General features: G+C 39.6%; 1 protein-coding gene across 1 annotated transcript; it reads left to right on the top strand.

Annotated features, from left to right (window-relative positions):
* The first annotated feature begins 41,175 nt into the window (after positions 1–41,175).
* Positions 41,176–71,735, top strand: MRPS9 (mitochondrial ribosomal protein S9). The gene is made up of 11 exons (XM_084518969.1): positions 41,176–41,328; positions 45,283–45,462; positions 53,047–53,109; positions 53,200–53,230; positions 55,548–55,627; positions 61,455–61,537; positions 64,225–64,300; positions 66,906–67,074; positions 68,763–68,871; positions 70,052–70,221; positions 71,531–71,735. Exons 1-11 carry the CDS (start codon positions 41,242–41,244, stop codon positions 71,620–71,622), a joined length of 1,140 nt encoding a protein of 379 aa, XP_084375095.1. The 5' UTR covers positions 41,176–41,241; the 3' UTR covers positions 71,623–71,735.
* The last annotated feature ends 354 nt before the right edge of the window (positions 71,736–72,089 follow it).

Here is a 72,089-nt window from a genome sequence, read left to right as displayed (position 1 = left end):
AGCTGGACTGAAAGCCAGCTGCCAGCCACCCACGTGTGATTTCAGCACCTGACTTCAGGTACCAAGGCATGGGAAGGGGAGAAAAGGTGACTGCCAAGCAGTTATAACCCAAGGGCTACAGGTCTTTGTAGAGTAATGCTAAAAGGGGGAGTTACAGCTGGGAGTGGTGATGAAGGGAATCAGCTCCGGGTGCTGAGCGCTCTGGATGCTCAGCATCATGCCCTCAAATGAGCCTGATCTCACATGGGGCATCACGGGTCATGTCCAATGGCCATTGCTCAAAGGGTGTTCTTGTGATAGTCACTACGATAGGCATAGGCACAACCTTTAGACTGAAATTCACTTCTGCTCACTGTGTCTTCCTTGCCAGTCTATCCCATCGGTGTATGCCATGGCGTACCCTGCAGTCCCCAAGTACCCTCAGATGTAGTTTGAGAACCCCAAAGACTACCAATTAAGTAGCATCATAAGTATGTTTTGTACATCAAAACAAAAAGAGTACTACAAAATAAAAAAAAATAATAAAAATTTGGAGAACTAGAAGGAAAGAAACGACTGACTACAGCCCATGTTTCCATTAGGGGAAAACACTTGCTAAGATCTAGATAAATCTTAGTTACAAAATCCAAGTACAAAGGTAGACATCTGACATGCGGCTAAAGTATTTCCATCCCCTGGCTCCTCCTGCCTTTTCCCCTCTCCCCAAGGAGCCAGCACAGCTCTGGCAGTTCACCCTGGCTGAGAAATGGGCTTCTACTCCTTAGACTCCAGTCAAGTGTGCACGTCTTCTCATTTAAGCTCTTCCATTCTGTTTCTCTCTGAGGCTGAGAAATCTGTTTTTTGGGGAAAAAAAAAAAAAAAAAAAAAAAAAAGTGGGGAAACTCATTAGCAATTTGTTTAGAATTTGAATGTCAGAGTAGTCACTTATGTCTAAGTGACTGAAAAATGTATGCAAGTCCTCTGACTTTCAGCAAGAGATCCAGTGTTCTAACATCAGAATAAACAATATAATTACTGTGTGTATGAAGACATATTGGTCTCTGTATAATGAGATATTCAAATCTGCTCGACTTGAATCAGATCACAGAGATATATTAAACACACATGGCAAAAGAATTCAGTGTAAGGGTAACCATGTGTTCTGCCAAGTCTTTCTATGCATGAATGGGCTGCCAGGGCACCATAGGCTACAGACAAAGTACAGGAGAGCTGTGTTCGGAGGTAGGGAAATGAGGTTGCGAAGGTATTTCCTCTCCGTTCCCTCTAACATGTGAGTGTCTCCCGTTTCTCTTCCTCTTTCACAGGCCGGTGCACCTCAAAAGCAATTCCTCTAGAATTTACTGTAACATTACTGTATCATGGTTTCTTGGTACGCTTTATTACCACGTATTTATAGCACCCGGGAGCGAGCTAGCTGCTAGAGAAGGGTAGCAACCGCGAAGGCTATCCTCAGGTTCGTTCGCAGAGCTGTTTTTACAAGTTCGCGGCATTGTGGAAAACATGTCCCCTTTTCCAGGGTGGCTGCAGCTATTTTCAAGCCGGGCTGCTTGACCTTGCTGGCTGGCTGCGGGGCGTGCGAGCCCGATGGGTGCCGCGGGTTGATTGACGTGTTGGAAACCCACAGCGTGGGCCCCTCGCTGCGCCGGAGATCGTGTACTGCTGCACGCCATCAGTAGCAACCATTGTCAAAGCATAAGATGTCGATTTTTTGGCAGTGTTATTTCAACATCCAGATACTACGAAAAAACATGGTAAGATGAAAACAGTAGCTGTTTTGCTTACTTGTAGAGTTGTCTAAGCGTGGTTACCATAGCAGATTGAGTTACGCCCAGCTGCCAAAACAGACACGGCGAACGTTTCTTCAGGTCAAAAGGAAAGTATGAGAGCCAACGTATGCTGTTCCCCGAGCAGCTGAGCTGCTGCAGGGACCTCGGTGTGACAGATCGGAAAAACACAAATGAATCAAGGCTACGATTTCAATCTTTATCACTCACAAGCAAGTGTGCAGTTACGGGGACAAGTTTTAAAGGACATTTTGTCTTGCTTTTCATTCCCAAGGCACGCGTGACATATACAATATATTAAACGTTCTCTGGGCACGGCTGCTCACATGCTGCTGGGGTGCCTGGGCATTCTCAGAGGATGCTTCTCTTTCCCATCTGTTGAGCGAACCAAAATTTTGGGGTGGCAGGAGCAAGCTGGGAAGGCAGCAGGAGTCCAGTCCTTGCTCCTCTCTTGGCAGCTCCGGCGGCCGTGTTTAGCAGACTACTTCTCAAGCTGAGGAAGGCAATTCGCATGGAAAAATAGGTTCTGGGGAGAAAACACCCCCTCATGCAGCTGCCAGGGATACAAAGTTGGGAAAAGATTTATCAGGAGAAGCCCAGCCATTTTTAGGAAGTGAGAATTCACTATTTCAAGGCAGAAAAGAGTGTGGGACCTATCTATCTCTTCAGTAAACCTCAGCTGCCAGAAGGAAAGGTGTCAAAGAGATGTGGTTACCAAACCCAATGTCTTAGAGGCTTCAGTTGTAACTAGGGAAGGAGAGATGAAGGGGAAAAGATTTAATGGGAGTTGCGTATGCACAATCACTCTTAGAACAAAACTCAGGCTTTGTATTTTATTTCACTTAGAGTTGGACTGTAGAGTTTATTTTTGCAGAATCAATGAGGTAAAGCTGCAGTTTTAGAAAAAACAAACCATGGATGGCTCTTATCCTCTTTTTTTTCATACAACTCTTTCAAGTCTATGTGAGATTTCAAATACCGAGCCAGGATTAAGATACCAAGCTCAGTTTTTAATTCATATTTAAATTAATATCTCAAACATGGAGAGAGAGAATACTGCAAGAACCTTTTTTCAAAGCACTATTCTTATAGCAAGATCGACCATGGGTGATCTCTAATATTGAAGTCAACTCTCAGTGGAAGGAAGGCCTACACCATGTTAGTCTGAAAATGCCACAATGTGGCTTTTTTTTTTTTTAGAGCAAATGTAGTAGCATTTAGTAAAGGAGCTGGCACAATGGTAGATTTCTTCTTTCCAGAGCATGAGGTGGCCTTTTAGTTTCACCAAATCTGTCTTTGAAGGGTGTGGAAAACCAAAAAGAGATGGATAAGCAGATAGTTAAGCTGGATAGATATATTGACTTCATCAGACAATGCTTGTATGCCTAAAAACACCCTTTCATCATTATGAGAGTCTGTTCATATCCTCACCCTGTGGAAATGGTTAGCTTTTAATTCATTCAAGAGATGCTATCAAAAAAGAGGGAGGTATTTTTTACAATCCCCAAACCAAAATAATACCGCTAAACAATACATAATTCATATCTCTTCAGAATTCTGAATGTGGTCAGAAATAAATAGCAGCACAGGCATTTAAGAGCTATTCTCATTGAAAAATGTAATTAATTGGTGTGATCCACAAAATATTTCTTTGAGGGGGGCAGCCTGCGTTGCTTTAATTACAAGTAATTGTTCTCAAAACCATGCAGCTCATAAGTTTTGCAGGCTAGACAGTGATTATGCATCAATACACTAATCTATCACCTTCATTATTTTAGTCATCTGGGTGTGATCATCAAACTTTGGAGTATAACCCAGACACCAAACCAGACATAGCTCATGCTTCCATTCTTTCCAAGTCGGTTCATTTTAAAAGAAAGATTTTGCATTAGTGATGCAAATTTTAGTGCTTTTGTTTCAAATGAAGACAGTAAATTAAATTAAATTCCCCCTTGTATGTTATTAGACAGTGACAAGGAAAAGGATGTTCTTGTGGCTGCATGCTGGCCTGGGGGGCTCAGGAATCCCCCAGTATTTCTTCATTTTGCCATGGGCTGTCTTTGTGGACAGGAGGTTTCACTTTCTGTGCTTTGTTCAGGTTGACTACCGAGCGTACTGGGAGGCAGCTACTGGAGACTGAGTTCATTGCTCTCTCCATGTCAGACACCAGAGTGATGATAATGCTGGTACCAGGCATCTTCAGGTGCTTGCCACCATAGAAGGAGAATGACCAAACCTCCTCCCAGCTTGGGAATGCAGGGAGTCTTAAGCCATTATTGTTTATACAACTTAACACTTCATCTTTATAAAAAGAAAAAAATAAAATAAAAAGGAAAAAAAAAAAAGTAGCTACCTAGCTGCAATTTATTATTATTACTATTATTATTATTACCAGGTGAGCCTAGAGTTGAGTTTGTTATTAACTGAGACACTGTTCATCCTGGTCTTTAGCCATCCTTACCTGAGATACCACAAAAGCGCCCATGTAAATCAAAGTTAAGCAGAGGATTAAGTGCTGTCCTGCGTAAAGATGGCTTAAGTACCTTTCCTGAATCAAGGCATAAGCTGGTATCTTACCACTGCCTCTTCAGTACTGCTTTTTCTACCTCATTAAAATGAGAGGATGCTTGCATAAATTCCTCATATTGACGTACAAGACTATGCCTGTCTCCCTGAGAATTTGGAGATTTCTTTCCTTCTCCCCCAAATTAATAAGTGCTGTCACCTGCATCGCTAAACACCAATTCGCTGCTTACCGCTAACAAGACCTCCACGTAATGTAGCTAACAGTAGTATTTCAAAAATAGAGCTCTCCTGTTCCCAGCATGTCTGACAAGAATACATTAGAGGCACCTGTCCCTGGCACCAATATTTTGTTTTCTCTACTTTTAAGTGGGAAGAAATCTAAAGCACTGAAATTTTCCTTGAAAGCAAAGCAAATGTGAACACGAATGCAGTAATCTCTTTTCCCATCCCATCTTTTCCCCCTCTTTCAATCCTCTCCAGCCATAGGGAAATTTCCAAAAGTAGGTAAACATTAGAAACATACCCATTTGGGTGAACAACTAAAATTATCTCTTCCTTAATAATTTTTCATTTAAAAATCATCAGGTAGTAGGAAACTTTTTAATTACCTTTGGAACTATGAGACTGGTTCTGTGCTCACCAGATCAAAGATGAATGCTGCATCTATCAACAACATTAAACAAGTCCATCATACATGTTATGTGGGCCAGGACAAATAAAGACAGTACAACAGAGCCTCAGGATTGGTAAAATCTAGGCATTCCCCACCTCCTTTTTTTGAACTGCAAGAGTAGTTCTGTAGGTTGTGGGATGGACTCCTTTGGTCCTTAACTTGAGACATTTGTACCATATACACCTGAGGTAGATTCCTTGGATCCCTTCAGCATGGGTGCCCCACCCCCAGAGGTGTTCAAGGCCAGGCTGGATGGGGCTTTGAGCAACCTGGTCTATTGGGTGACATCCCTGCCCATGGCAGGGGGGTTGGAACTGGGTGGTCTTTAAGGTCCCTTCCAACCCAAACCGTTCTGTGATTCTATGATTCCAATGTCAGTGGAGTGAAATAGGTGTTCTGAAGACTCATTTCATCTGTTCAAATGTAGACGTCAGCCCTAGCAGATGATGAACCTCTAGAAATGCCCATTTTTTTCTGTACTGACTTCAAAAGAAGCCTACTTACCATCTCCTGCTATGCTTTACCTTCATCCATTAGCATTCATGTCTTCTGTTAGAATACAACTGATTTTTGCTTTTACCCTTGTGACTATGATAATGTAACTTGACACAGTATTTTTATGCCATGAATGTCTCTCCTGTTTAGAGGTACTTGTGATTTTTTTTTCCAGTTTTCCTCAGCATTTGAACAGCAGATTTGAATAATCTTAGAAATAGATTTAATGCTAGATCTGACTCAGTGCAGTCCCCATTAAAAATCTCTGAAGGATGTCCGATGACCAACAGGGAGACGGGGCTGAGTCTCGTATCTGTGCTGGCATGAAGCTAGCCAAGACATCACTGTAAATCAGCAATACTAATTTAACTTCAATCAAATCAATTGACAGTAGTTGAGAATGCAGATTAACATTGTTTCCTCTCTTACTCGCCTGAGAAATTAAACATGTTATAGGAAAGAAGGGAGTATCCAAACAGCACATTTGTATTTTTCCTGCATATTTTGGTGTTGCACTCATGTGAAGAAACAGAAATTATTGCCTCATTTTCCTTACCATTTATATGGGATTTAAAGTAGGATCTTTTGTCTTGTTCAGTATTTGCTCTCAGACCAACCCTATGTCCATATAAAAACAGACCATTTATAAAACGAAGCAGCAACATAAACTGAATAACAGAACTTTCTGAAAAACCTGTTTAACACTTGCTGCAAGTGCTTACCAGATTTGATTCAATCTCTTTCTATATGTTTCTACTCAGCTTTTTAGCAGGATTTCCACATAAGTGGCTTTTAAGCACCTGGCAGTCCTAAGACACTGCACAAACCTTGCAGAAGTAGCTGAAGTAAATCTTTACAAGGCAAATGGATAACAGAGTGACCTCAGCTTGAAGTTTTGTTCTTGCCTGTTTTCTTGAGTAAGAATCTAAATGCTGTTTGAAAAAGTTGGGCTTTTTAATGAGGGGTTCACTTTATAAATAATAAGGTTGTATCCATTTTTTTTACCAAGTTAGTCATCTTTTGACTATTCCATCTGCTTCTAGATCATGTAGTAATAAGAAATAAAGGCACTTTATGGACCTGATTTTCCAAACACTTACCTCACTGTACACCAGAAGTAACTCCCCTGCAGTCATTAGTTCTGATTTCTCTCATACTTCATTCTTGCCTGGCTTCCAGAAAACTGGGGTGTGGGGAGAAGGCCTGGGCTGGGGAGATCTTTTGTCCCTCTCTTTCTTGGGCTCTTTAGGCTGTGGCTGCCCTACCAGCTCTCAGGGGGCCGTGGTGGCACTGGAGCATGGCAGAGACACAGAAACCACTTGTGGTGGCCCATCCTTTCTCCCCCAGCCTACTGAGAAGTTTTCCAGAAAAGAGCTTGGAAAAAGGGGCCAGCAAGCAGCAGTGACACCTTTTTTACATGGGCCAGTTGCACAGGTGAGAGGGGTGTTTGGGTTCATCTGTTCCCCTTGCCATGTCTCTCCGTAGCCCCACACAACATTGCCATCCTCTGGCATCACACCAGTGGGAAATGGGATCAAGGGAGAGGAGCCACAAACCTTGGAGAGGCCCTTTTTTAACTTATGTAAATGTTTTGCAGTTACATTAACTCTCATTGTGGAGAAATAAACTCTGCACATTGAAATTGGCACTATTTTGGTTCATCATCTTTTGTGTTCACAGTTGTTAAAGAAAGCAGGCTGAGTCTTCACAAAAAATGTTAGTTTGCTGGAAAAAAAAAAAAGCTGCAGTGAAGTGACACTTTGATTATAATTAAAAACTTTTCAGTTGATTTAACAGTTCACTTTAGGCATTTTTGGGGCTGTGGAAATAGCAGTGCTTTTAAGATAATGAACATTGTATGATTGCTAATGAAATCCACATACTCACATATATATATATATATGCGGTCTTTATGCTATGCATCTATCCATCTACATACATATATGCTACTCTTAGGTTTATTTAAAAAGAAATCAAATGGGAGGGAAAGCACATTTTTCAAATGTGGCTCTAATTGTCTTTTGTGCGTGTTCTATAGATCATTACTGACTGTTTACAAACCTTGCTTGGAATGGCTTTGCAGCAATAGAGAGGGTAACATATCTTCATTGTTTATAAAATGACAGCTCCTAATGGACCATATTAGCTTTAACACAAACTATTAAATCCTTTTCATTAAATTATTCTGCGCTCTATTTTGGAATCCTGTTAGCTCTGGGAAGTAGGTGCAAACTCCTAAGGAAACATGAGCACACATTGAGACTATTATAGATAATGTTTATTAAATAAGCCTCTGAGGATGTTTTTCTTGGGTTGCTCTCAAGCATTTTGAAGGAGTCATGTTCCATGTTTGAGGTCCCATGTTTCTTCCTCTTAAACTATGAGCAGCTGTAGCACATGACCTACTTCTGTAGAACCCTGTAATGATTTCCTTCCTTCAGTGGCTTCAGGAGTCCCTCTTCTGCCCTGTGAAAAAAGGGACAAATATTTTAATCCAAGCAAAATGCTAAAGCAGGTTTTGTTGGTTTCAGGGAAGAAACTCAATACAGCTACATCACCGAGTGTAGGCCTCAAATTGGAACCATCTGGCCTGCAGAAGCACCATGAGATCTTTGGGGAAGGCATGGATATTTTTGCCTTGGGCTGTAAAGCATACACCTGCAGAAAGGGTAGACATGTTGGCAGACAAGCTGGACTCATGCAGGAATACAAGCCTCCTCTCACAGCGCCGTGGCAGTGCCGGAGCCTGGAGATTACACTGACATGTTTAATAAATGCAGTTGCTGTACCGCACACTCTCTGGATAGCAAATGTTCGGCTACGCTCTCGCCTACGTTAATTCAGACAGGTTTGCACTCCAGGACCTGTGCCTTTTTGTCCCTCTTGGGCAGAAAGCCCCTTTGAAGGCAAAATAAAGGCAAGGGACGGAAGACTAAGCACAAAAACAAGCATTACATCGTAAGGCTGCCTCTTGCAAGAGGTAGCCTCATGTGATATTCATGTGAACTGCATTAGACTGAGGAGAGATTCTCACTGGTAAATATTACAGCTCCTTGGGAACGTGTAAAGGTAAAAGAAGGCAGGTGTCAGCATGGCCTAAAATAGGCTGTTCACCTCTGTGGGAGGTTCATAAGACACCCGGATGGGATGCGGACAGACAGTGAAGCCCCACGCAGACTCTGAAGGCTGTGACTAGTCTAGCAGAGGCGGCATCCAAGCACAGCCAGAAAATGAAAATGCACTTCACAGAAACAGGAGGACGCAACTCCTCTGACTGGCAAGCTGCTAAACCATTAGGATCACAGGTTTCCATGGGCCTCTGTGTGGCACCTGGGTTTCTGTCTGCAGCCTTGCAGGTGGCAGAGAGAAGGCCCCAAGCGTGACATTTGCACCTCCGTGATCTGTAGTTGCAAATGCTGCATCGCACCTGCAAATTTGTGCCCTGACCCTACGGGTGCTCTTCAGAGCCAGCTTCCAGTGGTCCCTCAGGACTCAAAGGTTAAGGCCCATGTCATTGGACACCAACAGCATGCTATTCTCCTTTGAGTGGTGTAGTGTACACATCACCACGGACAGAAATTGGATGTTAAAAAGCATTGCTGGTCACAACATGAGGACAAGAAGCCAAAGGGGAACAGCTTCTCCCCAGATTTCTCTCTTCACATATAAATCATGCTGCATCAGTCTCCCCACCATGAAAGCTTACACCCTGAATCTCTATCTGCACTTTCCCATTGCCCCGAGGAAGTCCAAGGAGAACATTTAGGGGCCCAATGCTGCTTTCAGTGTGCTTTGTATTGCTAGCATCTGGACTCACAGACATGGGCTATCCCAGCAGCAATCCAATGAATAAAATGCACAGCATTAACGCAGAGTGTGAGCAAGGTTGCAGCCCAGTACTCCCAGTGCAGCATCCTGCACACTTCTGGCTCCTGCTGTCCTCTCTGTAGGAACTGCCAAAGTATTTTCAGAGCCACTAGTCACTGAGAGCCAGACCGGTCCTTCCAGGGACACAAAGGAGCCCTATAGATGGTTTATAAAAAAATGAAGTGCAAAGTCTCCAGCTTTCCTAGTCCCTCTGTAAGTCAGAAGCAGCAATATAGAAGCCAACAGAGCAGGGCCTGTGAAAAACATATGACAGAGACAGTGAGAGAAAACTATTTTTTTTCTGGGATCTATAGAGACATTATGGAGATTTTGTGGACAGTGGAAATAAATGTGAAAGGTAAAGAGGAGGAGCTACCTCAAAGGACAGCTTAATTCCCATTTCGGTTGTCTCTGATTTTGGAAAGAAAATCTGATGTACTGACACATAAAAAGAACGGGATACAGTATATGCTGCCAGAGACAAACTTCCTCCTGCCATCATATTCGGGCATTTTTGCTATTCCCCATGCCTTTGTTCCCTTCACCTTGCAGAGCTCCTCACTGCTGCCCCCACAGCCAGGATAGCATTCCTAATGCACAGCTTCAAAAATCTCCAGCACTGTTTCAGCAGCAAGAGGAGAGTTAATGAGGCTCAACACACTTCCTTACCAAACTTTATAGGGGAAACCCCTTGAGTGTGAGCAGGAAATCCATCCTATAAGCGTTACAATGTGGGCTCAGTTCCTCAGCTAGAAACTGCAGAAAATACCAATATTTTCCAAAATATCAAATCCTAAACGTGGGGGGTTCCCCAGCCAAATTTCCCTTTGGTTCAGAGGGGCAATTTTTCATTTTGGTATTGTTTTGATTTCTGAAATAATTGATTATATACTTCAAGAATATTGAAAATTTCCTGAAGCCAGATTCTGCTGCCTGTATTTATGCTGACTGTGTGCAGGCAATCCTAGTGATGCTAGGAAAAAGGAGTTTTTTACTACAAGGAAGTCTAGAAAGAATTGGACCCTTCCTAAAATCCATCCGAAAGATGGGGAGAAGCAAAAAGACCCCTGTGTTTCAACAAGTACATTTTGGCAAATACCTGAGCTGCCCGATGATCCCAAACAGAAAACTGGGGAGGCAGACTGCAGTCTTTCTGAATGCCTTCAGCAAGCCCAGATCCCCTTCCGACACTCATACTGGGAGCGACAGCAGAAAAGGAAATCTTTACGAGGGCAAAGCAAATGCAGCTGCAAACCTGGGAGGCCAGGTACAAGGATACGCGAGCACATAAAGAGAAAAACAGGTTCCCTGTGCAAGTTTTCCAGTCCTCTGGCTCGTTGCTGCCCCGGTCCCAGGATGATGGCCCTCACAGCATGTTTTTCCAGGTATACTGAGCCCGGGCTGCAGAGGCAAACCACAGATCTGCTCCCACATGCACCCACTTCCCATCTTTGGGCATGGTGCTCAACCTTCCTGGGGTGCCCAGCAAGCAGGATAAGGCCCAAGGCGTGTTCTGCCCCTGGGACCCTGTGGTTTAGACATAGCCCAAGTGCCACTGGAGGAAGCAGGCGCCTGCAGTGTACAGGAACAGATTTTTTTATGAGATGCTGTTCCCTTCCCATCAGCGAAGGCAATAGAGAGCCCTTTCTCCTCTGGAGCTTTAGGCCGGGGAGTTCATGCAGCCTCCTTCAACTGACAGGGTTCCAGCTATTGATTTTCCCGACTTGCTCATAAGTTAATATTTACCATAAACATCTCGATGAGAAATTTCAAAAAAAGAAATGACATTTTCAAAACAGCAGAAGCCGGGGAGATAATGAACGAGACACAACTTTAAACAAGATATTTTAAAAAGCATTAAACCTTCCTTCCTTCATTTTTAATTAGTAGCAAAAAAAAGAAAATATGAAAAGAAAAAAACCCAGAAGGGTGATAAGCTGTTTTTATTGTTGAGTTCATTACTGTGATTATTTTGGGAGAGAAGACATTTTTCTCTTAATTCATGAGCCAGAAACGAGGTCTTTGGAGGCTGCATTAAAAAGATCTCCTTAAAATAACGTCGGAGAGATGACTTTGGTGGAAAACTCAGTCTGGCTTAGCAATACCCAGGTGACCCACAGCAGGCTGCTGGGGTCCCAGGGGTGTTTTCCACCACGCTGCCCTGGAAATGGCAGCAAACACATCCCCCAGCCCCTGCCTGAGGACAGCAGCCGACGAGTTCACCGTCAGTGAGGGCAAAGCATGAAAGAAAACACACAGCCGACGGAAAAAACGGTGCGCACACGGCGGGGAATAATATTTCGCTTGTGTGGCAGCCGTCCTGCTCTGGCAGAGTAAACAGAGCAGGTTACCCAGCCATGAATGTGACACTGTTTATAAACAGGAGCCCCGCTGCCCGGGGACGTGCGTGGGGAGCGCTGGGCACGCGTGAGGTCACTGCGCCACCTTTTAGGATCTGCATCAATCATGTCAGCGCCGCATGAAGCGAGCCATTCAGCCCGTGGGCCTCGGGACAGGTAGGGACTGTTAGCGGGCCCACCGCTTCTCTTAAAATGCTCCGGGGTGTGCTGGTGCACCCACCCAGCGTGTCTCAGCAGCCCCTTCAGGAGCAGAAAACGAGGTGAAAAAGTGGGTGAAAGCAAAGCTGGGGAGGTAAATTCGGAGTTAGCCTTCACCTCTGCAGGAGGAACCGTCCTGATGAAGGTGGTGGTGGGGAAAATGCAATGGCGTCGTGGCCTGCTGGATGGCTCCTCTGGTTATTTACCAAGCACAGGGAAAAACCTGACTTTTTGCCAGAGGAATCAATATTTCTGTGATTAAACAGAAGCCACTTGGTGCACGGGCTTGCACCTGAGTGCCTGCGATTTGGGGGCTGGAGAGGAAGGCAGAGCAGGGACAGAGATAGGAGACCAGTGCATGACCTGCTGCCAATTCTCTTCTGGCTCCTTGGAAACTGCACATCCCGTCTGGATCACGAGAGAATAGTGATAAAAGGCCAAGGCTGTAGCTCAGGACACAAGTGGCAGAGACCAAATAGAGCCGTGTATCACTGCGGGGCTGTCCTGCTTTTGGAGGACCATAGTCCCTTTTGATCCAACTTGCCCAGCTTCGGAGATGGATGATGGCATCAGGGTGGGTGCCTGCAACACTAAGGATCTGGCTCGCAATCTTTAACTCTGCCCAAATTTCAGCTTAATAACATGTAATTATGTAAAATAATTGTAAAAATGACAATTACACATGAATCATGTGTAATTATGCAAAAGAAATGTAAAAAAAATATAAAAGCAGCACAAAATCCTTATGATACATTGATGGTATATGGACATGTACTATTCACTACTCTTAAATGCAAGTTGATTTAGAAATATTACTTTGACCATAAATCAACTGTGTTCTGTGTGATTCCTGTTGATCTACAGCTGTGACGCTTTCTCAGAGAAGAACAGATGTAAATATCAGAGCAAATTGGGAAGTGTTCTGGGAAATGTTTTTCACTGAAAAATGTGGTTTTGTCAAAATCAAAGCCTTAGGGAGGAAAGGTTTTCTTTTTTTTTTTTTTTTTTTTTTTTTAATGAATATGCCATATTCACATACAATTGAAAAATGTTTTAAAAATGATCAAAATATTCTCTTTCTGTACTTTCAAAAAAAAAGAGTTGTAATCTTTATGCTGAAATTAAGCCTCTGTTTTGAAATTGAAGTAAATTTACGCTAAAAATGTCAAAAATAAAAAACACTTAAGTAAAAACACTTCAAAGCTTACCAAAGAGCAAGTTTTCAGAACTAACTTCTTTTAGACCCAATCTAAAATTTTGTATTTTATTCTTTACTCCATAATTTTTCCACAAGATTTCCACTTTGGGGGCCAACCGAGCCTGGAGAAGTTCTGTAATTATGCAAAGTACGATAAAAGCAGAAAACCATTTGCTTCCACCTCTGCTAATATGCAGATGTGTATTTCCAGCAGACTACAGAGCGATCACACAAAGCTCCAGCATCTTCTCCAGAGAAGCTTCACCAAGGCAGAAAGGAAAGGATGCAACCCTTCAGCCAAGTCACCTGTGCTCTGTTTCCATGGTCCCGTTTTAGACTTGAGGGCAAGGTTTTGCCTTGAGGAGCAACAGGGAGGTGCTCTGGAGCTGCTGCTTTCCCTCTCTGTTGAGAGGTGGCACCTTGGTGGGGTCCCTGCCTTGCACAGGACTCAGGTCTCTGAGTCTGAGTCCAGTTGAGGCCATGGCCTGAAGAAGCAGGGACCTGCTACAGGCCTCTTCTCACTTGAAATGAAGCCCTGACTAAAAAACAAAAGATTTGTGGTTGGGTTTGTTTGTTTTTGATACTCTTCCCTTCTGATGGTGAGTTCTTTTTGGAGGCAGTTAAATACTAAGCATCAGTCTGTTAAATTTAGTGGCAATTTCAGTTGTAGGCGGCATCAAGACAAGGACAATTTCAATTTCACACCAGCAAAACGATTATTTATTTTGTGTTTGGAAAGCGAGTGCTTTCTATTCAAGACCAGCTTTTGTTTGAAATAACACAGCCCGTGTCTCCATGGCCCTAATCCCAGGGGCTCACCTCTGCAGGAAGGACCTCTCACAGCCAGCACCTTGCTGGAAACTGGGGGGATTCAACAGGGAGGCTGAGGTGCCTGAAGCACAGGCTGGGACTTTCTGTGCACACCTGTCCCAGTGCAGGAAGGGCTGTTATTATCCTGGGGCTTCCCCAAATCTGGTGAGAGCCTCTGAGAGAAGAGCCAGCTGCAGGATGAGACCTGGGATGGGCGCTGCACACCTGTGCTTCATTCCTCTACAGCAAAGAGCTTCCTTCCTTAAGGCTCAGGTTTTATATTACCAGGTAAATTTCCTTTTGGCTTCATTTGCATGGAGCAAGAGTGACATTCTGTGGCCAGTCAGATTTATGGCAGCTCACTCGCGCTGCCTTTTTTCCCTTTCCATAAATACCTCGGGGTACAAAACTGTCCTCTGCTAGCCTTTTGTTTTGTTTGTGGCTTCTCTCGCGCCTTGCGAGAAATGAAACCAGAGGAATTCTCAAACACATTTATGTGGCGTAAAATCCCTGGGGACTACTTTGCCATGAATCCCTGACAAATTCAGATGGCTATGTACTGATTATTATTTCATGAGAGCGTCGCCTGATTGTAATGTAAGTAACCAGGAGCACAGAGAGCACACAATGCGGTCCTCAGGCTCCACGCTATCTGGCTCAGCCTACCGTGCTTGGAAGGGATGAGGAGACCACGTTCCAAAAACCCATAAAAAAAATCAAGCAGAGTGCTGTTTGAAACAAAGCACTGGGCTTTCTAAGCACTCATGTGCTCCAGATAACACACCAGCGACACTAAATTGAACCTGTTTAGTTGTAAACATGATATTACACTTGACAGTTTCCAGTGGTAAAACACCAGACAGTCCATGCTGGGGAGAGAAGAAACGCTGGGCAAGGAACAAAGCTGATCACAAGTGTCCACAAAAGGGGCAATTCTGGGGGGGAGGGAGAGAAAACCCTCACCCCTCCAGCATTTATCAGTGGTTTGGAGTCAAAACTAAGCTCAGGCACACGTGGCACCGAAAGCAACCTGCCCGGTTTCAGCAGGCACTGGAGTTTATGTTGTTCCACTGTTTATTAAAAACGGATGGGAGCACTTGACAGAAAAATCAAACTTCTGGTCATGGCTCATTAATCTCTGTTGTATCTGTCAGATATGTGTGTCTAGAGTTTCAACAAGGCTCTAGAATCGGGATTGCCGCTGAGCTCTGTTGTTTTCTCTAATTTTGAATGAGGAGAAAGGCTGCCAATCACCGCCGGGGAGCGAGCGGGGTCACTTCCTCAGCCCTTTGCCATGGGCATCTCCCTGCCCTGTGCTGTGGGTCTGGTTTCAGGGGCAGTGAGCACCTCCTTCCCCTTATCACCACCCAGGGGATGGATGGCTGCTCGCCACCAGAACACATCCCTGTGGATGTCGGGGTGCCAGGAGGATGATGTGGCAGTGGATGCTCCTTCGTCCCCAGTCCTGCTCTGGCAGAGAGAAGTGTTCGTGGTGCCCGGCTGCTGCAGACAGCAGAGCCCCACCGGTGTAAAACCAGCATAAGTGATGGGCTCAGCAGGCCCTGAGTGGGCTCAGCGGGATGGAGACGAATATGGTACGAAACAATTAGCTGCAGATGGTATAGAAATCTCGTTTTCTGGAAATACAGATTTTGCCTGGAGATCTTTCTGTATATATTGGATTTGTCAAACCGATAATGACTTGAGCATTTGGAGGGGTAGGAGAAGACACTGCAGGGCCAGATGCGGCTGCGATGGGGAGGACAGAGGGTGTGTTTCAGCCCCAAAATGCAGCCGTCATGCCAGTGCCACCATCTCAGTCTGTGGCCATGGGAGGTGGAGGGCTGAGGCACCGAGCAGAACCAAGCATGGAGCTTGCCTGCTACCTCCCCGTATGCCACTGCTTCCCTTGTTTGCTTTGGATGTTGCTGATTGCAGTCTCTCACTCTTTTCTTTCCCCTTTTTCTCTTTTTTTTTTTTTTTTTTTTTTTTTTTTTTTTTTAATTACCAGTGGTGCTGCTTCCAGAGCTAGCAGTGCTGCCAGGCTCTTCCAGTGCTCAGCACAAGATTTTGCTGCTGCTGCCCTGGGTTTCCAGCACAGAAATCAAGGCAAGGGGGGCTCCCAGCTCCACCAGCCAGAGGACAGGCTGGGGAGTCCTTTTAATCCTGGTGCCACTAGCACGGGTCTTCTCCAGGCACAAACAGTGGATGAACACAGGTCAAATACAGACATAGAAAAATTAAAAAGATCAGATTTTCACAATTTCAGGTATGTCACTGCCAGATAATCACTCCCTTGGTACTCATAACCTATATGTTTTATATATTAATATATAGTGGCAATAGTGGAAGCATGCTGAACGCCTGTGTGCCAGCTCCATTCCCCATGAAACACACAGAGTCTCCCTCCAGGGGAGGTCTCTCCACGTGCCAAAACCTGTCCTCACCCACTGTGCCAGCCCCTGGTGTGCAGGCATAGCTGTGACCAACAGATCCCACCAGATCCCTCCTGAGGATGCTGGCATGGTGTGCCACAGATCCAGTCTGCGGGCACTCAGATGGGCCATGAGCAAGCCACCAGTAGACAGCAAAAAGCAGAGCTTGGCATTTCCAAGGAGGGCAGGCACAGCCCTGCTTTTCTACACAGCTTGGCCATGCTGGACCCCTCACAAGACCACTTTGAAGTCAGGGCATGAAGCATTTGTCCCATTACAAAGCAGAATGTCCTAGCAGATCTTAACAGACAGGGTGGACCCAGCCTCCTGCTCATCTACCTTCAATGTGGTGGGCTCTTCTAATCCTAAGAGCAAATTCCGTTGTCATTACATGAGCTCCTAATGCACAGAATATTTTTCCAGTGTGGGGCCTTTGGCGTGTGGATTACCAGGATGCTTGATCTGCTCGCTCTTGCAGACATGTGAGCAGTTACACTAGCTGCTATAACACGCTGCTGCTCAGAGAAGCCTGCACAGCTATATATATTTGTAGCATATCTGAAGCCTCTCTGTATTTAACACCTTATTATTTTTTTTTTTCAATAAAGCGTAAGTGACGTAGGAGCCATTTTCAACAGTCGCATCTCCACTTAAGCCCAGATCCTTTAAGCTATTCAAGTACTTAGATACATGTGTATATAGATATATATATACCCACGTGGAAGTGTTTCAGGCACCTCGGCGGTTGGATTACCAGCTCCCACTGAAGTCTGCCCCCAGTTCCAGTTTCCTCACAGTCGTGTAAGTTGTTCCTTTGGGATTTAGATACTGAGGTGACAGGTACCTAAGGTGCACAATAGCTGGATGACACGCAGAAGATAAAGATGGGTGTTTGAGCACCGTGGGATACAGGATCATCCTTAGCTGAGTGGCAGCTCAGGAAAAGGCTGTGTGGCCCTTCTAGGCATCTCCTGAGCACCAGGGGCAAACTTGTCAGGCAGTAAGTGCAGATGGGCCCATGGGGGTATGAAATTTGTTATGATGATACAGAAGGCATGGCACAGGGAAAATCTCCTCTTAAGCCAGCTTTTTGGGACCTGAGCTCTCCGAAGAGTAAGCACCACAAGTCAGTGTGGACATAGCTGGGAGAAGAGGGGGGATCCTCACATCAACCTGCTGGAAGTTCAGATTTGGTTGAAATACAGAGTGGGGTTGTGTTTAACGGCTACACATCAGGGTCTGTAATCTATCTTCCAGAAAGCTGATGCAAGCATTGCCGGGCAGTCAATAGCTGAGTGACCTCTTTGGGCTGTGTCACTTCCTAAATCTATGCATCAGTCAAAGACACAAACCATCATCCCAGGACTTATTCTATTCTACCATCATTTGGGGTTCTGGATTTTATTCCAGGAGACACAGAGAAACCTGCTCCAACTCCACTTCTATCTGGGAGACAGAGGATAAAGGAGACCTTGGAGCCCCTTACTGTGTGTTATGGCAGAAGCACTCCTTTTCTTCTTGTAAGGACTTTGTGCCTCCTTGGAGAGGAATCAGGAGCAGCCACTGTGTCCTCTGACTTCATGGTTTCCTTTCTGCTCTCTATTACCGGCATTTTTTTTATTTTTATTTTTTTTCATGCATCTGGTACTTGAATAAAATAAAATGCTGTTTTCAAGTGTGTAAATATACAATAATAAGTTACTGGTAGCTTGTTGGGCAGGATAGTGAAAAGTAATTACGAATGTTTTTGTGCTTAGTAAACAGTATGGCTGCAGATATTCTCTGCTTTGAGCTGCAAAACCAGAAACTACTACAAAACCTTTTGTTATACGAGACAATATGTCACTGAGTAAAGAATCTTTTGTGAAGGGAAAGGTTAAAAAAAAAAAACAACAAACACAAACCAATGATATTATATTGTTATGCTGAAAAACAACCTTTCTTCCTAAATCTCTGCTTCTACCATTAGCTCTACAAAGCTCTTCTTCTTACCACAGAATACATCAACTGCAGGTCTCCAGTTAACTCATGTGTGAAATGTGCTTGATACCAAATGAATGGATGATCATAAAAACAGCGTTCTTTTTTCCTGGAAACACAAACCAGCGGTGATACGTATTGCTTCTGTTTTCAGCCAAAGACGATAGTACCAGATGGCTAACACAACCGTAACAGCTAGCTGCATCTGGATAAAAAGTTTGGATGGTGTGAGCTAATCTTTAAAAAATGCCAGATAACTTTTATCTGTTTAAGTTATGTTAGTACTCAGCATATTTCCTGCTCATGCGATGCTCAGATTGCTCAAACATGCCTTAGACAAGTTCATTAAGCATCATTAAAGTGAACAAAAGGCTAGTAACCATCTTTACAAAGTCAGAGGTCAGCTGCTGGGGTATGATCCAAGATCCACTGAAGGCAATGGGAGATCACCTCTCCCTGATTTCTCACTGATATCTCACTGATCACTGTGCCCTTTGAATTAGGAGCCTAGAGGTTATTTCCCCTTGTCTGCATCTATTATGGCTTCAGATGAAACTTATACTGGTTAAGGAAGAGAACAGAGAAGAGAACTTGTCCCTTTGGATAAAATGACTGGGCTTCTCATAATTATATAAACTTTTTCCATGTGAAAGCAAAGATGTTTGGGTAACTGTGTTTGGCTAGCTATGTAACCTGAATATTGAGCAGACAGAGAAGAAATACATCTTTTTACTGTATATGATTATGAGACAGCCAAAATCATAATTTGTAGGGAGGCCCTGGGCTTAGCATTGACACAGCCAGGTATCATTTCAAATTAGTTTTAATATAATATCCTTGAGAATCAGCTACAAATGAAATTCATGCACTGTTGGATGGGAGAGTTGTTGGCAAGGTTTTTGAGGAAGACAGTTCACTGTCTGTGAACAGTGAGAACAAAATCTGTGGGTGATGAACTAGGTACAGGCTTGCAGAAGACATTGTTACTTCTCTCCACAAACTGTGCCAAGCTACCAAATAATAATCCGAGTGCTAGCTGTTGGGTTGTTTTTGGCTTTCTTCCCCCTCCCATTTCTTTCCTGTAAAGGCATCAGTGCAGCTTCAAATGCCACAGTTTCCATGAGAATCTTTTCCACAGTGTCTCAGACACTCTACAGGGAGAATCTCACGATTACCTGGTTGGGAATTGCTCAATGTTTTGTGGTGTTAAAATGTAACGAACATTTTAGTATCTTTGATTCAGGAACATCCACAAAATTGCAAGAATCATACAGCCAGGATGGAAAAGAGAATGGCCTTGCGATGACCGATGCTGTTTCTTGAGCATTAGTGGGTTTCTTTGTTTAATCTTCCTCCAGCAAACAAAAAGTGACTTGGCTTCAAAACAATGGGGAGGAGAGAGAAAAATAAGTGGAGAGGGTACTAGTGAAAGATTTAGTTAAAGTCTATTCTTCTCTGTTGTTTCTCAGTATAGGGGACAATGGTTTGAGAACAACAGGATCAAGTCACAGCCTGGATGAAGCAGATGGGGCAGACCACCAGGCAGCGGGTTCCCAATAAACACTGTGGAGGGCAAATTTAACTTTTCTCACAGACCAAAGGCCATTATAGCAGTGAGAAAGTGTGACCTGACCCTACTCAGCCTTCACATCCATCTGTTCCTGGGAAATCCTCGTATAGAAGGGCCACCTGAACTGGCCCTCTCCTCCTCCACCAGCAGTGTGGGGATCCAGAACAAGAATTGTCCAGCAGTCTTCTACAGAGGGGAGAATGGTCATTGCCTCAGACCATCTGGCTCAGGTGCATTGTCTTATCCTCTCACCTGGAGCCTACATTGTGCTACAAGGTGAGGGGCCATGCCAACAAACTCTTGCATAAAGAAGCTAGAGACATCAGTGGGAAAATGGATGTTGATAAGGGAATGCAAAGGAAGAGTGAGCCAACATTGTTTGACATCATGGTCAGGAGCTTTGGTGAACCTGGCACTTTCAAAGCATGAAATGAGGTAAATTTACAGTCATCTGATGGGAGTTCCTCCCAAGGGGAAGCATGAGCAAAAGGCTGAAACTGCTTATTTGGGAGTATGATAGGTGAGCAGGAATGGTTGGCTTAATGGGGCAGTTAGATCCAAGAGTCAGTTAATGGGTGATGGGACAAGTAGGAATAGGCAGTGAACTTCAGAAAAATGGAAACAAGCAGTTTACATCAGTTGCAATACAGGAACCAGAGTAGAAAACAGTAGAGAGAAGCTAAAAATATGATCAAGCTGCAAACTAAAAGAATAATGTTTTCAACAGCAGTCAGAATAGGCTTGAGTGGCACTCAAATTTTCATGATTTGACTGTCATACTTGCACAACTTTTATCTGAGCCTTCTTCCCCTTCTCAAACTTGGAAGAGACCCTAAGACATCCTTCAGTGACCCCACTGAGGAGTCGCTGAATTATAAACCCCATAGATGGTTACTACATGTTGAAGTTTTTAGTGTCATTGGTCTCTGAGAACCACTATGAGTCTACTGCAGGTATATGTTATGTGCCTTTTCTAGATTTTGAGAGATCTTGATGTTGAGCTATTAGCTACCATGCCACCTCCCAAGCCTTTCCATAGTCATAGTTTCCTATTTCCATAGTATGGCTATGTGTGTACATAGCCATAACAGCATGCAGATCTGATGAAAAGGTATTAAACAGATTTTAATCCCATGTATGGAAAAGCGTGAATACATTTTTATGTCTCTTTGGGCATGTATCATTAGACACAGAGACTGACAGACAATAAAATAAAAACAATCATCCCACATATTGTATGTCCAGAATATTCCAATGTCAGTAAAGTTGTTTCCATACTAACTTTTTTTTTTTTCTGATTTGTATTTTTTTTCAGTTCTTTCTCACCAGCATTTGTTTGTTTGCTTGTTTCTTGTGTCTCTGAAAAAGCACAGCACAATTCCCTTTTGTATGTCCAATATCTACCATTGCCTTTGCTTTCAGACATGAAGTTTCCTAGACACCAAAACAAAGCATTCTGCACAAGCTCAAGAGCTTTGCTTTCATACGTCACAAACTAGGCAGTTAATTCCCACATATTTCAGTGCTCTCCTAATCCAGAAGAAAACTGCACTTGTTTGAGTCCAAAGTCCTAATTTTTGACTCCTTTTTTTCCATGGGAGTTATGAATTGACCAGGCTATACATATTCAGCCACACTATACAAAAAATATGCAATATATGCAAGGCCAAAAGAAAAGAACAAGAATGGAGTCTGATTCTGTAGCCCAGTGACAACAGGAAGCCCATAGGAGGGTACAGCAGTCATTACTTCTGATTCCTGCCCTGCCCCGGCATCTTATCCTCAGTGTGTAATTCTTAGATAGTTCCTGGGTTGCTGTAACAAAACCTTGACTACACCTTCAGTTCTGACTTGGAAAAAGTGGTCAGACTGCATGCATAACAGAGAAGATACCGCAACTACAAAATCAATAAAAAATGCAAAGGGCACTCATTGTGCAGTGCAGTCCCATTAACATATCACACACAAAATCTTAATTTTGTTTTTTCCTGCCTTTTTTTTTTTTTTCTTCTTGTAACCATATGGCTTTAACATTATATTAAAAGTCCTCTCTGCGTAATGCCCAGGATGTGCTCAGCAGGCATAGCAGGAACTGAAATGTGGGCTTCTGAGTTTAGTAAATTTAACCTCTGCTGCTCAACACTAAATACGCCAGTCAGGCGAGATGCACTCCATGCCAGCATGGGTTATGTTAACATATTTGTTCGTTGTCTGCTGTAACTGCTCACACCTGTATTTTCAGAGCAGAAAAGAAAGATCAACAGGCCTGAATGATGGTGGATTTCAGTGTTCCAGGACTCAAACTTAAATAATAAGACCTATTTTTAGTATTAAGACACATATGCATACACAGGGGTTGAGAGGGAGGAAAAGAAAAATACTCAGCATGGGTGTTAAGGAGAAGAAAACAGCATCTGCTTTGCTGGTTAGTATTTGGTGCCCTCTTCTGCACCCATCCATATTTTTAAAGCTCTTTACAATCAGAGAGGAGCATCTGTCTGTCGTCCGTCTTTACATAGCTGTGCTTTGCTGCTAGGGGCAAGGGGTCATCCCAGCAGATGTCAGCCATCGTGGTGGTGGGAAAAGGAGAATCTTTTCTAGGTGAGGGGAATGGATTTGTTAATATTGTTGAGATTAGGAGGCTATGAATAGAAATTAAAAAATATTTAACTGAGATTTCATTTATAACATCTAAATTATTATATTAATAAAAGTAAATTGTGTTTTGATCGTGACTGAATAAGAAACATACCGTGTATATAAGGTATATAATCATTTTAATCACATGCTGATCCCAGGACAATCTCATCCCAACATGTTATGAAATTACAAATAACATATAGTGCACACAATTCTTCATAGTAATTTAAATGTCACTTTGCTAAATGAACTTGAAGACAGATTTGCACTTCTTGAATGCAGAATCATTCTAATATTAATTTCTACTTTTTTCCATTACTGAAAGATAATTTTATGCTAGAATTTCAAATACTTAAATCCAAAAGGCTCACTAATTCTGTTCTCAGCTTTTGACTTTCAGCAGTACCAAATTCAATAGGAAAGCTTGTTAACTACCTTTATCTTTTTACGCTGAACCTCACTGCAGATGCACAAGCAAGGCATTGCAAATGTCTTACAGCAGTTCTCCACCAGTCTGTCACAGTCTGGGCAGCTCTTGTTTCCTGTAGAAATATTAATTTGTTTTGAAGAGGGATGATGCAGAGGTTATCATCATGCCAGCTCACAGCTCCTCCGGTGAGAACTGAAGAGAGCAGTACTTAAATCATAGATGTTATGAACATGACAAGACTCAGCTTCCTGAATGTCAGCCCACCTGAGTCCCTGACCCAGGGCAGGGCTGCTCAGAAACATCATCCTACCAAGAAGCAGAAGAATGAGGTCTGTTTTTACCCTCCCAGGTATGCCTCTGTTCCTGCCTATTGCTGGTTGACTTCATGAGAAGAAATCCATCTGACATTTTAAAATTTACTTTCTTGGATACATAGGTTTGAGCAGCTGCTGCTAACCTCCCCTACAGTTTTGAAGCCAGTTTGTTTTCAGTCAAGCTAAACCTTAGAGCCAAAACTGTCAGACTTGGGTGACTACATTCCACACTGAGACAGCAAAGCAATTGGCCTGATCTTTGAGGATGAAAAACATTCAGAGCCTGCATCAATCCAGCACCTCCAAATCTCAGGCCATCCATTTAAGTGAGCAAATGCGCATTCAGCTTCCCATAGATTCCCACTTGAAAATGCTGGCTAGTGTTTTCGATTTCCTTCAGTAATGAACTGCCAGGCTTGCTGACTTGTGCTGCAAACTGTTACCTTCTTTTTTTTTTTTTTTTTCCTTTTCTCACTTTGTGGGAGGAAATGTATGGCTTAATGTAATTACTAAGTTTTATACGTATGCCAGAGGGTAGGTAGAAAGGGGTATGCCATAGAAGGAGGCTTGGAAAAATATACAGACTGCCACCCTGAGCAGACATCTGGCCTCGAAAGCTCTTGCAGAGAGGGTGCACCCGGGTGAGCCCAGGAGGTGCGGGGCATCCTATTGTCACTCAGCAGATCTGAGCAGCACCAGCAGTCTTGCTCTAACAGGTGGTCTGCAGGATCACACATCCCAAATGCAACCCAAAAGCTGACTTTAGCCATAATGTTGTTCAAGTAGATGGGATCCAAACTTCAGTGTGATGAAGCTTTTAGCACTAAATGGCTGGCCTGATAACAGGTGTGGTGTAACAGTTCTCCCTGTAGCATGGACTCCATGGTTTACTCCATGGGAAAGCCTCAAAGATATGTAGTCCTTCAGTGCCTTCTGCTTATGTAAAGAAGTCAGCCTTTTCTTATAAACAATTAACTGGGGATCTTTTTTAATATATTTATTTATTTATTTATTTATCGTTTTTTTTTTTTATTCTGTTTTGTTTTGAAGCTTACTCCAGTAAAGAAATCCATAGGATGTCCATACGCAGGTCTTACAGGACAGCAAAGTACAGACAAAAGAAATTCAAGTGTTATTTCAAACTGTAGTTGCTTTCACTCAAACAGAGCTAATAGAAATAGAATAAGTAATACATTGATAACTCATTTTAACTCTTCACTGAAGGCACATCCATCTACAGTGCACAGGAAGTGATTTTACCCTTGCATTTTTTGACTTAGATGGCTAATTAAGAAAAGTTAGTCTGAACAAATTTAAACAATTCAAAGTTTCAGCCTGAGATTTTTTCAGGTTTACATAGATCATATCAAAGTAACTGATTTAAACTTTTTAAACTTTTATAATGTGGACAAGATCAAGTGCAAAAGAAAATATGAATACAGGCTGGGGAAAAAAAAAAAAAAGTCTCAGAGTTTACAGTACTTTTTTTTTGTTGTTGTTATTTGGGTGATGCCTTACACTTTTATATCATGTGAAGCTGACCATCCACCAAAAGTACCAGTCAAGGAGGTCACTGAAATATGGAGTTGCCCTTTGCTTGTATTTGGATAAGTCTGATTGATAAAACATTTTTCAACATTATTCAGGAATGACATCAAATGTTTTGCCTCCATAGGCAAAACATTGCAGTCTAGACTGAGAGGAGGCTTTTGACATCCTTGCGTTATTCTCAATTTTGCAAAAAAAAAAATCACATTGAATTCATGATTAAATGAAGGCATTTAAAAATACTAAGCCAAAGCTGCTCTGAACTTAAACAAAGATGAAGTACCAGTGGAAAGAAGAAGGATGTTTTCCTCCTTTTACCACTGTACCTACAGTTTTTGAAGGTGATTAACTGTTGTGTGCTCTAATATTAAAAGGTTTTTTAAAAGGCATTTTATTGGGAGGATTTCTGATTTAAAGAGGTGCTTCAGGAAGTAATCAGCTGTTTTACTATCCTGTTGAGATAGCTATTTCTCTGTCAGTGTAAACTCAAGTAATATTCATATCAGTTTAAGCAATGCTATGGCATACAATCACAGAATAAACGGCATGTAAAGCGGCTTTTAACACTGCATCATCTACATAGTAAAAATATATGCCATTAATAAAATGTACTTAAAAAGACAACAAAAAGGTTGACAGGTAAACTCCCTAGGAGCAACAGGTTTTATCACTACACTGTCATCACGCTTCTACAACCTAATATAACTAAGATAACTCCAATGAGTCAGTTAAACCAGTTGTTCTACCAGGCCTGACAGTGAGGCTCTGAAAAAGCCTATTTTTTACTCTAAATATCACCTAACACATCCAGCAGCTAGCAACATCCTCAGTTCAGAGATCATGAGGGAAACACTCCAATCTGCTACCTAAGCTGGCTCATGACTGATCAGAACACCATCACTTCCTGATGAGAAACAGCTGAATTCATCCCATTCTAGAACTATAGCATGTTATTTAAATATATCAACAAACAACTGAGTCACTTGTAGCCATATCTGAAAAAAATAACTCAGAACTCATCTGACTAGAATGAGCTCTGAAAGTGTGTGTTGCCACCCAGCTCCCCATGGATCAAGGCAAATGTTCCTTCACCTGGTGCTGGCCACCTCAGCACCTCAAAGGGACACTAAGGCCAGGCCACCCAGCCTTCAAGCCTGGTGTGAGGAGGACATCTCCCCCAGAGGCAATATCTGTGTAAAGGGACCCAGTGTCATCGTGAGAGGGAATCTTAGAGAGGAGGTGTTTTTCTCCATATTCCTGAAGCCAGGGCCTAGAAGGTCACACTCCCAGGTCCATGTCTACTTCAACAGAGGGCAGGGGAGAGGGAGGCAAGAGGAGAAGAAGGCCTGGATCAGTATGGAGAGGGAAGGAGTGCCTGGGGGAACTAGAGGAGGAAGCATGCTGCCACGGAGACCACTGGACCAGCAATTGGTGGCTTTGGTTCTTTTGGTACTCTAGGGTTACACACTAATAAATTAAGGATTATCAGGGAAAAATCCTGGGCAAGGGAAGTCCACCAGCTGTACTCTAAAATCACATTTACAGTAGCTCCTGGCACGGTTTTGGTCTGTGCTAACTAGAACTTTGCCATGCAAAGTTCAAGAATTAATGCAGCACCTTCCTAGGGATGTTTTGGATGTGGCTGCCCTTTGCTGAAGGATAAGAACTTTACAAATAGGTTTTCAAGACACTTTGAGACAGTTGGCCTCAATGCCAGAAACAGTTCATGGGAGTCTTGGTCTACCACCACCAACATAGCTTAAGAGTCTGCCAACTGAAGACATACTCAGCCTCTACAGAAATTCAGCACCAGATGTGAGCTGTTGTTCCCAAAAGGTCTGGAGATGTTGACAAGGTGTGTGTGACCCTAAGAAGGTCAGAGCACTCTTAGACATGCCTCTAGAGAACAGCCTGAGAGTGGTGGTGTCATTCTGAACTACTTGTTAATGGAAGTGAGGTATTTCTCTTGGTGGCTTCCAGAAATGCAAATGAAAACACCATGGAGCATAGGCTTGCAAGCAATATGAAAATGAAAAGGATTATACACCTCCCCACTCAGGTATTTATTTCAATAGTTGTAATGTTTCAGATGAGAGGATCTGTCTCACTGCAGTCTCAACTTCCAATAAACACAGATATGTTTGATAATAAACACATACTGTGGCCCACAGAAAGTACAATCTTGCCTTACTGCTATGTAATAAACCTCCTGGATTCCTTTTATGTAATTAATCGATGCATGGGGAAATTTTTATTTTAACATCAAGTTACTCCTTATCTATTAGAGCTCACTCCCTGGAGAGACGTATCCCTAATTATCATAATTACCATAAAGTTCAGCTTCTGGAAATTTCATATTATACATTTAACTTTTGGCATCATAAAATGTGAAGTGCAAAGTACATATGATGTGCTTTTCTGAACAACTTAACAGTAATAGTATCCACTTCCTTGCTCCATACAATTTTTGTACTTCTGATGTGGAATTACATAAATGCTATGCGCTCTTCTCTGTTACCAAAGTAAGGGAAAGCACTAATTTGCTTCAAAAACATTATACTCCTTCCTTGTGGTAACTATTCAGAAACTGTATTCTCTATTTTAAGAAAAATTCTCATTGAAATTCCTGTAATCATAATAACAGGTAATTTTGTGAACTCTTCTTTCAGGACTGACTAAAAAAAACAAAAACAAAAACAAACAAAAAAAAACAACAACAAAACCATCTTGAACAAAAGTCTTCTGTCTACAGATATATTCATTCCACTTGGCTAACTTTCTTCTTGTTTATTTTTGAAAGGGTTACAGTGATACTGACATACCAGGATAGCTCCCAGCAATAATAAGGCATTAGATGCTTTCCAAGAAATAATGGTTTCTCTGCAGCTTCTAAGTGATGGCCTACTTGGCAAATGAGTTATTCAATAAATTCTGTGAACAAGAGCTTTTCCTCTTGGTTGCATTTACTCAAATGTTTTGGATAGACACTAGATCTATACTTTTTTTTTTTTTTTCTTTTTTTTTTTTTCTTCTAACAATATGCTATAATTCTTTCTATGGATATATAGCCCAGGGGAGTTGTGGAATCTCCTTCTCTCTGGAGACATTTAAAACCCACCTGGACATGTTCCTGTGTGACCTGATCTAGGTGTTTCTGCTCTGGCAGGGGGATTGGGCTATATTATCTTTCAAGGTCCCTTCCAATCCCTAACATTCTGTGATTCTGTGACTCAGATAACCCAAATAAAGGATTTAAATGGTGCGCTTCTGTCTCACCATCATCCATTTATCTTCATTCCTTCCTATTTGGAATTTTCACTTAAGAGAAAGCCTACTTTGTTAATGTCTCTCTGTGTTCTACTTGATTCAGATCTGCTTCTTTTACTTCTATATCTTAATTTCTTCAAACATTGGCTTACAAATTCTTTAAATATTAACTAAAAGACAGACATCTTTATTGTTTTGTGTTGGAACTGCTCATAGTGTACTATATATGTCATAGAGATAAAATAAATTTAAAAGCCAGATTTTGATCTATATCAAGAAAATCTACCATAAATAATACCATAACAGCTTGTTAACAGAAAGTGAGAATATTGCTATGTCACAAAGGATTCTAGATTTTTCCAAAGACAAATAAAACAATAAGCCATTAGTATTAAAATTAAGCCATGGAATAGGGAAGAAAGTTCAAGAATGTGAACTTACTTTGAGCTACCCAAAATAATATAATATATTCCAACAATCATATTTTTATAGATTAAAATTATAAGTATAACCGGCAGTTTAAGGGGAAGTTATTTAGAGACGATGAACCATCTTCTTATAAAACTGGTTCTGATTCTTTAAAAACATTTGGCTTCCATCTGCTACAAATTATGAAACAAGCACAGAATAGGTATAAAAGAGAGAATATTAATTACACTTTTTATTCTTGTCTTTGATTTATGGATATGATCATACTTGTGTTAGCATAAACTAGCACTATACATGTTGAAGTAAACAGCACATTTTAAAGTAGGAGTTAAAAGGTAGTGGACAGCTTTTTTTCCCCCTGGAAAATTATAGAAAATAGTATCTCAAATAAGACCATGAGCACTGAACTTCTCATCACACATTTGAACCCATCAGCCTCAGTCTATGTGATTTGGCTTTAAGCTTTCTTTTCTGAGTGTGCCTTCTAGGTCTCCACTGCTTTATTTCAACGAATAATGTGCTTGTATTTTAAAATGTTTTGACCAACCAAAGGAAAGACAGATAGTAAATGGTTTGAAAAGAAACAATTCAAATTAAATGGATCAATTTTCAAATGTCAACTGCATTACAGTACTTTTTGACTCATTTTGAGCATATGACTCTCGTGCTGCTGCTTTAAATCATAAACTGAGGATAAGAGAGACTAAGTATATTGACTATGAAATCCAGAATCTTTTTAGAAGTCTTTTGCCAAGGGATAAAAGAAATCTGATGATAGCAGTAAATATAATGAATCCAGAGTACACCTTGAAAAACAAAGTAGTGTCTTCCAAAGGCATGTAAACTATAGTTGAAGCAATTCTACTGAGCCCACCAAGGAGATTTCCATTGGCTATGGTGTGATAAACATTTATATGATAGGTGTAATATGTTTTTTTCCCCTCTAATAATGTTAGAGATTTTGAAAATATTTTCAAATGTACAGCTGGTAATTCTTAAACACTCCTGACTGTTAGTCCTGTCCTGTCTTGTGGTTTATGCAGTTTGAAAATGTAGCTCAGGTAATGGAGAAAGGCATGGCAACAAATAATGTAAGGGACTGTAAGAAAAGCTCTTTCCTGGTGGCAATTTGGTATAGCAATAATAGCATAATAGTTAAATGTATGGCCACAGCTCTGACTGGAATGGAGAGAGCACTAAGAAAAACCCTTAATAAGGTTTTGAAATAAGAGTTTCTGATATGAGATAAATTAATACCTGTTTTACAAGGAGAAGAAGAAGAAATTAATTAAACATTACAGCTCTAAAAAGCACCAACCCTTAACACATTGGCTTTCTGATATTATGTTTTGGGAATCTCTTAATTTATTTTTTTTTTTCAGCAGAGGTGTGAATACCCATACATCCTTACAGCTCCTCCTTTGGGCTAGCTTGTTCAGATGTCTAGAGTAGGGTTCAAAGGGTCTTCAAGAAGTATGTGCATATCTTTGAAGTGTAAATCAGTTGTTTAATGTCCATCACACACAAAAGGTAGCTAGGATTTAACATCTAAGCTTGACACACTGACAAGGCATCTGAAGACTCTTTGCTGGCCAGGCAGGCATCAGTCATGGGTGGGATCTCCAGGGCTCCTGGGAACAGTCCCTCAGCAGAGCTGCTATCATCTACCACCCAGTCAAAGTCTCTGGCCTTAAAAAAAAAAAAAAAAAAAAAAACAAGTAATGAATTGGTCCTGGAAATGCTTAGGACCTGGTTTTGGGTCATTTAATAATGTCATTTAATGTGCCACTGATGGCAAAAGCTTTGTTCACCAGGTGAGGAGGTCTTTAAATAAACGTGGAGAAGAATCTTGCAGTTGGTTCAGAATTTCAGGAGAAGAGAATACCCTAATTTTTGCCATATATTCAGCCAATTATTCTCTGCCTTCTTCATTGGCATCTGTTTTTCCCAGAGGAGTAAACTATTCTTCAGCTTCTGTTCACAATTCAGATTCTTCAGATACAAAAAATGCTCTGCTATTTGTGTTTAATTTTGCTATAATCCTTGACTGTACATTTCCATTATTGTGCTTTCTTGACCTTACATTTAACTTCTGGAGGTTTCTAAATTTTACCTGTTTCAGAATTCACTACCAGTAACTGCAATATAATTACTCAGTGATAGTCACAACTTGTTTTACACATTGCAAAAGCTAAAACACATACATTGCCACTACCTAATACTTTAGCTGGTAATTCAGTAGATTATTGCAAAGAAGGTTGGAGAATCAATGAGTGTCTTGTAATGAGTGAGCAGAAGACTCACTCAGATATGTCAATCCATTTTGCCAGATCTGTTCTACTCCTGGAACAGAGGATCCAAATATTTCACATCTGATTTACATTGTGAACATGAGATGAAAATTTGCTTTCTCTTAAGAATTTCAAACAATTCCAATTTTGTGCATCAAAAGATTATATTAATCTGAAAAAAAAATATGAAAACGAATGTATGTCTGCAAACGTTCTCTACATAATTAGAGGGTGCTTGACTATCATATTCTGGCAGAGTGTAAAAACCCATTTCAACAAACCTACATAAACAATTAAAAATAACAATGAAGCTACATATCATTTGCAGAAAATTTCAAACAGAAAGAAACAAAACAAATTTTGTTTCCCCAGGTCCTCATTTTTCCTGGTCCTCATTTGTGAGGCCAACTTCTTGTAGGCTACCAAAACATGTTCAAACAGTGACCAGAGTGTAGAAATACTATCTCGTGTGTAGAAATACTTTACCAAATAATTCACCATTTCATTTCATACTCTCCATTGTATGTCTCGTTGGATGAAATGGCATTGTGACAAAGCACCTCACCAGAGAGTTTTCTTATTTCTAAGTATAGTACACATCTGTATTTCTTAAAACACTCCATCAGCTTGAGCAAGAGGTATCATTATCAGGTAAAGATGAAGAAATAGCCTTGACAGGATAGGAAGGAAAATGTCCATATCAAGACAAGAATAGCCCTATCAAAAAAAGCGATGAGAAAAGGATAGGTACAAACATGTAAGGAACATTTCTACCTGCTGTGTCTCTCAGCCCTCTATCCAGACATCAAGAGAAAGTACTTCTAATATAGAAGAAATAGCCAAATGCCTAACCATGAAAGAACTGTAAATACTATTCACAGGAGTAAAGTTACTCATTTGCTTGAGCATTTTCAGAATAAGATGTATTATGACAAATGCATCAAAAGGCCTTATCCAGTGCAAATCAGCACCTTGGCACGGAGTACATAAATAATGCTGCAACTGTTTGAGGGGTATGGAGGAAAGGTGGATCTTGGTTTGCTTGTTTATTTGTAGGTAGTTTTTGTTTGTTTGTTTGTTTGTTTGTTTCACTTTTGAGCATCAGTCATTTACAGCATTTGATTACTAAAATCACAGAAGATAAAGGATAAATCCTACTTCAGACTTCTTTCCTTGAGCTCTCTCCTAAGTGGCATCTGCACAGAGCCACGGAACTGCCTGAGGTCTGCTAGAGAAGTGATTTCTTGGAATCAGCATTACATCTGGGACAGAAAGCATCTCAGGCTCCTTCTTCAGCTCACCCTTTTCCACTTAGGGAAATGTTTTTTATAGCAAGTGTTAGAATTGAAAAAAAATTCCTGTGAAGAGTGACAACGCTACTAGTTTTTCAGGAAAGCACCTGTAAAATCAAAAGTAACCTTCCTTATCATTCTACTGTTTAGTCATTACACAAGTGGTGACTTCTGCCTCTAGTGAGACTGATGTCCTGCTCTTAATGGCTTCTGGTCCCAAGACTGCTAAACACTGCAGGGAAAGTAGTCATTGTTAGTTCTCCTATTGTAGCAGAACATAAATCTTAAGAAAATGAACATATAAAAGCCATTTAGACGGGATCTGATCAGTGTCATAACTGCCATAGGCAAATCAGATTATTAAGGTCAAGCCAGTCTGTGGGCAGGATCAGTAAGGTATGGAGCTGTCCCTGAAGTATGTGTAAGAGTGAAATGCCAAATGATGTGATCTTTTGTGGTCAAGTTAGGCTTGCCTTTAAATTCTGATTCAGTGCTAGATTTATAGGAATGTAGAAGAATGTGTGCTGATAGCAGAGTCCCACAGAAATACAAAACAAAAGCAAAGAAAAATATCTATCCCATTGATCCCAGAAAAGAGTTTCATGTAGTTGACTTCCCTTCCCTTTATTTTCAGTGCTTAAAATTATTATTATTATTTTTAATTTTGAATAGCATCATATTTTCCTTGAAAACTCCACTCTAGATTTTTTTTCCTGAAGATTCCTTGCGTAAGGAGTTTATGCTTCTTTACACATTTGATCAGAACCCCAACGGAAACTCTTGATGAAACTCCTCTTTATTTTGTTATTTTTAGTCTAACCAGAAGAGTGGAAAAACAGTGATCACAGCCCGCTTAGTAGGGGACAGTGGAGTCCTCTCCCAGGAGATATTTAAGAAGCTTTTCCATGTTGCTTTGCTTTTATTTAAGTAAACTGAAATGGTTTAATGTGATTTCTTTTAACCATATTTTATACCTAAGTACAGTTTGACCTTTGCATGTAACTTTATAAATGACTGGGAAGACTTGGCCAAAGAGACAAAATGTCTGGCATCCTTTTGAATAAGCTGGAGCCTACTTACCTCTGCAAGGTTCAGGATAATTTGCTGCCAGCCAACCATGTTCGGCTAAGTTGTGACAGCACATTATAAATGACACATGACTTGTGCCATCAACATGCAGGTAAATTTGTCAGTCTGTGACAATGCTCACAGAAGTTGCAGAATCCTTTCTCTTTTCCCCCAAACCCTGAAAACTTTCCTCTGTTTTGCCTCCTGTTTTGCAAGAGAGCTACCATAATCTGAGAAATGCAGTTGCTTGCTGCAGATGTTCAGATTTAGGCTGACGTACAGTATTGGCTTCTCACATGTGAGGAGGTGATGATTCAGGCAGTTTCTACTGATACTTAGAATAATATTAATTATGAGTGTTATTTCATGAGTTAGCTCCAGACTGGATCATTTGCCCTCTTAAGCTGAAGGTGCCAGGCAAATTTAGTTGAAGAGGGCAGAGTAAGAGATGTCAAAACAGAGCCTGCTCACTCTGCGAGTGACTTCCACCTCTGTGCCTGCACCCTGCATGAATTTCACCTCCAAAGAGACCAACAGAAGATTATTGTGGACTATACCCTTCTTTTGCTGCAGAAATAAATATGGGAAGCATCTTTTCCAGGTGTCCTTCTGGCTGGCTCTTCAAGTGCTGGCACCCAGAGGGCAGACTGTGTGTAGTGCCTCATTGCTGTAAGAACAGAGAAGCCAAAAAGAGCCAGCAGTTCCTTTATCAGAACATCTGGGGAGAACATCTGTATTGTGTTAGATACTTGCTTTTGCTGGACTCTCTATAGCCTTCAAATCATAAAATGAAGTACCTAAAAATATTATAGCAGGTATAAAAACATTATTTATTATCATATTTAGTTGTTTTATCATGAAAGAAAGCAAATGATCCCAAAGCTTTTATATAGATTCAATACAGACATATGAACTTTTTTTTTTTTTTTTTTTCTGGAAAGAGTTCTACGGCAGAAAACTGGCCAGATTATTTGTGTTATTATTTGAATATAGTAGTCAGAAAGTAATATCAGTACTTGGTGCTTTTTTTCTTCTTCCCAAATCCAGATTCAATTTGTCATTCTCCTTCCTTGTTATCTCTGTGAAAGATGCTTCATATGTATTTCTTTAGACTTTCAGTGGAAGCCCTGATGACTCAGAAGCTTCTGCTGCTATTGCTGTTTTAAAACCTAAAATCTTTAAGTGATACTTTCTTGGGCTTCATTACTTCACAGATTTGTCCAAAGCTTGTTAAAATAATTGCAAAGCTTCATTTTCAGCTCTGATTTGGCCAGTACTTTGGTCATCATTCCCATTTTGAGAAGAAGAAGAGATTTAATTCCCCTGAATAACCATTTTGACCTCTGTTGAGCATCTCCAAGAAGCATGGAAAATGTTAGATGCAGTATTTGCCAGTTCCCAAGCTCCAAAATACTCCAAGGATAAAGAATGCACAGCTTTCTTCTCTGATACTCTCTTAAAAGGTGAGGCTTATGCCTTCTTCTTCTGGAGGAATGCAGAAGACCAATGCGAGTTTCTACATTGTAGAGCTTAGGGATATGGTTTAGTGGAGGGCTGTTAGCGTTAGGTTGGAGGTTGGACTCGATGACCTTGAGGTCTCTTCCAACCTAGAAAATTCTGTGATTCTGTGATTCTGTGAATGCCCATCTACGCCATTTGAGGTGACACCTTTTCCTTCTGTAAAAGATAAAGCACTTCTGGAAAAGGCACCTTCTGGAAAAGCAACAACGATGACCCCTTGTTCTAAAGCCCAGTTCTACTGGAAGCTCCTGGCAGAGTACGTGAATACACCAGAAGGGCAGATTTGCCCTGCCTTGTTGTGCAGGTGGCATCTCCTCGCTCTAACACTGATCTGCTGAAGGTGGCCCAGGGAACACTTGTGTTTTTTTTTGCCTTGTCAGTTCCTGTTCAGCTTTCAGTGGGCAAATGCAGTCTCCTGCCAGATTATTTTGTGGCCAAGGTGACCACATTCTCAATAACCTGACCTCCTCCACAGGAGTAACTTGGTGCCTAGGGCTACAGTGCTCCATGGGGTAGATAGCACTTGGGCATCAACTGTCTGCTGCTCCGTGCCTGCACCCTGCATGGATTTCAGTCCAGTAGGAAAGATGTGAGACCACAGTAAGGAGAATCCCAGCCTTAAAGCCAAGATGGAGCTTGCAGCCTGACAAAGATATGTATGTATGGAGTCCCCAACCTCGAACAGCATCCGTAAACTGCACACAGACAAATTCCTTGCATTGTCCCAGGAGGGCATAATTTAAGAGGTATTTTCTGGTTATCTTGTGAGGTAGGCAGGACTTAACAGTGTCTGCTCCCTATCTGTAAGTGAATCTTGGGAAGCATATACAATTTGAGAAATCACTGCTTTCTTCCATTTATTCTGAATATATGTACGTCTCCAGTACTTAGAAAAATCAATAATGGAAAGTTTATAAATCTGAGAAGGTTCAGTAATGGGAAGAGCAATAAATTTCCTCCTGTGTGATGAAGAGATAAAATTACAACTGCTCTGTCTACAGGCGAGGGAGATTATTTGTATCTCTGGTTCCATTTGGGGCTGTTCCAGCCAGCATCACTGCTCAGGGAAGATTACTCTAAAATCAGCACTGATGTGACTCAATCAAGGTCACTTGGTTGTTGGGCCAGCGCTAAGGCCTCCTTTATTTAGCTGTATAGATGCGGCTTATGGGTCTAATGTCAGCTCTGACTCCGAGCTGCTTCTAGGATCAGTAGTGACATTAGTCTAATTATACAGGGATAAGAAGTCTGATGTGAAACCAAGTCGAAAGCATAGCTCTGAGTGATTCTATTATTGAAATACTGAATCAGCAATAGCAACAGTGATAAACATATGGAGGCAAAGCGTATGGTAGACAAATGACAAAGACACGTTACATAGTCTAAAAGCACTTGCCAACTAAAAATAGGCCCAGACACTGCATTTGGATCTCTTTGGGCTGACTCTGGCATCCATGTGGAATAAAACTGTCTTCAGATGCCTCCAAATTACATCCATACAAGTTCTCTTTCCTTCTGAGAACTGTTTGTAAATTCAATGGGGGTTACTCGAGCACATAAATTATGGTAGAGCTGGAACATAACGCTACGGAAAAGAACACTCCCCAAAAAGCTTCGCAGTGCTCAAAGATACACATCAGCTGTGTGTGTGTGTGTGTGTGAGTGAGTGGTGTGTGGAGGGAAAATAAAAAGAACACCAGTGCTTGTACTGTGAAGAAAAGATGAAACAGATGTGGGGCTGTGATCCAAAGTGCACTGAAATCAGTGGCATTTGGGTACCACCTTCCTCCAGGAAGAAGGAAAGCTGTCTGACGGAGAAACCAGAGGGCACTGCTTCACAAGCACAGATCTCTGGTGGTGTCACCTCTCCTGTTTTTGTGCTCACTCCAAACCCCTCTCACAATAACATGAAATATGATCCATCTGCACTCAGTGTTTTCACGTAAATTTGTTTTATTTTTACATTCAATAAATACCGTTGGAATAATGATTCTTGAAGCCTCTCTCACAACAGACTTGATTGACAGCCCCCTAAGTGCTGTGCCTTTTATAGCATAACATAATTGACAACCCTTAGGTAGCTAGCATATGCAGTCTACAAAATGGAGTGTGCTCAGTCCACATTTGAAGAAATCTAGGTACAATGAAATAGCTGTTCTTATTATTCATTTTTTAAAAGTAAAATTAATGTGTTTGCATTTAAGAAAGCATGACTTCTGGATATATCAGCCTCAAGCCTTTCAATAGTGATGAAAAAAATCAATGCAAAACAATTTCAATGTCAAAAAACACACACGTGCCATAAAATATTGAGAAATTACTTAACTGGAACAGAGTTAAAATACCGCTGAATTATTTGCATTTTTAACACGCGTCTTGTTTTTTTCAAACACATACCAATCAGCTTCTGAAATACAAAGTTTTTGGTTGAGCCACCCTTCTCCAGTGCTTTCCCTAGCCAAAACCTCAAGCTGTTGTTGAATTTCAGTTGACTGGACCTGGGTTTTCCTGAACTTCTCTGGCTTTAAAGAGAAATCAGAAGCTGCCCCTGGCTAAGATCTGAGGAATATTCTCCACATGTGGATGCTCTGTCTCTGCCACCCAGCTTCTTGGTCCCTGGACGAGCACTGGTGTTTGGTGTCTGTTCTGGCACAGGTGTCACTTCAGCCAAAATACTCACAGACTAAGGAAGAAAAGCACAGGTGAAAGAGAAGAGAAAATAGTTTCTAGGAAAAACTTCGGTTCAGAAATCAAAAGCAAATCTACTCTTTTATTTCTGAAGAAGTGAAGAAGTGCAGAAGTGAAAACACTACAAAATTCAGACATCTCTTCAGAAGTGGATTTAAATTATAATATCCTGAGAAGTCTTAATGCTCCTAGAACAATTTCTTTGGTCTTGTGATTCATCAAGTCCCACTGTCTCTGCTGCATATTAGCTCTTTTGATTGTGTGACAGCAGATCCTGCTACATCATCCATGAAGACCTGCCCTCTTCTCCTGCATACATTTTTTGTGTCTAAGGCTTTGGCTCATTGCAGGTCTGGAGATTGTATCAGGGAGATATCCCAGTATATTTTCCTCACCTTTCTACTCTTCCATCTACCATTGACCACAGCTAGAGTGAAGCTCAATGACCTGAGGTCTGACCCAGTACTGCCATCCTTGCTGTCTTCTGTCTGCATCTGTGGGGCAGGGAGCTGAAACTTGGTGTGCTTTTTTGCCCTGATTTTTACCATGCATGTCACTATCACATGGATACATGTTTCTCAAGCAGGTGGTATTCACATTATCCATACTGGTAACCTGTACGCAGGCTAGCTACAAACCTCATCTCTGATTACAAAAGGATGCCCTGAATCTCACTGCAGGACTGTGTGAGTGTGGGCTAGTAATGTAAGCAATCAGCAAATTTGGACTGAAGCACAGCCTCAGGTCTGCACTCCAGAATTTGCATACACTACAGATGTGCCCCTCAGGCTGTCCCCTGACCCACGTACATGCTACGCTCAGCCTGGTTTCCTTATTTTGTATTCAGTGATTTTTCACTTCAGAAATCTCAAGCCTTGCACAGAAATGCCAGTTTTCTGAGTCTCAGGCTGTCCCTGAAAGACAGACTCCAAAGCTTTTGTTATCCCCAATTATATCCTAACCCTTATTATCTAGTCTCCAAACAAGAGCAGGTAATGCGCTGCAAACAGCAGTTCCCAGTTGTGTGATTGTGTAGAGCACAATTAACAAGTTGATGCCAGTATATGGGTAATAAGGGTCACATTTGAACAAGTTCCCAGAGTCGAGCATTGCCCAGCTGGGCTCAAAAGGACATTCCTGCCACACATAAGACTGAAGATCTACAAGGGCTTAGCAAAGCATCAGGACAGTTTGCACGGATTAGGTATAGCATATACAATCTGTCAACTAAATACAGAGATAGAAAAAGAAGCCCTTTGGAATTAGTCTTGGGTAAGTAGATTAAATATGGTTTTCTTGCATTTTTCCTTAACTCTGTCTTAATAAACTTTTGACAGAGGGATGGGGATGCAGGAGCTGAGAATGTAAATAACTTCCACTGATTTTTATCTTAATTTGGCTTGTGCTAAAATGTGATTTGGGGCTGGTAAATGCAGAATCGTGTCATCTGAGCAGAAGTGGGAATCCTTCCAGCAGAAGGAATCCCACTGGAATACATGAACCGTGCCCACCACAAAAGCCATTTCCTTCAAAGCATCCCAAGAAGTAACTACACTCATTTGCATTTGGCTGCATGATCAGTCTAGAAACTGGTGATAACCCAGGCATCTCTGGAGAAATGTCTTCCAGGGAGACAAGCAAGTCCTTGGCAGTAGCAGGATGGTTGGAAAAGTACCTGAATCAAAGGATTTCAAAACAATTTGTGCAAAGGTTTTCTATCTTGAAGGGGTAGCAATTAATTTGTAAGAACTGACCACTCTGAAAATCCACAAGAGGCACAACATGGTCCTTTTCACTAAATACTGGACTCCACATATACCGAGTTCTTCATTCACGCGAATGATTTTACAACCTCAGACTAAAACCATGGATGGTATATAGACTCCCACGTCCTTGAAAACATGCTGGACTGCAGTAGCATTTGGCTTTATTTCACAGTGGGCACATGAGTAAATGGGCTTAAGGAGTGTAGGGAGTTGGATTGACATCAACCAGCTTCAGAGTGCAAGCAGCCAATATTGCATAGGCAGCCCTGCTCCTCGGATTTAATTGACAATTAATTGTATGTGGAGAATGAAAGCAGCTCACTCCAGCGGCACTTTGCTTCTAGACAGCTGGCAGCGGTGAGAGGTGACGCTTGTTTGGCACGGTGAGGACTGAGGAACTCCTCCATGCTGAGCAAAGCCAAGCAAGGGGGCAACAGGTGGCGGATGAGACTCGCTGTGGACCTTCAAGAGGCTGCAGCACCTTTGGCTTTCTCTACCTTTCAGCTCTGCTGGCCTCTCCACGAGCACATCAGTAGGACCGTGACCCTAACCCAACCCACTTTTGTTCTCTTTTGGAGAAACAGCTGCTAAACAGGCACAATCCCTACACACCATGTGAATGAAAGCAGTCTGCTGTTCCCAGGGTTTGGTCAGGTGTGTGCAGAACAGAGATGTTTCATCATTTGCCTTTGGCACAGGATTCATAGCAGTCACTTATATATATCCGCGTCAATAAAAACACTGATGGTTTCATTTTCACTGTTGGTAACCTTAGGAATAAATACCTATCCAGCCGGCTTCTCCTTGACCTCCCCGCATGGGTGATTGCCTTTGCCCATTGCCAGTTTTCTTACACCCCCTTTTAAATCCCAGGAAGGAAATCATACTTACGATTGAATGGGAGGAAGCAAAGGCCACCAGAAAAAAGGTGAAAACAAAAGCAAACCTGGAAAAGCTGAGATTGGCTTCCATTGTCCTCTCATATAACAAGTGCTTCTAGAGAGAAGGCCCCCAAAAGTCTAGAGTATACATACATATATTTTGAATTAAAAAATTATTTTTTTTCCACTTTTCCTGTGGCACAAAACACTATTGACAAAATCCAATCACCTCTAGGGGTATATATACACCATAAAACTTGGGGAAATAGAAAACACCCTCTGAAGCCCTGGAGATTCAGCATCCAGACTAATGCCACCTTGGAAGGTGACAGCATCCATCCCAAAACCCCAATCAACAAGACAACTACACTACCTCTAAAAAAAAGGCATTTTTTTACTTTGAGAAAAACTAAAGGTGAGGATGAAATAAAACTTCTTGTTACAGCTGCCAAGAGCAGCGGGGTCACACCAGACTCACTGCAACTTCCGGGTGAAACAGGTCTGGAGGCATAAAACCAGAAAAACAAACAAATGAACAACAAAAACCACTTTCTGATTTTTATTTGAAGAGCAGTTCCACCTGTTTTAATGATGTATGTTGTAATTGTACCATGTATCGGCTTTAGCTTGTTAATCACCACGTCGTAGAATATGTTGAGTTGGAAGGGACCCCCAAGGACCATCAAGTCCAACTCCTGGCTCCCCATGGGACCCCTAAAAATCAAACCATGTGTCTGAGAGTGTTGTGTAAGCGCTTTTTGAACTCCGTCAGGCTCGGTGCTGTGCCCACTGCCCTGGGCAGCCTGTCCCAGTGCCCGACCCCCCTCTGGGTGCAGACCCTTTCCCTAACCCCCAGCCTGACCCTCCCCTGTCCCAGCTCCATGCCGTCCCCTCGGGTCCTGTCGCTGTCCCCAGAGAGCAGAGCTCAGCGCCTGCCCCTCCGCTCCCCTCGTGAGGGAGCTGCAGGCCGCCATGAGGCCTCCCCTCAGCCTGCTCTGCTCGGGGCTGAGCAAACCAAAGGACCTGAGCCTCTCCCCATACAGCTCCATCTCCACCCTGCCCGTGCCCGGCGCAGGGCAGCGCCATCCCCGCCCGCCCTCATGGCGGCGCAGCGCGCAGGCGCGGCCGCGGCCCTGCCCGCCAATCGTCGGCACCGGGGCCTTCCCCGGGCCGTACCGTGCCGCGCCGAGCCGAGCCGGGAGCCGCGGTGATGGCGGCGGCCATCAGGCGCCTGCTGCGGGCGGGCGGCCGGCGGGGCGCCGCGCTGGTGGCAAAAGCGGGCGGGCCGGGATCGCAGGTGAGAGCCGGGCTGGGCCCTTCCCGGGGATGCACGGGGGTTGGCCGCGGGATTTGAGAGGTGCCGGCGCTCAGGGGGTCGCGGTGTGATTAAAAATCCGGGCTGCCGTGGGTGCAGGGGCGGGCTGGGAGCCGTGGGGTCGCGGCGGAGCCGGCGGAGGTGAAGGGAAGGGGAAGGGGAAGGGGGCGCGGGCGCGGGGGGAGGGATTTGAGCGGCCGTGAGGTCTGCGCGGGGTGGGCGCTGACCGCTTATAGGAGCGCGAGAAGCAACTTGCAGAACAGTAAACTGTTTCCCCAACTATGATAGCAAGAAGTTGTTATATATATATAAAACAGTATAATAATAATATATATGTGTGTGTTTGTTTGTTTGTTTTTTTAATTTTTAAGCTTGTCATGTTGAGAGTGGAAATGGCAGGGTCACTGTAATTCCATTCCCCTTACCTCTTACTGGACAATAGGTGTAGTCTATTCTTCTTAATAAGCAAAGCATGGATACTTAGTACAATTTATAAAGAGAAAATGATCTAGCTTTGCCACTGTCTACTGCTTCTGTTGTGATTGTATAGCTCTCTTCTCTACAAAAAGATTTGGGGTACCTTATATGCTATTTGTGTTTGACCAGGACCAGTGCTCCATGTAAGCCACTATATCTGTATCAATATCAGGAAGATGATACCACTTTCCAATGCTGACAGTGAACACAAAACCAAAACAATTGACCTCTGCGTCCTGCATGGCTTTGGGAAGGGAGGTGGTTGAAATCTGCTGGCCTACAGCGTGGAAGCAGCTTGAAAATGGTGCAGCTGCAAACATGCCTCGTAAATGGGGTATCTCCTTTCACCTCCGTAGCTATGCCACGTGGTAAAATAGAGTTTTCTCTTGAAAGTTTTCTCTTTTGTCTCTGCTTACCCTTTTCTTCCCTTGCAAAAGCATAGGAAGATTGATTCCTCTATTGGTGATACGCATTGCTTTTCCACCTGTACGCCAGTGAAGCAAAATTCATGGGACAACAGTAAGCAAACAGGTCCTTGCTCCTTCTCATCTTGTAATAAGTAGGCCAGCGAACTTGAAGCTGCCTGAAAACAGCTGTTTTTTTTTTTTTCTGAGGCAACTTTTACAGAAACTGATTTTCTATAAACTGACTGTCTCCGTGGAAAGTAAGGATTTGTTTTAATCCTGTTTTAATGCTAGGTTGTTTGGGGAGGGATTGGTCGGGAAGGGTTAACACTCAGGAGCAGGGTCCAGAAGAGAAGGCTTTGCCTTCTCCCTCTCCTGGTGGAACAGCCTGTTATTTCAGGGGTGCTGTTAATGGCCATCACTACTTCTGAAATGGTGAGGCTGTTGTCTGCAGTAATGCTTCATGAAATGTGTAATAAAGTAAATGCAGACCTCTGTGGTTTCCCCTGGAAAGCCGAGGAGCGGGCTTTCTTGTTTGACTGAAATGCCAGAAGCATTTGGCTCTGCTTTGCGGTTCTCGCCTGTACCACCCATGAAATAGGCCTCTTATCCCCGAAGAGGTACCCAATACAATAGATATTAATTTGCATAAGAGGCTGTTTTCTAATTATGAACAGTTTGTGTGTCCGGGGACTTTTGATTAGTGACGAATTGAAACCAGGGAAGAATGTGAATAGCTTGAGGGAAGGAGGACAAAAATGAGAAAATTACAATAGAAATTGACAGGAATAAGATGAAAGCAGCCTTTCTAAAGTATCCTGTTTAAAGCATAGCAGCCAGAAAGCAATTTTGGGCCAAGTAATAAGGAATCATATGTTCATTGACAAGAATTACAAATAATTAGTTACTATTAAGACAAGCAGGACAGAAGATGAATTCTTTCCTGAGGAGTGACTGCGAGAAGAATAGGGAATATGCAGATACCTTCCTGCTTTCTAAGGAAGTAATAAGAACATTGCCAGTAGAAATGGTGCAAATTTAAAATTGTGGTGTGTGTTTGTTTGTTTTGTTTTAATTCTCTGTGTAAATATAATCTTACAGAAAACATAAATTAAAAAAAAAGGGGCAAACCAGGACTAGCATTGCATGTGATGCTTATAAGCCACGGAGAACACAAAGCAACAGCAGGATCTTCAGCACTGAGTTCTTTCTTGGGGCTGTTTTTAAGCCTTTTGTGGCAAATGAACATCTGTGTGTTCATGTCTTTGTGGTTGCATCCAGGCCTGAAGATTGCTGCTGTGTTTGTATTAGTTATAGGAGGACTGTAAGTATTTTGAGCTATTCATATTAGCTTAACTAAGAGAAGTCAAGTCAAAACAGTGATTGTGATCTGCAGAGGACTATTTCTGTGACTCTCGGGGTGTTTAGTTGTTTCAAATGCTAGGGTTTATTCTGTCCCTCATAATAAGGGATCTCATTAGTCTAAGTGTGTGGATTTTAATAATTGGCCAAAGGTACACTGAAGCTACAACTCCAGGTGAAGCAGAGACAATTTAATAATTCGCTGGAAGAAATAAAAAGGGGACTTCTCTTCTTCCTTGTCCCTCCTTCAGCTGCATTCCCCGTCGGCTTTGGCACTTCTCAGAGCCTTCTCTGAATTGCTTTTGCTGGCTCAGCAGAGAGCTCCCTGCTCTTGGGGAGGACACAGGAATTAGTGTTCTGCCAAGGCCAGGCAGCTGAGCTGGCTTGAGGAAGAGTCTGAGTGCCAGAGCGAGCAGTAAGTAGTAGGTAATGGGACAGGGGGAGGGCAGTGCGAGGTCTGGTGAGCTGTGAGATGCTCTGCCATCTGAAACTGCTCACCTGAGCAGTGGCATGCTGAAGAGGTTCAAGATAAATGGTGTAGGGTGCTCTTTGGTGAACAACAGTTGGCATTTTTCTGATTCAGAAGGGATTCTTCTTCCATCTTTGCTTTTCTCTACTCTGTGTCCTTTTTTCTGGTGATTACCTACCACCGTCTCACCCCAGAAGGCCATGCAGATAATCAGTTCTCTCTGGTCAGTTTGTGGAATAATTAAGCTGCAGAAGACTTTGATAACGCTAGTGTTGGAGAGGCAAAATAGTGCATGCTATTGGCACTACGCTGAAATTGGGACACTGCAGCCCTGATACTGAAGTTCCTGTTCCTCTGCTAGAGGTCTTGATTGAAATTAGTCATCCTTTGGTAAAAGAAAAGAAAAATTTGCCTCCCACAAACATCAAAAGGTAAGTGTCCCCTGAGTTATGACTTCTGACCTGGAACCCTGCTCAGCAGTGGATACTGATGAGAATTACCCTGCTTCATTTTCCAATCATTCTACCTGAGACAACGAAATAGCTGAAGAAATGTTCTGGCACTGAGAAAACAGGGGGGCTTCATAGCCTTTCCAGAGCCTTCAGCAGTGGTTGTCCACTGTGCCATGGGACATGGGGCACCCACGTGCTTCCAAAAGCCACAAGAGAGCTGCCCTTCTTTTCATACTTCCCTATAGGGTGCCTTTAGGTGAATGCAAAACCTCCTTATGTGCTGTTCTTTATTATTATTATTTTATTTTTATTGTTCTTTTTTTTAAGACTGCATCTGTTGATCAGTTCTGTGTCTTGCTTTTGCTGGATGTTCCTAACATGGGATATTACTTTTTTTTTAATCAGAAAAATCCTGCTAAATAAATAAAAATAAATAAATAAATAAATAAATAAATAAAAAAAGAAAAACTTAAAAGGCAGGTGCAATACAAATATGTTCAATAAGAAGAGAAGCAATTGCCAAGATTAATGTTAATGTGCAGAAATGTTCACCTTCTAGAATGTGTTTATCTGTTTTTTTACGGGCATTAAACAATCGGAAGAAAGTGGTTTTGTGAGTGTACCTGCCTTTTCTAACTTACTACAGTAATATGTTCAATCCTGTTATAGGTATGCATGGCTTGTTTTACTATTCATTTTATGTAGAGCTCACTGTGCCAAAAATACAAAATAAATCTCTCATTTTTGTTTTGTTTTGTTTTGTTTTTGTTAGACGTTGAGGCTAATCTATACCACTACAGCAGCGTGGAAGAAAAATGTAGCAGCCTCAGGACCTGAAAAGTACACAGAGGCATTTATTAAAAAACAGATTGAAGAGTTCAACCTAGGAAAGAGACATTTAGCCAACATGATGGGAGAAGATCCCGAAACTTTTACCCAAGAGGATATTGATGTAAGTACAGTTGCTCTGTTGGAGAAGTAATTTACTGTAGAGTTTCAGATATTGAAAGCACTTTACTTCAGCATGAGCCCCTCAGCTCTCTGTGAATTTTAATCAAACTGTCAGAATAAGAAAGACTACTACTATACATTGCAAACATTGCAACTGTGACTGTGAATAGAGATTCTACTCCTGCTACCAAGTGAGGTCAGGCATCACAGTATAGAGCTATATACCATATCTTGCTAAAGCACAGTAGGTTCTTTTTAAAAGTACTAATGGATAATCCCCTTGATCTGAGGTTGTAAGAGGCACTGTGAAGGTTTATGTAGCACTTTGAAACGTTTACCCACAATTTGACCTGCTGTGTGTATTTAGGTTGGGTTTTCTTGTATGATACTGTGGTTGCTGGTAATGCAAATTAAATTTTATAGGATGTTTTACAACTAACCCTCTGGCTTAGCTTAGGGATTTTAACGTAGACCTGCATTTAAGCTCATATCAGTACCTCAAAACATACTATTTTATTGCCATTCCCTCTGACAACTGACAGGTGGGTGGCCTCCTCTTTCTGCGTATCACGTAGGCTCGTGTATAGATGTGCTTTCTCTTTAAATTTTTTCTTTTTTTAACGTCCAACCTGTGCTTCACTTCTGTCATTTCTTTTATCACACATGAGAGGCAGTGAGGAGAAATGTCATTTGGTGACATTCAGTCTTAGGTGAAGCTGCATGAAGTCTCGTAGCCGGAGCTTTTTCTGCGCAGCAGTGATACTATTACTCGAGCCATGGCAGCACAGTGTAGCAGTGGGTCCCCTAGGGTTGATGTTGTATGTGCTGAAAGAGGTGTACGTGGCTTAGTTTTTCCAGGGGATTGTTTTGCTAGCATGGTTTTGTCACCTCTCTGTGGCAAACTTGTGTCAGCGTAGCTGTGTCCAGATAGGAGGTTGTGACAGCATGCTTATGCCAAAGAAGAGCTACACCTGTAGGTGGTAATGCAGGACGATTTCAACCACATTTGACAGAGAGGCTTCAAAATGAATTTTTTAAACTTCTCTGAAAATAGATGGCGGAGTGAGAAGAGACGCAGTTAATGGCCTGCAGAGAAAAAGGCTGAAATGAGACTTGAGTCTTGTCAGGCATCACAAAATCCATAAGGGAAAGTTGACTTTGAGTCAGAAGTCCATAGGAAATCAAACTTCATGAGGACAAAGCTATGCACTGGTACTGTGGCTGCTTTCTTTCAGAATCACAGATATCACTTTGCTCTTCTAAAGACAAGTGACATTGCAGACCCTTCCAGTCAACAGTGAAAGTATTCATTGAGCCATCTGGGTCAGCGATAAAAGCCTGCTTTACTCTCGCTTTCTTTTCTGCAGTTTTTAACAGACCATAGAATTTATTTTCCTTGCATTTTTCAGATGTTGTTTTTTTTTTTTTTTATTATTATTTTTTTTCCGCTACGTTTAATGACACATTACAAGAAAGTAACTAAAAAAGGCATGCATGCGCAGATTTGTCAGCAAAAAAAAAAAGCCCTCTCATTTTACTACAGATGCTGCTCCTGATAGTTTAGTTAGCTTGCCTGAAAGGTTAAAGGTAGGACAGTGCATTTACCTGCAGTCTGGATTCCTTCTCTTGATAGAGTCTACAGGGAAGGCTTACAGACAGCAAGACTGCAAGTGAAAGGTGACCATTTATAGTCAAGTAGTTGTTCTTTCTTTATGAATCCACAGCCCTATTATAATTTGCACAACATTAACTGAGCTCCATAATTAGTAAAAGCAGATTCATTCTGAAAATTAGCTTTAACACATGCAGTGCAGGTGATAAGTATGTGACCTCTTTGCTGGCTCTGTTTCTTAAAAGATGGAGAAGTGGAGCTAAAAGAGTAGTATTTTGTTTAGGGATACCAAGTATCTGCGGTGCATGTTTAATTTCTTCATATTCCATCAGGTGTTGGAAAATACTCAGTCTATAATAGTGTCTGCTATGCATAATTAAATTTCTGTTATAAAAATATAAAAGCTGCTTAAGCACTGGCAGGAGAATTATCAAGCTTTACATTTCAAACAGAAATAATTCTTTCTGATGAGTGCTTACATTGAGCATGTGAGCGCTCCATGTCTTCTACTGTTAATCAGTCTGTGCAGTGTATTTCCAAAGTAAGCATCACAGGATTCTGTCCTTCACTAGAGTTTTAGGTATAGTTTAATAGAAGCTAAACCTTGTAAAGTTCTAAACTGGAAAATAAGTTGACTTGTTAATCCTTCTCCTGGATGTTGTGGAAGCAGAATTGCCTCTTATCGATGCTTTTATTTGGGAATGAAAAGTTAAGCTGTGCATTACAACTGTATTTCTGGAGGAGAAAAAAAAAAATCCAGCAAATTGATATATAACTCTGCAGAAGTCTACCAATTGCTTTTTAATTGGTATTACAGACCTTGCTCTGAAGCTGAGATGTTTTATTCTCCTATGTGTGAATACGTGGTATGAAGTTTCTCTAATTGATTTGCTTTGCCCATTCCATTTGATGTATCATTTTTCACAATATTTCATAATTTGTGCTCATTTCTAATGAACAGAGTCGTTAGGACAGGCATGTCTAAGTACAACTGACAGCTAACATTAGGTGCCAGATGCAGTTTATAAAGCTATGTAGAACTGCAGAGAACAGTTTAAATAAATTAGCACCTGTACATTAGTCTCACTTGCTGGTAATTTATAAGCGAATCAGTAGAGATGACATTTAGGTAAGTCATTGATCAAGTTAACAGCTGCATACCCACTGCCCAGCTGGGATACCTAATTAATAGAGATTGCAGTCCTGACCCAGTGCTTTTTCCCAGTCGAGGCTGTAATCCTTTTATTTTTTGATTTAACTTTAACTTATGGTTGTAGTAAACAGCCCACCTTCATTTTCCACTGTCAGTCCTGAGATATTCTACTTTAAAGACCAGAAATCTAAGTAAGATTAATATAGGAAAAGCATCTTAATCTCTGTGACCTATTTATATGCCGGTATTTTTATTATTCATTTCCATGCAGTTGCTAAATGCTCTCTAAGATAGGAGGAGTTCATCATGAAGCCGTACTCTTCCCCATAAGTTAGCAAAACTTGAAAGCTGGAAATGTGTTAATTTTCTTTTGCTGTCTGCTGTATGACCTAATAGATTGTTGTCAAGCAGATGGGGAAAAAAAATCTAAAATACACATTTAGAAATAAATATCTTCACTTAATATATATTGTTGCAAAAGTACCAGTAAGGCAGCATTTTCAGCATGAAAATGTTATAAACGTGAGAGGCTTTGTTCCTTAGTGGGTATGGTTTCTTTCAATGAATTAAGACTTCTCTAATGAAAAATGGGTGATACTGGGTTGCTTTTAAAAATGGCTCAGAGCATCTGATTTCTAAGTAGCGTTCCAGTTTTAGCAACCCAGCCTGTTAGAAGTGAGTGAATATTAACATATGTGAAATGTCAGGAGCGTTACTCAGAACAAAATACGTTTCTGAACTTCCTCGTGTCTGTAAGAACATGATGTCCAGCACTGTCCTTACCAGAAACACTGGGGTTTGCACTGTTTATTTAAATAGTTAGTTGAATCTAGAATACTTTTATAAAACTTCATTTTAGTGGAGACAAACTCCACATCAGTCCATTTGAACTGATGACTGCTATTTTTTTTTTCTTCTTTCGAATACTGTTCAGTCTTTTAAAAAGTTACAGTGAAAATAAAGAAACAAATATTTATTTCTTTCAAAAGCTTTTTGCTGTCTAAGCTCTGGACAAGATATCACCTTTCTAGTTTTGAAAATGTTTAATTAACATAATTTAATGTTAAAAGAAGTGTGTTTTGTTTTTGGTTTTTTTTTTGCATTTAATGGCTGTATTTTTTTCTCAAGTGATGGGGTTAAAATGCTGTCTTTCTGCTTTTCTATCCACATCAGAATTTATATTTAAAAAAGCGAGCTGGATTCTTGAGCCTTCTATGCCAAGGAAGATGCTGCTGCAAGGCAGCCCACCTGGGGTGGAGTTTTTTTTGAATATTTATTTTCTACAAAACATATTTTTTCAGTGGATGCTCCTTAGCTTATTTACACGTGATTTGAGCAATGAAAATTAGAATGTTTTGTGTTTGAGAAAAGCTCGGGAAGGCACTTGGGCAAGATGAATTTGCCCTGTCAAATCTCCCCAATTCATGGCGGGTAATTTAAGGATTGAAGTGCCTCAGTGTCCCTCCCCTACCCCAGTATGACTCGGTCAGCTCTGTTGAAATTAAGGTATCAAAGTCCTCAAGGTATTTCTTAAAAAAAAAAAACAAAAAAACAAAACAAAACAAAACAAAAACAACGAAAGCAACCCTTCCTGACCCAGCTGAACCTCTCTCACTCAGAACTAAAGTCTGTTGAGCTTTGAGAAAAGCTTCCTGGCTTGTAGGTAGGAAGGGGAGCGAGGACGAGGAGTCAGCATGTGCAGCATCCACGATGAGGAGGGAAGCTGAGGGTGTGGCAGGTATGTTGGATTTGCACAACATGCCCCATGCAGCGCCGGGCAGTTTATTTAATGAATTGTTTTGCATGTAATTTGGTTGAAGGACTGCCAGATACAATTTTTGATAGGGATAGAAGCTTGTTCTCATTATGCCTACTGGCTCGAATTCAGACTTTCTAACTGGAAGGGAAATACTATGTGGTCCTTCAGCAGTGTAGCAATGTCTGAGATAAACCATCTTGATACTAATGTGTATTCGTTGTGATTTAGCATTTTAGCAGGTGTGATTACAAATGGTTTTTTCCTCTTTTTTTTCTGAATGGCTCAACAGAGTTTAAAAACAAACACCTTCAAATCCTTAGAGGAAACAGGTACTTTTTTTTTTTTTTTTTTGCAGCAACTCATAGCAAATGCAGACTGTACCCATTCCACCTTTTTTTCCAGCAGTTTACATAGTCATTTTGGAAACACCATGCTGTTACTATGTACATGGATTTTTAAGCATTTCTGTTGAAAATAATTATGGCTGTGCCTTTTCTAGAAAGCTGTGTTTTATTTCAGAAAACAATGGGAATAGTGGGGTTTAACTGAACTGTGAAGGAGTAGCCCAGAATCTGTGGAGGTTAGAGGAGAATGGATGAATCTTGCCTACCTGAAATGATAGCCTAAGGAAAGCATCTCTTGGTCAAATTCAGTAAAAACTGAGGGCACAGCTATTTAACATGAAGAAAGTCTTCTGAATAAAGGAGAGCAAGACTTCACTTGTAGTCTGTTGCATCCCCGGATAGTTCTGAACAGGTTGTAAAGGCAAATACTCCCTGATAGAAATACTCCAAATAACTTCCCATAAGAAAAGAGAGGGCAGGAAGACTACTTATTTTCATTTTGGGAAAAACAAAAACCCCAACAGCATAAAAAAGAAACTTATAAAATAGGACTATTATTCTTTGGCTAGTTGATGTGTAGAGAGCTAAAAGTAGGTGTTAAGATTCCTTAATGCAGGGTTTGTTTATGATTTAGCATGAAAGACATGCGACTCAAGCAATATAAAATAAACTTCCAAGATGTAGCACATTTCAGATGACAGACACTCTCCATTATAAATGGTAAACTGTAAATTTGGCATTTATTAAGGTGTCAGTAGCTGTTTTGATTGAGATTCCGGAGATGCTTGTATAACGTCTACCTCTTAAGTACACGCACAGTCAGTCTCAATATCCTGTAATAAATTCTTTTAATATATTATATAATGTGTTTGTTTAACATCATTTGGCTCACAGCGGATTTCTCTATTGTCATCATAATTAATCCCCATTTGTTCATAAATAGGTGTTCACCTACTGTGTGTATGCATAAAATGCCCATTGACTAACAAATGGGAATACAGTAGTCACTAAGAGAAACAAAATTACCATTTCATAAAATCAAGTTAAGCCTTTTGTTTGCTTCAGAATTCTCAAAATTTCTGTTCAGAATACCAGTAGGGGATTAATGAAAGTAATAGGTTAGGTCCTTTTACACTCCATGCATATTAAATCTGTTGAAGCACTGACAAACTACTCCATGTCCATGGAAAAAACGATCAGCAAATAATAGCCCTAAGGTTGCCTGACTAACAAAGAGGCATTCTTCTTAAGAGCAGATTTTTAATTGTGATTTTATTGTAATTCTACTTTTCCTTACTGTCTAGTGGAAATATAAGTGAGACGACAGCCAGAGGGTTTTATTCAGTTATTCCATGTTATTGTACAAGCAAATGACTTCTATCTCAAGTTCTACTGCCTGCTGTCTGAAGTTGACCACAATCGCCAGAGCCATGCATCTGGGGGGTTTTGGTGGCTGTCTTTGTCTCTTCCATTTCTGAAAACAAATGGAAATGAACAGCTCTCATATGTTAGTAATGTTTTATAATAAGTTTTCCCTGTTCAGAAATGTTCAGAGATGTTCAAAAGCTGCCTGGAGATGCTCCTGGGCAGCCTGCTCTGGGCTGCCCTGCTTGAGCAGGGGTTGGAGTAGGTTGCCTCCAGAAATCTCAACCCCCAACCATTCTGTAAATACAAATATAAACATTTATGTTTCAGTTGCACTGAAAAGGGACAGTAAAATGATGTTGAATGGAAACACATGCCATTGGGTTTAACCTTGTAAGCTGCTTTGCTTTGCATTTTGCCAGAATGACTTTGAATTTTGTCATTCCTACTTTATTTGTTGGAGACAAATAATACAAAGTTTATATATCACAGGAAACGCAGAATATTGGTTAAGTAAAAGAAAGTGATGCATCTGGTACATTGAACTCCGTACTAACAGTGGTAAATCATGGGTGTGTAATGTCATACTTGTTTCTAAATTGTTTTACCAAACCCTTAGGTATCGAGAAAGTGGGAGAACTAATGTTTTAAAAAAGAAAAATGGCATTTAGGAGTCTTGCTTTGCTGCGCTATTAGTTCAACTTCAGCAAAGATTGCAGTGATTCACAGTTGTTTCCAAATGCAGTGTTTAATGAAATGCTTATTTAGGGTATGTAAAGTATCTTCTAAAAGCAACGTTTGTTGTGGCAGTAGACTTTGGGAACCTAAGTCTATAGAAACTGGGCTTCCAAATTTGCAAAACTTTGTGTCCAGTTGTTTTGTGTTTGAATAAGTACAATTCTCATGCTCAGTTTGTCAGGAGGCACTATTAACAATCTCTGCTATTTTCAGAAAGATGAATAAAATGTAATTTCTCATAGAAGTTGCAGCATTTGAAGTTTTAAGGAAGAATGAGTGTTGCATTTACTTATTAAAAAGGTGGTCTTTGCACTCGAGTAGTTCTGGTGAGTCATTGTAAATGTGTACTGTTATAAAAAAATAAACTTTGCAAAGGAATGTTCACTCATTCTGATATATTAGATCGCAACCTTCATAATGAGATTTTTTACTCCACCTGCGGATTCCTGAGGAAACTGCTTTTCTTTTCCACACAGCAGATATGTGGCAGTTGTTGTTAACTGTTTTGCTTATGTATGTGCAAAAATTGTTCAATTTTCTGTATGAGAAAGTACCTAAGCAATGTTGTGATGCTTCTTTTATGGAAAAATTACATATGTGATCTCTGCTTTCAGAGAGCTATTGCCTATCTCTTTCCTTCGGGCTTATTCGACAAACGAGCCAGGCCCATGATGAAGGTAGGAATTCTTGTTGCATTTTTGAATAACCATAGCATGGTATTTCAAGTAACTTTTTCCTTTTGATGATATTTATTTATTTATTTGCAGCATCCCACAGAAATTTTTCCAGAACAGAGGAGTAAGTGTTCATAATATTTTTTTCCATATTCTTTTTCGAAGTATTAAGAAAATTTGTATATGTAGAATGCCTTATTTTCACAAATTTATTTTTATTAGTAACAATGTGGGGGAGGAAACTGATAAGACATGAGCAGTACAAAGCCTGATCTAGTATTCTAGCTTTTAGGGTAAAAAAAAATAAAATAAAAATACTGCTGGGTTCTGGAACACCAGTAGCCCTTTGAGGCATAGTGTGAACTGATTATGGATAAATGTTTTTCATTATTTAAAAATAAACAGCAGGTAGAATGACGTGCAAAATCTGTTGAAGTCACTGGAAAACCTTTTGTCGAATTCAATAGCTTTTTTGTCAGTGCTGTCTATCACATCCATAAAATATTCATTAATGCTATTTTAAACCAAAAGTTTTCCTGGTACCTTTGGTGCTCTAAAAGCAGAGAAATTACAGCCTTAAAATTGCCAGTTGAGAGAATAGGGGGTGATGTGAATGGAACCTCTTCCCATCACGTCTCATCTTTGACCTGGAAGTCTTAAATCTGCATTCGATCCATACAGTCTTCGGCCTTGCTTCCTGAGGCACCCAGAGGTCAGTGATGTGCCAATATGTTGTTTAGTGAGAACCTGGTTGAAATCACCAAATTAAATTTTACAAAGAATTTTACAAAGTTGTTTTTCATTTTTTTGGCTGTTTAGCATGAACTCTTAGCATGGATGTGAAATTCTCTATTTGCTGAACTATTGAGTCCCATTTAGAAACTTCTAATAATCAGTGTAATCCCATCATTTTCCTTCTTTTATTCCTTCCTTCCTTTTACTGTTCTGGAATCAATAGATTCTTTTTGAATTTTGTGCATCTTCTAGAAAGATCTCTGCATTGCTAGAAGTCTTGGAATGTTAGCTATTAAATGGTATCACACATTAATTTCTAACTTCACAGTATCATGAAATAGAAAGTAGAATGCAAAGGGTAAGACAGTTAATCATAATTATGCGATTTTAAAATCTAAGCTACTACTGTATATGTTTCCAGGACCAAAGAGTTATTTGAGATTCTAACTCTGTCCTGAGAACTAGGGTTAGTGTAAATGTATGTGTCTAAAATTAAACAATTTTCAATAAATATCTTCTTTTTTTAAGGCAGCTTTTCTTGACTGTGCATTACATCTTTAAGAATTTGGAAGTACAAAACCATATACTTCAGAATGTTTCCTGAATAGGGATTTCAACTAAACGTGCTTTCACAGCCACATAAAGAGAAATTCATACATTCCCCCAGTAGTATACCTGGTTAAATACCCCCAGTGTTCTTTGTTTTTTTTTTTTTTTTTTTTTTAATTTTACATCTTTTTATTCCACTTCTGCTGTATTCTGTGTTAATGTTTCAGTGCAATACACCAGCATACTTATCAGACAGGTTCTTGGAGTCTTATCTTTTGTCTGTAGTTTGCTTCAGCTGAACTTACTGGATAAAATGGCTGGCAGTTTCTTTACAGTTCAATCTTTTAAAAGCTCTCAGGTGTTTATTTTTGTTAGTTTTCTGTGTTTGGAAGAGATGGGTGTAATGTTAAGACACTTAAATTTGATACATAATTTTTTCTTAAGTTGAAATTCATGTCCATAAATAGCTTTTTTTTTTTTGATAAATAAGGTAATCTGGATGTGATGAATTAAACAAAGCCTGTTTTGTTGCTGTACTAATTATGTAAAGCATAGCATAGGTCTTGTGTTTAAATATCCCACAGGCATCAACATGAACAAGCTTTAAAATCTCCCAAGTTCTGAATATTTGCAGTTACATGCAAAAGACAATTGTATGAATACTAAATTTGTTTTAGATGTGTTATACTAGTAAGTAATTTGTTCAGAGTTTAAAGCACTGTTTTCCAGAGCAGTTAATATTTAGCCTTTTGCCATCATTATGTAGATTTCAATTGTCCCTTAATTTGTACTTCTTTCTATTCTAAAATGGATATTTGCATCTGTAATACCAACTACACAGTCTTTGAAAGTTCATTTAAGATGTGCATGAGGGATTCCCTTGTGTTAAAAGATGTTTAGAAGTATTAAATATTTACTTATAATTGCAGCTAGAGTTTTGATTTTTTGTTTGTTTTTACCAAGGTAGTCTAAATCATTAGATTTCCAGACAGGTTGTATACCCACAAAATGTCATTGTTCTCTGATATTTTAAAGGGTAATCAGTATTATGGAAGAGGTTTGTAACTGCAATTAAATACAAATATATATATATATATATATTATTTTTTTTTTAATGAGTGTATATTGCTTTCTTGTCTAATCTTGCTTTTCATTAGAAATCCAGTGGGGAGAAGATGGCCGGCCATTTCACTTCCTCTTTTATACCGGCAAGCAGTCATACTACTCATTAATGCATGTAAGTATGGTACCTGTAGTAAATAATGTTAGTTCCCAGTCAAGGACACGTTATTCTAGGGATGTGTATTAGGAGCTCCTGACTTTACTCAGTGTTTTCACGGTAGGCCATATCAGCACTGAACATGAAAGAAATGCTAATTTTTGCCACAATATCTATTACTAGGGGTGTTTTTATGTCAAGTTTAAGAGAACAGAGGATAATAGTTCCTGCTTATTTTTTGGTTTATTTTACAGTTTTGACTATGATCTGCATCTGAATAGTCTGACCGCTTTCTTATAGGCTGTACCCGCTTAGTAGCATAAAGTTAGTAGTGGAGAATGTGTAAACAACAAAACCAGCTAGTCCTAAGAAAAATCGCTGTAGAATAAAAAAAAAAAAAAAAAAAAAAAAAATTGTTGGTTTTTTTTTTTTCCCCTTGAAGGGCAAAGCTATAGGAAATGTTATTTGTGCTGACATTTAGTATGAAGAAAATTTGCATTTAAACTGCTTAATTGATTTTTCTAAGACTGTTTCATTCATGCAAACTTAAGGCTTTTTCTGATTAGCATGGTTCCAGGAGTAAAAGATCTGCATCTGTTTACCTTTATGGTAGGGTCTCATTATGTTCTATCAGATACAGCTTCTGAGTCTTCACGTGGATTATGAATAGGCACTTCATATCTGTGACCATCAATAGCGCAAGCATTATCTACCTCCTTAGAAGAGTTTATGCATGTTTCTTACGTGTACTTATAGGAAATGAAAGCATTAATGCTGTATGCAGAAATATTTCACTGGACAGTCACTTTGGATTTTGTTTCCTCATTAGATAGTCTTAAAAAGTTATTTCTGTGATTAGTCTGTTCTCAAAAGAATAAAATTTACGTTGTTGAAGTCAGTCCACAGTTTTACGGAGTGCCATGATTTTATTAGAATTATCTGATGTTTATTTGTGTACTGCGTACCCAAAGGACAAAATCCCCACTTGTCAGGTACATTTATTTCTTTGGGAGAATAAAAAACAGCCCCCCTCTTTTTTTTTTTTTTTTTTTTTTGCTGTTGACCTTGGGCAAATGAGCTTCTTGCCCTGGCAGAAATGAAATGAATGATAAATGTAGAGTGTATCTTTGCTGAGTAATGGAGCTGCAGCATAGGCTTTCCACAGAGGTTTTCTCCTGCACAGCCTGAGGCAGCCCGAGGACCCCTGCTGTTCATTTAAATAGGTATGTCAAATCTGCCTCGAAACGCCGCTGGTTTGATCTGTGGTAATATTTGTGAAGGTTCCATATGGACTTGAGCCCCCTGCAGTGCTAAGAAATAATGTACAACGCTTCATGGTGCAGACGCAAATTTTCTCTGAAAAGGGATGCAATGCTGCGTTTTAGCTGTCGGAGAGGATGATGGAGCTGACGCGCTAGGCCTGTCAACTTGTTACACGGATGGGTTGCACGCAGCGAGGCTGTGGAAAATCTGTGCCTTTTAACTTTTCTACTTAATCACGGTTGTAGCATTGCCTTTAGACTGTATGCTACATTAATTCTCTTCCTGCCTTCTGCCTTTCATCCCAAGTTTCACGGAAAAAAGTAAAGCATGCAGGTCTTGTAGAGGAGCCTTATCAAACAGCTGTCATCTGACAAGCCATTTGCATTTGTTTTGGCTGAAACGGAGCAACCCAAGGGCAAGATGTTTTGTTGCATTCCATCATAATGAAGAAATTACAAATTTTACAAGGAGCACAAGTTTATTTTTAGCTCTTCCAAGCAGTTAGAAAGAGTATGCAAGTTTGCCTTGGAAATCTCAAAGAGAATAGTGTGCATCTTGTTTCTAACAGTGGCAACCACCTTCAAACAAAGCCACTTTGACAAACACAAATTTCATTAGTATAGGATATTTAAGTACTTGAGCGTTCTTAGAGTGTTTCTAAATATCTTCATTAAATAGAGTTCTGTAAGCCTGAATCCATTAAAGGAGATTTAACATTTTTTTTTTTTTTCAGTCAGCCAAATGAAAGACGAAATCTGCATGAAATTCCCAATGTTGTTTTAACCTCTTATTAGGCTAATGTGTATTTAAGAAAACATATTTGTGAGTCTCAAAGCTAATTAATTTGGCTAGGAAAAAAGAAAGGTTGTATGTTAGTACAGTGTAGTGTAAGTAATCAATCCCATTTGAGGATGTCCTTAAAATTGCTATGTTAAGTCTCATAAATTGGATAAATGTAATATTTAGCTTAAACTTGTATGCTGTTAATTACTACACAGACTCATGTGGAACTTCACTTTTATTAATTTCTGGTGGCATAAATGGTCACAGCATTGTTTGTGTAGCTAATGCTAGGGAATAATGTTACCCACCTAGTGAAAATAGAAACCATATGTATTCACGTGTATTATAACAGCCAATATACATGTTGCTATGACTTGAATATTAAACGAACTTTCATAAAGAATACTCACTTTATACTCCATTGTTGCCTTTGTTCTGCCTGTTTGAATAAAGTTTAGCTGTCAGGGAAGGACAATTTATTTTACTTTTGATACACAACAGAATGGTTACTGCATGAAACAGTTTCACAAGTATTTGCTCGTATATTTGATCATCATTTAACTTAAAGGTTTTTTGGAGAAAATGTCATATTTTAGTAATGCACAGAGCAAGACAAAATGGTCTCTTCATACCAGTCTGTGAAGCAAAATAGTAATTTTATGTAACTGCTACTTTACTTTTTTAGAAATATCAGATTGTGGATAATATATGCAATACAACATTTTAAGTTTTTTTTTTAAAAGTATATGCTGAAGTGAAAAAAAACCATGAAGAAAGGCAAAATGATATGAGCTCTGCAGCATATTTTAACCAAAATGCTACAATGCTAAATTCCCATTTAAAAAAAAAAAAAAAAGGACCAAGAAACCCTCATTTTTCTAGGGTTCCATTTGCTAATTTCTTCCCAAAATTTTTATGTAGGGTAAAAGAAGAATATTGCTTTGTGTTTTAGAAGACTTCATCCTTACACAGATCTGAAATTTGATACCTCTATTAGAAATGGAAGCATTTTAGCACATAGCCAATCTTGTAAAATCAGCTATTTTGATTGTGTACTAGCTGAGTTTACAAGACACACAGATGTGTACATTCATGAATTGGACTATTGAATCCTGAAGTGATTAGTAAAATCTTCACCTGCCAGCTTTGAAAAAGCAAGTGTGTCTTCAGACGCTTTCTTTAGCCTGTGGGGAGTGAAGATTTGTCAGATAAATTATTGGGCATTACATGCGATTCCTGATTTTGCAAAGACTCATCCATGTACTTTACTGCACAAGTGAGTGGTTCTTTAGTCTGTTGACTTCATCTCTCTACAGACATTAAATGCTTGCATTAATTTTTTTTTTTCTTAATGCTTAAGACCAAAATTTTATCTCATTAGAGATTCAAGTCCACTTTAATTGCCAGAAATATGCAGGAAATTATATTTAGAATTTGACTTCCATGCCAAAATGTTTTATAATACTATTTTCTAATTTTATTTGATTTCATCTCCTGTGTAAAGGTTTTTTAGTTAGGGTGTTGTTGGTGTTTTTTTTTTTTTTTTTTTTTTTTTTTTTTTTTTTTTTTTAATGACCATTGCTTCTATAATTTAACCTGAACATTTTAAAGAGATCATCTTAATTCCTAAAATATCATCTTTGTGCCTGGTTTGCTGATTTCCCAATACTCAAAGTATTCTGAAGCCCCTGTTCCAGGGACTTTCCAGAGATACCTGACCTGCAGCTAAATCCTTTTCCCTTCTCTTCCATCCCCACGACAGCTTCCATACTCATTCTTCTTCCAGTCTAACTACAAATGCATAAAAAAAATTCTTGGTGTCAGGCACATCTCATACCTTCTAACCCAAACCTTGTGCCTCTTTTGCCTGCACAGAAAACTTTTTTGCAGCCTAATAGTCAGCTCTGAATAGAGCTGTTAACATTATGAAAGATTATGTGATATGAATGATACCCAAAGTAGTGCTACCATAGATCTCTAAGATAAAAAGGTGCGGATGTATTTCTGAGGTTTGGGAGTATATGAAAATATGATTTGTTATGCCCTTTTATGTGATGTTTCATGTTTGTAAAGTCAGAGTATGTTTTAAATTGAAAAATTTTCCTAGTTCCTACCTGAAATGGGTTATCTCTGTCAAAACTGAAAGATTTCTGGAAGGCATATCACTATAATATGTGAGTTCTTGTGCAGTCTCAAGGAAAAGTGGGCAGTTTTGTACTGCAGGATTTTATACTGTGGAGTTATTCCAAAAATACTTCTGTTCCACGGTGCTGTTAAAAATGTCATCGATGACCTGCGTCAAAGGCCTCAGTGAATTGTCCCTGTTTAAATGCTTCGAGTGCAGCTCAGATAGCAATCTGTTCTTAGTTCATGTACTTTAAGTACACATATTTTTAGTATGTCAGCCAGTGTTTTTTTATATCAATGGATAAATCAGCTTGGACAGTAGATGTTTGTAACTAAGCAAGTTGTTGTTTTTTTGTTTTTTGTTTAAAAAAAAAAAAAGATTGTAAACTTGCAGAAATCTCATAGCATCCTGTTGCAAGTCACGACATTACTTGTGTTAAGAACTGGAATTTCAGTGGTTAATTTTCAACAGTATGTTTCTGTCTTGCTTTTCTTTTAATATTTTTTAATATTTTAATATCTATTCTTTGTAAGTAGTACAGGAAAAAAAAAAAAAGATCCTTCCCTGTTCCCGGTAATTCCTAATCTGTAGTTTCCCTAGTATTTGCTAAAGTCGTTACATTATTAAAGTATGTGAAAGTGGTTATAAGCTTTGTACTTTCACTTGTTAATGAAAGTAAATTATTTTCCACTCAAGCACTTTGCTGTAATACAATTCTGTTTTGTTTCAATATTATTTGTAATTATTTTTCCAGATATTCCTATTTCTAGTTTAAATCACTGCTGTAATTCTTAGTATTAGATGTAATACTTTAAAACAAAATAGATTCCAAAAGTTTCTGAAATTAAGAAACTGAAGATAATTTATTAAAAAACGTGTCTCATGTAATATCTTCTGTGTGGCTTTATGGATGTTTTTGCTTTTGGTTTTCTGAAGTTGTAAATCCCTGTCACAGCATGATTTGAAGTTACATAGCTAAGAATTTTGAGAAAACTGTTGAGGGGGAAAAAAGTACTGAAAATGTAGAGCCAGTATATCTTTAATGTTTGGAGGGGAAAGGAAAAAAAAAAACAACAAATCAAACAAACAAAAAAAAACCCCACACAACTAATTCTGATTATGATAAATTTAATTGTGTATGTTTTTGTGGATGTGCCTGGCTAAGAGGGAGTTCTGATTGATACAGACTACTGATAGAGCTGACAATTCAAATGTACAAAAATCTAGCTAAATGAAATAATTTACAATTTTAAATCTCCTCACTATTTTGAGAAAGACAAGCTAAAATGCGAATGCTCTGTGAAAGATTGTGCAGTATGTTCTGGAGGCATATCCGTTATATAAACGTAGCTTCTTTTCTGTATACATTTGAGAATTTTTGTAAAAGCACGTATAAGAAGGCAACAAACTGAAGAACAACAGCACAATTCAAAATTAATTACCTTGAACTACATATGAAAATATTACACCCACTGTCTAAATGTTTATTGGTTTAGCTTTAATGTGCTCTTTTTTTTTTTTTTTTTTTTTTTTTAACTTGATAGAGCTCTGTTTTCTAACCTCTTGAGTTTTAGATGTTTGGAGACCAAAACCACATAAGCATGTTTTACATAATAAAATCAAATAACAAATGAAAAAATGCATTTAAATTCTTCTTCGTATATATTGTAGGATACTTATGAAAAACTGCTAAATGTTCAGAAACATCAAGACCAACTGGCAGCTCAAGACTTGCCACCTCAGAAGGAAAAAAAGTACGTTTCCAGTTGGATTCCATATTGATATTACTTTTCTTAAAATGCTTCAGTATGCTGTTTTTGGCACGTCGTAGTCTCCCATCCTACCTGCCTTTTATTCCGTTAACACATTCTCAGACTTTTTCCCTATTCCCTGACTGAATATTTGTATGTTAATTTCAGGTTGAAAGGTCTGTGTGTAATCTGTGTGTGTGGAGTGCTCACTGCTGAAATAGGGAACCCCCAACTATATTTCTTGCTATTTAATATTTCTCAGCTCTTTTCAATGTTCTCTGCTATATAAAAATTCAAAAGTGTGACTTGAAAATATGTAGAGAATATCCAGTATTCTTTGTCCATATACGAAGTTTCCTAATTATTTCTTTAGTAAAGTTTTTTGAAAAGGGTAGTAAGATTTTTATGAGAAAATAAGGCCTGTGTAAATATCAAATATGTTGTTTAACTGTTGGAAAAACCTAATATCTGAAGCTGAGCTTTTTAATAGTCTTTCATTGATTGCTGTTCTTGAGTATTTTTACTTACCAATGTTGATTCTGAAGAGCATCAAAATAGTTAATTCCACTATTTTTTTCTAATGGCTTTGTACAGCTGAATCATCAAAGCTGTACTTATTTTAGAAAAGTTTATTTGGTTCGGTTTGTTCTAATATCACCATTAACGGTAATTGGATTTGGTTTCCCTTCTTTTCTTTAACTTTTCTGGTGTGCATAGTAAGCTTTTTAGCTTGGCCATAGCCACTGGACAGAAAAGATGCATGTTAACCAGAACAAGCTGTGAAATACTATAGTTGTTGGTTTCTCAGTGCATACTGTCAGGGTTGTCTTTGAAATGGATATATGTTTTATAAACTGTTCACTTCTCTTAGGCTGCATTCTTGATCTTTTTTTTAAATATATTTTACTCTTTCTGCAAAGATCTTGATATATTGGAATGTGAAATCAAGCAAGTATCTAAAAGAAATGGATACAGCTAGGAAGGTTTGTTTTCAGTGTTTACCAATTTTTATATAGTTACAATTCAGACACTGGAAAAAAATTTTGATTTATGTTCTTGCTGTGTATTTTCTGGCCAGGTTTGTGCGCCGTTCCAGTTGCACATCGTGTTGGTTTGTCACTTCTTAATCTCAGCCATTTATCATTTATGTTAGGAAGAGAAGGGGTTAATTTGTTGAGATTATTTCCTTCTTAAATACCAGAAGTGCATCTTTGTTCATGGTGTGTGTGTGTGTATATATATAGTGTCCTGTGAGCCACAGAATGTTTTATTATAGATCTGTATTAGTTTCTAAGCAGACGAGAACAAATGAATTTAGTTTCTTGGTGTATGCTGCTGAAAAATAACCTTAGAGAGCTCAGCCAGTGGATTTACTGATGTGAAAAATGACCTAAAGGTGGTCAGGGTTGAAAGTTTTTGTTTTCCTCTGTTATGTTTGTAAAAACTCTGAGAATTTAAAGCGTTTAAGGGATGTAGTACTTCCTTTGAGATTAGCCTCAATAATTTATCTCCTCAATGTAGGTAGGGGCTGGTAGGAACTGTTTTTGTTTTTGTTTTTTCCAGCAAGCAATCTGTCATGGACACACTGTAAAATTAACTGTGGGGTAGGAACCTGATCTTGAAAGACTTAAATGTGCAGAAAGCTATAAGCTTAAACTAAATAAATCACTGGCTTCACTGGAAGTAGCTATACGTAAATACATATACTATATACTTGAAGCTGTCAGGGTTAGGTACTTCTTAAGATTTCTGTTAAAACCAGCACTGTCTCTAAGTAAATATTTCTTATGCCCTGACTCAGAAAAACATGAAAATCAGAACTTCAGAAGTACTACTTAAAATCACCTTGAGTAGGAATGATTTTCTGAATCAGAGCTTGTTCATTAGGATTGCTTCTTTAAATATATATTATAAACAATTAAAAAAAAAATCCTACAGAGGTAAGAAAGTTAGTGCTTTGCCTTAAATTTACCTGATAAAGTTGATGTGTATATTCATGGTAGCATTCTGTTTTGTCAGACACTTTGTATGATACATATTTCCCAAAGACTTCACACTTTTTTTTTTTATTTGTGTTAACATCTCTGTATGAGGCTGTTTTCTTAACTTCTGCTTTTTCTATTGTTGGTTCAGTTTCTGTACTGAGCAGACCGAGTTTATATAGTAGTTAAAATACAGTATGGTTGTTACTGCTGCATTAGTACCTTGACCATACTTACTGCTAGTAGAGTTTGGTATTGAGCCAAAGAATTGGAGACCACAGGCAAAATTTTGTTGCTTAAGTTGTTTTTTTTTTTTTTTAATATCCTGCCTTCTGATGTGTTTCTTTGTTGCTAATAAACCAAACTCTTCCTAGCAGCAAATTTGTCAAACTAAGTTTTAAGCTGAGGAGAAGATAGATTATTCTTGCAAGAGTAATCTTGCTCAATATCAGACTTCAATAATATGAATAATGTGTAAATGAAATACGTAATTTTAATTTGGTAAATTCAATATGTGACGTTACCATTTCTTTCAAAAGATCTTTTAAAATCAGTGTAGGCCTTTTTCTATTTACTATGGGAATGTGATCTGTATTCATTTGTGATGGAAAATATATTTCTGAGCTAAGACTGTATGTGTGGTCCTTTGTGATGTAACTCTAATTGCATGGTTAATTAAAGGGAGGATATATGTGATATTTTAAACAGGAACCTGGTTGGCAGCAGATGGCTGACTAAGACGGAATTGGAAGAAATGTTGTTAGAAAAACTGTCGGATGATGATGTAAGTAATTAATCCTTCTAATCTTAAGGAGGCTTGTGTCTTAAAAACATGGACTCTGCATTTTTGGATACTGTAAAGGCATTACATAGAGGCAGGTGCTCTTCAAAAGAACTTTCTTTCCATAAAATGCCCATGTTTACAGCACTACTACATTATTTTCATGTTCTCTTTACCCTGTGTCCCTTTTATATCTAGCATAGTACAGAACAATTAAGGGTTTTCCATTGTTGCTAACATAAGTTCATTTTTTCTTCTGGTAGCTTTGTGGTAGGCCTTGTCTCTTTTCATCTAATTGTGTTAACAAAAATGGAGCATAGTGACAGCTTGTAATAGAAATAAATAGTTATTTATTCTAATTACAGATTAAAAACAGGGCTAGAACCTCTTCTCTTTATTTTAGGGAAAGGGTGAATGTTCAAGATGGCGAAACGTGATGGATTTGTGTAATGGTAAATCTGTAGAGGGTGTTTGACTAAATCTTAAGGCCATGATAGTGATAAAGTCACAGAGAAGGATGAACTAAGGATTCCTTTTCTTAGCAATTGGCTACAGAATCAAATATCAGAAACAAGATATAAAGCTAAATAGATCTGTGGTCTCATCTGGGATAGCTCTTTTTACATTCTCCTTGATATGAAGTATGGGAGGAGAGAAGAGGATTTTTGTAGTTTTGCCAGTATCAGTAGGCTGTATCAGTATCAAGATTTGGAGTACTTTACATGCTTCTCTGGGAATAAGACTATCAAGCCTGATAGTCATCCACTTTTCTTATTCAGAGCTTTTTCCTGCAATCCCCTAAATAGCATTAGATTTGTAACAGCAGGTTTAGTCTGTGTGACCAACTTCGGTTTTCTTCGGGAAGTTTAAGCTTGAGTATGAGAATCTAACACTGAGCATTCCAAATATTTTTTCCACTTAGAAGCAGTACTGAATCACTTTTTTGCCCTGTGCACAAGATCATTACAGAATAGCATGGCAGCAGCAAACGTACTCTTTGCTCATTTGTCATCCAGACAGTAACATGTCATGGCTTATTGTCTATGAGTAAAGTGGAAAAGTTTTCAGCAGTTTTATGTCCGTAAGTGTAAGTTAGAAGTTGCTGTTGTAAGTTCTCCATCCTGATCTACCCAGGAGATTTCAGCTATCTTGCTCCTAGTAGTAGTAGTTACAATCTCAGTGTTTTCATTAGCTTCTGTGTTTGGGATGCTTGTTTTTCCTCTTAGAGTCCCAGAAACTGGTCTAGTTGTACAACCAACCAGTTTGGTGTTCTTCTCTGCTTGGTTTTGTACACTACATGTCTGTGAAGATAGACTGCAGTAGACTATAAAAAAAAGACTTATGTCCTGGCTTCTCAACATGTGAAAACCCCAAAGCCCCACTAATGTTTAAATGCATTTGAAATACCTAGGTAAGAGCTGCTAGTGTTACCCACTCAAATTCTATTATTTTGCCACTGCAACAAAATATTCTGTGGTGTTTGCTGTATTAAACAAAATCAAAGCTATTGATTTTTTTCTTTTCACTCTGCAAATTAACTGTTATAAGCTTTCTTCATCTACAGCCACCATAATTTTTAAATTTTTGTATTATTATATTTCTGCTCTTTGAAGGCTTTGCCACAGATCTGTGTCAGATTGTTAGACAGAAGTAGCTTTTTGGGTGATGTCAAGAGTTGCAGAAGCGATTGCTAAATTACCAAAAAAAAGACTTAATTTTGTGCAGAAACTTCTAGAAGCAGAAGAGAAAATACTTTTCATAACAACTGGTGAGTTAAGAAAACTTCAAAAATAAAGATGTGATATGTATATGATAAATCCGTTTTAAAAGCTGGCATACCTTTACATCCTGTGACCCAGCTATCTGGTACTCCTGCCAGTAACACTTCATAACAGGACATCCCAGCTTTTAGCACAAATGGGTTAACACAGTGGTGTTTACTCTTTAATCACATGTTGAAGAACTTCGGAGGAGGTGTAAGGGGGAAGGAGAACCACACAGTAGCAAAGGATAATTTATTTCAAGAGGTTGCCCTTTAAGTCAAGTATCTCTTGAATTTTTAAATAGCTTGATTGTTCGGTTTAAAGGAAATCATAAACATTAAAGCAACTCAGCTTGAACAGCCAAAGATAGATAGATAGGTATTTCCTGTATATATTATGAAATATAATCATTTAAGAGGCTCAGTTTAGTGAAATAAAATTATTTCCAAGTCAATGAATATGCTGACTTACTGAAAATGAGGTAAAAATCTTTTCCTTTTGCCATTTTAATGACAACAAAAGAATGAAGACCCCCTCAATGTTTTCTTTCTAAAAGCGAGATGAACTTCATTCTCATACAATAATCCTGTGTTACAAAGGGGTTGGTGGTTATACTTTGAATTAAAGCTTCATTGTTGCCTGAAGAAAGAACCAGGTATCTTTAGTCACACAGCAAATGATGCATCTGCATGCTGTTCTTAAATCAGCATGTAGGTGCAAAAGTGTCATCTTGTCAGAAATCATCAATAAAAGTGAAGTAGGAAAGATTAAGTACATAAAAATAGAAAGTTTTTAGCAAATGCAATTACACTTGCATCCTTTAATGAAGTTCTTGTTGTCTACAGTATTCGAGATTTATTCAACTTTTACAAAAATTGGTGATGATGCCATGTGGTAACATCGAGGAGAATTATATAAAAAAGTTTTCCAGAGAAATCTCTGCGCAATTGCAAAAAGTTGTTATTGAGCCCTTGAAGTATGATGAGCAAGGAGTGGCCTTCAGCACCGGTGAAGGTAAAAATTTCAAGTTGGTTGGTAAAGATGCAGAATTTTTTTCCTCTTCCCACTAATTTCTGTATAATATTAATGTATGTACAACACAGTTTCACTATTTCTTCTTATATGCTTCTGTGTATATGGGATTTATAATTGTTAATTATGTTTTGACATACTAAGTTATGATTCAGATTGGTTTAACAAAGTCAGATTTTGGCACAGTCTGTCAGCTATTAGTTCTGATACAGTACTATCTGTGTAGAGAGGACCTCACTGTGCTGCACATTGTACAAAAAAAAAGAAAAAAGACTTTGCTGTGAAAAGTTGACTGAACGTAAAGGATGGGGAACTGGGGGATCCCAAACACATGTGGAGAATTCTGTGTTGGTTGCATAGTATAAAAGTGGTGTGCTTAGACCACTAAGTAGCCTTTATCATAACTTTTGTAGGCAATTCAAGAAATGAGAATTTTGAAGACGCAAATAACAAATAGGGCATTTCAGTATCTACAAACAGCTGAGGAAAATGCAAAGAATTTGAAAATTCTTAAATTTTCAAACAAGTTGATGAACTGTACATTATGTTACAGAGACAGGATTCAGTCACTGATACTGAGACAGGGGATGTTAGAGAGAAGCTATGAGGGCCTGTGCATCTTCTAAATACAAGTGGCTTACATTTTCAGTGAAGTGACACACAGTGGAAGAATGATATGATATGATATGATATATGATATGATATGGGTGATTGATTAGGAAAACTAATGCATCAAAAACATGGGTAGGAAAGCCTGAAGATTCTTCCTGGACATAGCACATGCAAGTCTGTGTCTGCACATGCACACTTTTTGCTGTATGTTTAAGAGGAGCATGTATTCTTAAGCAGTAGGAGGAGGATAAGAACGAAAACCTCAGAGAGCTTGAGGAGCAAAATAGCTGATGAGCTCTGTTCTCACTGGGTTGACTTCAAGATGATACGAAAACAAAGAGATGTGAAAGAGCCAAACTGGAATTTAATCCACTGTTAGTTTTCAACAGTATCTTCAGAGTAGTAGTTGCTGAAGTTCGATAAACATGCAACCCATCTTAAGAAAAGACATCTCTATAAGTTCAAGAACATTCTCGTTTGTGTCCCATCACCCCCCTTAATTAAGCAAAATGTCTAATGTGTTTCATTATTAGGGTTGCTTCCTTTCTGCCCCCAGAAGATTGGTCGTAGGCTTTAGCACAGAGTTTGTTGTGTTTTAACTTGAAGCTAATGTGTTTACAGAACTGAATTGCAACTAGTAATTTCAGAGGAAACAATGCTAAATGATGCGTAAGCGTTATTTATATCAGCATATTTAATGTTAACCTTTTCCATGTGAATATTCTTAAACTTCTGTATGATTTTATCAAGTCTTTAATATTAAAGACTTTGAAGCTGTGCTTATGGTAAAATAAGCGTTCAGCAGTCTGTTGAACACTGACTTCACCAGGTCCAGAAAGTGGTCCTGACCTTCTTAATAGTATTGATTAAAATGTATTGAAAGCTGACTGCTCACTGTCTGTATTTACTTGTTTCCTCCTTCTTTTTTATTATGTTAGCCTCCAAAAAACAAACATCTGGTACGGTTTGAAAGACTGAAGATCAGCTTAACTTCTTAGGTATTTGAAATTTTGTAGAATATTGAAGGCACATAACAGATTGCTTTTAATTCCTTTAAGGTGCAAGAAAAACTTCAAGAGCTACTGTAACAGTTTATGACAATGGGACTGGAAAAATTACGGTGAATGGAATAGATGTTTTACATTACTTCCCAGTGCTGCAGGACAGGTGAGAGCACTATGAAATGCTGTATTCTTAACGTACTGAAAATATGCCACCAAAAGTCATGCTATACTATTACTTTTGGTTCTGTATTGTATGCAGTTGATGCTGGTCTTTTTTTTTTTTTTTTTTTTTTCCCCTGTCTGTCTATTTTATGAAAATTAGTCTTGCCTCTCCTCCTAGTTTCCAGGAGTGAGCACTGTAAGAAGTGATAGGTAAGCCTTGCTCTGTTTCTTCTCTTTCCCTTTCTGCAGGGATGCAGAAACCAAGAAAGTAGGCTGTTTGGATAATTCAAATTTTGGTTGCCTTAAAAAGGACTTGCAGTTTTATTTGAACAAAAAATAATAATCAAAGGTGGCAAACCTCCTGAGAGACTTGTGAATTGTATTTGTATGTAATTACTCTGTCATACAGTAATGAGTAGAAGCAAACAAAGCAAGACACTTTATATACAGCTTCAGATCTTGAAGATGTGCGGTTTGCTATAGAAAAGACTTCTCAAAAGGGATGGAAAGCTTCCTTTGTCGACCCTATGTGATTATTTTATGTTGTGGTTTCCAAGCTCAAAAATAGAGGGAGAGATTTCTCAGTCTTTAATATTCAGATCTTGGCAGCCATAGATAATTAGTGAGACAAAATTAATTGCAAAACTGATCTTCAAGTACTTACCATTGGCAGTTTGAACATGATCCTTGCTAGTAATTTGCTTTTCATAAAATGGTTTAGGTTGGAAGGGACCTTAAATCCCATCCAGTTCCAACCCCCTGCCACGGTCAGGGACACCCCCCAGTAGACCAGGTTGCTCTGAGCCCCATCCAGTCTGGCCTTAAACACTTCCAGGGATGGGGCTTCTCTGAGCAATCTGTGCCAGTGCCTTATCACCTCAGAATTTCTTCCTTATATATAATTTAAATCTACCCTCTTCCAGTTGAAAGCTATTAGTCCTTGTCCTGCTAGAGAATTCCTCTCCTGCTTTCTTGTGGACACCTTTTAGAAGGTCTCTCTGGAGCTTCTTCTCTCCAGGCTGACAAAGTGTATTTTAGTAGGACATTAGGGATATAAATGCCTTCCTGGATCTCTGTCTGAAAGTTAACCATGTTTTTCTATATACTACAATAGGAAATATATGTAATATAATCTTACCTACATGTATATAATTTTATTTATTTATTTATTTATTTTTTAGAGAGCAGTTGTTGTTCCCTTTCCAGTTTCTTGACAGAGTTGGAAAACATGATATGGTTTGCACGGTCTCTGGTGGAGGAAGATCCTCACAGGCTGGTGCAATACGTTTAGCCTCTGCAAAAGCTTTGAGGAGTTTTGTGACAGAGAAGGAGGTGGAATCTATGAGGCAAGGTAGGAATAGAAATCTTATTTCAATGTTTCTTAGTGTGTTTCTGGTAATTAGCTGAATTAATACAAGAATCATTAAGGATCAGTGCAAATTTGAGTAGATAATCCAAGTGAAACCTTGTCTATTGTATGAATGGGATCTGAATGTAAAAATTGTTTCCAGTTTTTTTCCTAGTTTCTTCTGTGTGTGTTTTAGATTATGTAAGCATTTTTTTCATATGTTCATGACCTCTGTTAGGTCAATAAACCAGCTTATATTGCATCTATATAAAATCACAAAACATGCATGTTTATTTACTATAAAATCTGGATCAGGCGTTTGAGAGCAGTAGGATAATTAATATTTCATTTTACTTTCATAGTTGCACCTTGTTCATGTTTAAAAATACGTATTCTCAAAGTTAAACACTGGAGTGTTGACTTTAAAGGGATATTAAGGAGTGTAAGCATACTACACGGAACTGGTCAGACTAAAGGAGCTTCTTTTCTGTCTTGCTTTAGAATTGACAATTTACCTAAACAAAATAGAAATTACTTGGTATTTGGTTCTCTAGTACTTTATACCTCTCAGTGATTAGATGCCATACTGCTATAGCAAATACAAAATTACAAACAATGAGCTTTTTAACTATGTTCTTTCTGGACCAGTAGGGAATACCTGCGTGTATTACTTGCAGGACAGTTACTATTTTTCCACTCTGTTTCCACCCATGGAAGTAAAGCTGTATTCATGCTGGTATTTTTGCAGTAAGTTTCTCTGATTATAGTTCTTCAGTACTGACAAGTGTAACTTGCTGGGAATACAAATTGGCATTTTAACTCATTTGGTATCTTTAAGGACATCAGTGTGATTCCAAACAGGTTTTGGACGTTGCAAAATACAGTTTGGAGACCACTGTTTTAGAATATGCTTAGTCTTTCAAAAGGGGTGCGTGCACCCCAGGAGTGCACAAGATCTACTGTGATACAGGAAGAAAATACCAGAACTTCAGTAGTATATGTATGTAATTTGTAAATTAATGAATATACATAATAGGGGTAAGTGCTCAAAAATCTTTTATGGATAGGATTGTGCAATTAAAAAAAGCTGAGACCACTGCTCTAAAGGCTCAAAGGTTCTAAATGTGAACAAAATTCAGTTACCAAAGAAAAGTTGAAGTGTTGGAGGATCTGATTAAATTCCTTTTAGCTTGTTTTATCCTGGACTTTTCCTCTTGGCTGTCTTGAAACCCTCTATTGTCATGCACACGTACTACTCCTACAATATTAACTAATAACAGTAAACAAATGGGTGCTTCTCTGTGTTTTGTAGCTGGGCTTCTAACGGTTGACCCACGTGTGAAGGAACGAAAAAAGCCTGGTCAAGAGGGAGCACGACGGAAGTTCACCTGGAAAAAGCGATAAAGCTGAGTATTTAAAGAAAGGCAGAAAGCTCCAAGAACTTCAGAAGATACACAATTATGATTTAGAGCTGTTGTATAAATATATTTACTAATAAAGACTTCTTTCCATTATAACTGCTATGTTTTTTGTTGAAAAAGCATCTTTTTCTAAATTTATTTAAAATTGAAAAAATTCACAATTTGTCGAAATAATGCATTTTGAGTGCCAGCTTTCCATCTTAGCTGTACTGAGGTTAGTGACAATGTATGAAATTGTTGGTGGATTGTAACGTTTTGAGAAACGAGTATGTTCAGTGATTCAGCTGTCTAAATTCTGGACTTCACAGGCAGCTCCTAGACAGGTGTCTGGACAGTTTTGAAGTGTCTCCCTTTTTGTTTCGCAGGTGTCCAAAGATAAGTGATAGCTTCCAACCTAAGCTATGGTGGAGTTGAGAAACGAGTGAGAATGACACTGACAACTGAGGGGAT

This window comes from Aythya ferina, assembly GCF_964211825.1.
Source record: "Aythya ferina genome assembly, chromosome: 1".
NCBI classification, from domain to species: Eukaryota; Metazoa; Chordata; class Aves; order Anseriformes; family Anatidae; genus Aythya; species Aythya ferina.
Note: the sequence above shows the minus strand (reverse complement) of the source record. Positions and strands in the feature narration are given on the sequence as shown.

Excerpts from the sequence above, each read along its gene's own strand:
- MRPS9 (XM_084518969.1), top strand. The coding sequence starts at position 41,242 with ATGGCGGCGGCCATCAGGCGCCTGCTGCGGGCGGGCGGCCGGCGGGGC. Across the intron at positions 55,628-61,454 it reads CATACTACTCATTAATGCAT|GATACTTATGAAAAACTGCT; the intron begins GTAAGTATGGTA and ends TATATATTGTAG. Across the intron at positions 70,222-71,530 it reads GGTGGAATCTATGAGGCAAG|CTGGGCTTCTAACGGTTGAC; the intron begins GTAGGAATAGAA and ends TGTGTTTTGTAG.